We start from the raw sequence: 69521 nt of genomic DNA, 5'->3' as shown, positions 1-69521 counted from the left end.
TACTGGAGGTAATGGAGCTGATCTAATTAACAGAGGCTTACCACCTGATAATGAGGATGACGATTGGAGATCTGGGGTTTCAGATTGGGATTTAAGACAGCCGACTCCCTCTATCCCTGCTGGTAATTTTCTTCCTGCTTCCTGAGGTCTTTGTTTCCAGCTCAGTCCCTGCATGTTCAGCTAAGTGTTCGTTTGCTATTCTGTTTACATTTGATCTAGTTTTGTCTATCTCAGTTTTGTGTGGGTCAGCCAGCTCCGGCTGGGGCTGTGCTGAATCACCGTTCATATGTTACTGCTTGTGCCAGTTTGTTTTTGTCCCTTATTAGATTGGCCTCTTTTTGCTCTGCTTTCAGAATATACCAGAGTGCTGATATAGTGGGCAAAGTCGTGCGACTTCAGTATTTTTTGCATCAGAAGTGTTGGACTTTTTGCAGGGTTTTTTGCATGATTGCAGACAGTGTCTTTCCTTTCCTGTCCTGTCTAGTCAGTGTGGGCCCCATCATTTGCTCAGTCTATTTTCCTGCCAGCGTTTGTGTTTTCATCTTGTCTCACCGACAATATATGTTAGGGGCTATCTATTCCTTTGGGGTCTGCTCTGGGGCAGTTTAGATTTCCCCTTTCTTGCTTTAGGCTTAGTTAGCTCTCTGGCTGTGCCGAGGCATCCAGGATTATTGTAGGTGCACTCCATGGCTACTGCTAGTTGTGTGGATAGGATCAGGGGTCTGTAATCCTCTTAGTTACCAACCTCTCTGGTTCTCTGTAGCTTAGCTTGGTCATAACACGAGTGTGTACGAGGTGTATGGAGTGGAACCGTGTGTGTATGAGGTGTATGAAGCGGAGCTGTGTGTACGAGGTGTACGGAGCAGAGCCGTGTGTGTACGAGGTGTATGGAGCGGACTCGTGTGTGTAAGAAATGTACGGAGCGGAGCCATGTGTGTGCGAGGTGTACGGAGCGGAGCCGTGTGTGCGAGGTGTACGGAGCGGAGCCGTGTGTGTACGAGGTGTACGGAGCGGAGCCATGTGTCTGCGAGGTGTACGGAGCAGAGCTGTGTGTGTACGAGGTGTACAGAGCAGAGCCATGTGTGTATGAGGTGTACGGAGCAGAGCTGCGCGTGTACAAGGTGTACGGAGCCACGTGTGTATGAGGTGTATGGAGTGGAGCCATGTGTGTACGAGGTGTACGGAGCGGAGCTGCGTGTGTACGGAGTGGAGCCGTGTGTGTATGAGGTGTACGGAGTGGAGCCGTGTATGTACGAGGTGTACAGAGCGGAGCCGTGTGTACGAGGTGTACAGAGCGCAGCCGTGTGTGTACAAGGTGTACAGAGCAGAGCCGTGTGTGTACGAAGTGAGTGGAGCTGTGTGTGTACAAGGTGTACAGAGTGCAGCCGTGTGTGTACGAGGTGTACGGAGCGGAGCTGTGTGTGTACGAGGTGAGTGGAGCCATGTGTGTACGAGGTGTATGGAGCAGAGCCGCGTGTGTACGGGGTGTATAGAGCGGAGCCGTGTGTGTACGAGGTGTACGGTGAGGAGCCGCGTGTGTACGAGGTGTATGGAGCAGAGCCGTGTGTGTACTTGGTGTACAGAGTGGAGCCGCGTGTGTACGAGGTGTACGGAGCGGAGCTGGGTGTGTACGAGGTGTACAGAGCAGAGATGTGCGTGTATTTTGGCATGGGGGGGCCCCATTTGAAAGTTCTCACCGTGGCCCATAACTTTGTAGTTACGCCACTGCCTGTAATATAATACTTTCCAAGAAAAGCATCCAGACCCTTCTTAAATTTTAGTAGGGAATCACTCATTACAACATCATACAGCAGAGAGTTCCATAGTCTCACTGCTCCTACAGTATAGAATCCGCATCTGTGAATATGCTTAAACCTTCTTTCCTCCAGACGTAGAGGATGCCCCTTTGTCTCCGTCACAGGTCTTAAAGTAAAAAGATCATTAGAAAGGTCTCTGTACTGTCCCCCCATATATTTATACATTGTAATAAGATCACCCCTAAGCCTTCGATTTTCCAAACTAAATAGCCCCAAGTGTAATAAATAAATAAATAAAGTGTAGTAACCTGTCTTGGTATTGCAGACCCCTCAGTTCCCTAATTACCTTGGTAGCTCTTCTCTGCACCCGCTCCAGTTCAGCTATGTCTTTCTTATACACAGGAGACCAGAACTGTACACAGTATTCTAAGTGTGGTCAGACTAGTGACTTGTATAGAGGTAAAATTATGTTCTCCTCATGATCATCTATGCCTCTTTAAATGCATCCCATTATTTTATTTGCCTTTGCAGCAGCTGCCTGACACTGGCCACTAAATGTGATCCCAAATTTTATGTAAAATGTTCCCAATAAAAGCTTCAACTCAATCCACAAAAAAGCAAGTCCCCACTCAGGTCAGTCATCTGTTAACAGAAATATAAGGGGCTTCCACGTTACCGGTAGTACAAAGGTTCTGGAAAAGCGAAATTGCTCCTCGCTCCCCAAAAGAAATTCAACAAATTCTTGGCTCCCAATCCAAATGCTCTAATCCCTTCTGAGCCCCAGTGTGCCTAAACAACATTTAGCGCTCACATGTTTGGCATTTCTGTAGTGATGAGAGCATGTGTGGCGCCTCTGAGGGTCCAGTCACCACAGAGATGCTGCACCTCATCCAGAGGTGTGGTATCCCTCAACCAGGTAAGATGGAGACACCCGACCACATTCCATCCCACATCCCACACACACCCCTGCTTTGGAACATGAAGGGGAAGCGTGTTGAGAGGTAGGCGGAACGTAGATTGAGAGCGGGAGAATGATAGGAAGTTAGATTAGATTCCCTCAGAGAGAGGGACGCATCTTGTGCAGCTCCAGTCAGCAGGAGTAGCCGGATTGAATAGCTTGACAGAAAACTCCCTAAAAGGAAAGTTGGTTCTTCTGAGACATGACTGGAGCGTACTCCCCGTGGGTCTCTTATCCATGCTGACTGATGTCAGATGGAGGAGGAAACTGGTCGCAAAGGGTCACGGCCCCTAGCCTAGTGAGCGTACTTCAGGGCACTACTAGCAAGCCGATAGCTGTGGTGTCTTTATGGACCATAGCCCCTACCACAGTTATTCCGACTGGAAAGGCAGCTACATAGAATCAAAGAAACGGAAGGGTATGTGTTGTCTTACAGAATTCACAGCTGCTGGCCTGGGACGATAATTGTGAAGTGCTGGAAAGGAAGGAAAGTGGAAAGCAGCATATTGTGTGGAGAAAACCAGGAAAGGTACATACTGACAGGGAGTGCTGGAAAGGGTGTACTTCATTTTACCTGGAAGTTGGCTGGACACCTCACCTGGAGAATGCAGCTCTGAAGCGGGCATCTGTACTGCAGACAGAACTATGAGTAAAGTTTTGGAACGGCATACAACTGTGTCATCTGCCTCCTTTCTGTGCCTCTCACCCAGCACTGCTACCTCCACCACTCCACACTACCTCACCAGCTACAAACTCATCTCAACTGCCCTGGGACTACAGCTCTACCTGTGGAGAGCTTTAACAACTCTGCTGCATCCTACTATCTGCCTCAGAGAGGCAACACCGCAGCGCTGGTCACCACTGACCAGAATACCACAGGTGGCGTCATGAATTTATACATAAACTTTATTCCCTATTCCATTCCCTACTTTTACATGAACGCCTGGGGCCACGGACCGTGTCACTGCCACTGTGACACATCCCTTTAAAGACAACCGGCCCGGTACCGAGTATCCCACAGCCCCTGGGGCGCATCACCTGCATAATTTACGGGTGCATGTCTCCAAAAGCATGAGCTGGGCATAACGTACTGGTGTCTGAAACGTATTGGTCACTACAATGGCAGCTTGCAATTTTCACTCCACCACATCCACTGCTGCTGTTTCTGGAAAACACCCATGGAGTGAAAATCGTCACTACATCTGTAGATAAATTCCCAAAGGGTTATAATTTCCAAAATGTGGTCAATTGATGGGGGGATTCTGGTTTTCTAGCACTTAGGGGCTCTTTATATGGAATCTGCAAACTAGACTAGGAAAATCTGCGCTCTAGGAAGCAAATAGCACTCTGTCCCTCCTGAGTCACTCCGTATGGCAGAGTAGTACTGTACATCCACATATGGAGTATTTCTACATTCAGCAAAAATTGTGGGACAAATTCTGGTGCAATTTTTACCCATTTCCCAGTGTGAAAATGTAAAATTTGGGGCTAACACACAATCTTGGTGGTAAAAATGTAAATTATTTTTCTTCACTACCAAATGGTGTAAAAGTCTGTTACACACCTGTGATGTCAATATAATCACTGCACCTATAGATGAATTCATTGAGAGGTTTAATTGGTAAAATGGGGTCACTTGTGGGGGGTTCTGCTGTTCTGGAACCTCGGGTTCTGCCAAAGTAACATGGCATTAGATCTGGCGGGCTGCCCAGCGCTATCCAAATGCATCCCATGTAAACAGTCACGACAGTTTACAAGCTCAAATGGGCCCAACTGCAACGTGAAAAATAAAGTGCAAAAAATACATATAAAAAATATGTGAGGTATTAGTTAATATTTTGGCCAATATATGCAAGCTCGCAAATTTTTGAATTTTTGGAGGATTTCTAAATCCCCTTTTGTGCTATACTTGCTTAGGGTTAGGACTCGCAAGTGTGGGGACTCTTGACGTGGGTTGTGAGCTTGGGTATTTTGGCCAAAATATTAACTATTACCTCACATATTTTTTAGATGTGTTTTTTGCACTTTATTTTTCAGGGTGCAGTTGGGTCTTGTAAACTGTAGTGTCTGTTCACATGGGATCCATTTGGATAGCACTGGCAGCCCGCCTGATCTAATAGAAGGGCATCACTAAAAGGCTCTTAACCTGGATGCTGTGCATTTCTATTGTGTGAACAGCACCACATACAAGTCTTTTTTGCGCAATAATATACCAAGCAGCCACGCCCTCCATTTAGATTGGTAGGTCATGAGTGGTTGCTTCATTAGTATTTCTGCACCTGTGTTGCTGACATCTTAACTACATGGGTCCACTGCATCCTGATAGTGCATTTGTTTGGAGGCCTGTGCAGGTGAGCATCTCTGCCTTTTGCTAGTATTTTTTCAATGTAACATGGCACCCTTAAACAATTGCAGCAAAATCTGCACTTGTAATATGGCGTTTCTTCCCTTCTGAGCATTGCACTGTGTCTCAAAAGTAGTTTTTGACAACATATGGGGTATCTGTGATCTCAGGAGAAATTTCACAACAAACTTTGTGGTCCATTTTCTCCTGTTACCCTTGTGAAAATGCAAAATTTGTAGCTAAAAAAGATTTTTGTGGGAAAAAAATGTTATTTTTTTTTTCATTTTTTCGGCTTAATATTATAAACTTCCATGAAGCACCTGGGGGTTCAAGATGCTCAATACACATCTAGATAAGGTCCCAAAGGGGTTTAGTTTCCAAAATGGTGTCACTTGTTGGGGGTTTCCACTGTTTAGGCACATCAGGGTCTTTCCAAATGTGACATGGCATCTGCTAATTATTCCATCAAATTTTACATTCAAAAAGTCACATGGCGCTCCTTCCCTTCCAAGCCCTGCCATGTGCCCAAACAGCAGTATTCCCCCACATATGGGGTATCGGTCTACTCAGAAGAAATTGCACAACAAATTGTAAAAGAAGCTATATAAGTCCCAGAAAAATCTTCAGGCTAATGACAGAAAAAGTGCACAGAGATGTTATCAATGCATATTTACCTTTGGGGTATGGGCAGGAGGACCCCGACGCGCGTTTCGCGGTAGCTTTATCAAGGGGCGCGCAGTGAGGCTGTTTTTGCACCTTTATATATGGTATCAAATTGTGAGGAGCAGGCGTTATGTGACGCTTCCGGTCAGCAGTCCGGGGAAGCGCCGTCACAGGCCGGTGCCACGCAGGGCCGCGCCTCCTCCCAGTTCGACGTGTCAAGACATCTCTGTGCACTTTTTCTGTAATTAGCCTGAGGATTTTTCTGGGACTTATAAAGCTTCTTTTGCACATGCGTACACTAAGTGTTGGTAACCCAGGTATCCATTTATCTCTGGCTTATCTCTGTGGTAGAGATTTTGATTCTCTTTGCACCTATTTGGAGTTTTTTCATTGCTATACCTCACACATGTGTATATTAGCTACGCATTTACTATCAGCATATTTATGCACTTTATTAGCCTAATTTTGACTTCATTCAAACATAATGAAGTCGTATGGTTAATATGTAGCATACTCCCTTAAGAGCAACTTCTACCGATTCGTATGCAAATATTTACATAAATGCTGCTTGCCCTAGGGTGTGGTTACTTGTTTGTCATGTTCCCCATTTTTCACATGTATTATTATTTTTTATGAAATGACTTTTATGAATAATCATGTTTCAATAAAGATTGATTTTTTAGACATAGCTTCTTTTTTGCTCGTGTTGGATGTTTATAGTGTACAGACAACAGCTGCTGGACTGTCACCTGTATGAGGCAGCTATTCTCTTATCTCTCAGGTCAGTTAAAAGACATATTGGCTGTCATTAAGGGGGTAAAGGTGTTTGTTTTCTTTCAGCAGGATAGGGGTTAATCGGCCATGTGGAAATCCCTGCTTTCAGCTGTGCTTGGTTAACCACTCCTCTCTCCTATAAAAGCTAGGTCTGCTGGCCAGGTCCTTGTCTGAGTTAGCACTTGCTACAAAGATCTTTAGAGGGAGAAGCTGGTGTTAGGAGTGCTGGAGGAGTTTATTGTGCGACTGTTGCTTGGTTTGTACGCTTGGAGATTCTTCATCCTTACCTGCTTTATTTTGTCCCCCCTTCCTTCACAACCTGGTGTATACATCTGTTGTTTGTGAGAGTATTATTTGTGAGTGGAATTTTCTTTTACCCTTGTCTCGTTCCCCTGTCTGTTGGGTTGGTGTACTACGGTACTCGATAGCGCCTCTCTTGCCCGGGTGGGTCAAGGGGACAGACGCAGGGCTAAAGCTAGGAGGCAGGGCAAGGGCGGAGGCCCCGGCATCCTCGCGATCTGAGGTATCACGGGGAACAGGGCGAGTTAGGGCGCCCCCTAGTGTTAGGCCAGGAAAGGTGCCCCCGGTCCCAGTTTACTCGCCAGTCCAATCGTGACATTGACTCAGACCGAAAACCTTTTTTTGATCCATCATGGATCCCATCACAGCGCTGACTGGAAAGTTGCAGGAGCTCAGTTTGGAGGTGGCGAATTTACGCATGGTGGTTTCACAGCACCCTGTTACATCTGGTGTGAGGATCTCATCATCCAGACAAATCATTGCAGAACCCAAGGTCGCGCTGCCAGACATGTTCTCTGGTGGTCAGGACAAGTTTGTTGTGTTCCGTGAGGCCTGTAAACTATATTTCCGGCTGCATCCGGTATCCTCTGATACGGAGGAGCCATGGGTGGGGATTGTGGGCATTTTCTCTCCCATCTGACTCACACTTACTCCAGACAGTAGAGGGTTTCTTTCAGGCTTTAGGCTTGGTGTACAATGAAACTGATCGCGTCTCCTTGGCTAAGTCATCTCTGCACCAACTTCAGCAAGGAGACTGTCTGGTGGAGGAATACTGCTCCAAGTTCCGGTGCTGGACCACCGACACTAGGTGGAATGACCCGGCCCTCCGTAGTCAGTTCTGTGAGGGTCTCTCTGTGAGGGTAAGGGATGCGTTAACTCTCTATGAGACTCCTGACTACCTTGAGGTGGCCATGTCTCTGGCGATCCGGGTTGATCGCCGTCTTCGCCAGAGAAAAGAGGAGTCACCTCTGGGAGTGGGAGGTCCAAGTTTGAGCGTTGTCTGTACAGACTCCACCGTGGAACCCATGCAGGTGGGTGCGGCGTCCCAACCTAGCAAACTTACAGTAGTCCGACGTAAGGGGGGAGTGTGTTTCTGTTGTGGCAAAAGGGGTCATTTTGTGAGCACAGGTCCTACTTGTCATTTGTTTAAACAACCGCCGGTAAACTAGAGGGCCCGGGCTGCGGTGAGGTTGGCAACTCGGGTGTACTCATAACCTCGGTGGGAAAGACTCAGTTTTTCCTTCCAGCTATTTTGTATGTGGATGAAAATAAGGTTGACGTATCCGTCTTCTTCGACAGTGGGGCAGGATTTAATTTGATAGACGCCAAGTTCGTCCGGGACCAAGGCCTTGTCCCACATACCTTGCCCAGACCGATACCCATTATAGCTATCGATTCCGGCCCTCTGAAACAGGGGCACTTCACGCAGGTGGTCCATGACTTGCAAATACTGGTGGGAGCCATACACTCTGAGGTGTTAAGCTTTTACGTGCTTGCCTCACCTGTAGTACTGGGACTTCCTTGGCTCGTCGAGCATAATCCGGTAATTGATTGGCAGACACGGGAAGTGGTAAAATGGAGTACATACTGTCGAGGACACTGCTTGTGTATCCAGTTGGCAAGGATGGATACTCAGTCCGTGCTCCATTACCTGTCAGACTTCGAGGATGTGTTTTCAGAGCAGGGGAGCCGAGAGCTTCCTCCTCATCGTCCTTATGATTGTGCGATCAATCTGGTTCCTGGTGCCAAGGTGCCCAAAAGCAGACTTTATAACATATCAGGTCCAGAGAGACAGGCCATGAAGGACTATATTATGGAAAGTCTGGCTAAGGGTCATATCAGACCATCCTCTTCTCCCCTTGCTTCGGGGTTCTTTTTTGTCAAGAAGAAGGATGGGTGGGGTTACGTCCTTGCCTAGATTTCCAGGAACTGAATGCTATCACTATCCGTGATCCGTATCCGCTACCTCTGATCCCTGACCTCTTTAATCAAATTGTGGGGGCAAAATGTTTCTCTAAGATGGACCTCAGGGGGGCATACAACCTTATCCGCATTAAGGATGGGGATGAGTGGAAGACTGGGTTCAATACACCAGAAGGTCACTACGAGTGTCTGGTGATTCCCTTTGGGTTGACAAATGCGCCCGCCGTATTCCAGCACTTTATTAATGACATCTTCAGTCACCTAGTAGGTAGGCTTGTTGTTATCTATCTGGATGATATTCTTGTTTATTCACTTGACCATGAATCACACCAGTGACATGTCAGGCAAGTCCTTCATATTCTACGTGACAATAAGTTGTATGTCAAATCGGAGAAGTGTATGTTCTCAGTTGAGGAGATCCCTTTTCTTGGATATGTATTATCTGCCACCGGTTTTTGCATGGATCCAGCAAAGGTCCAGGCAGTATTGGAACGGGATCGTCCTGAGGACTTGAAGGCCTTACAAAGGTTTTTGGGTTTTGCCAACTATTACCGAAAATTCATAAAAAACTTTTTGGTAGAAGCCAAACCGCTCACTGATATGTCCAAAAAGGGGACAGACTTCTCCAAGTGATCCAGTCCTGCCAGAGAGGCAGTTGACACAATGATAGGGTGTTTTGCTTCTGCGCTGATTCTTATTCAGCCTGATGTCACACAGTCTTTCATCGTAGAGGTGGATGCATCCGAGGAGGGAGTGGGGGCTGTATTGTCGCAGGGTGCATCTCCTGGTAAATGGCAACCATGCGCATACGTTTCTAAAAAAGCTGATAGAAACTATGATACTGGTAATAGGGAACTCTTAGCTATCAAATGGGCATTGGAGGAGTGGTGTCATTTTTTGGAGGGAGCAGTTCACCCAGTGATGGTGATTACTGATCATAAGAATTTGGTTTACTTGGAGTCGACAAAAAATCTTACACCGCGTAAGGGAAGATGGGCGTTATTCTTTACCAGGTTTAACTTTTTTGTTACTTTTAGGCCGGAGAGCAAAAATGTTAAAGCAGATGCGTTGTCCCATTGCTTTCCTGGGGGAGGCGATAAGTGCAAACCGGTACCTATTCTACAAAAAGTGGTAGTGATGGCATCTATATGCTCAAATTTTGAAAGAGAGGTTGCTGATACTCAAGGGAATGCCCCTGCTACCTGTCCACTGGGTAAACTATTTGTTCCGGTCAATCTCCGTCTGAGAGTCCTCGGTGAACACCATGATACGGTGCTGGCTGGAAACCCGGGGAATAAGGCCACCGTGGATCTACTTGCTAGGTGCTTTTGGTGGCCAGGTGCTCATAAGGCTGTTCGGGAGTATGTGGCCGCCTGCATATCTGTGCGCGTTCTAAGACCTCGCATACTCGTCCATCAGGGGCTCGCCAACCATTGGAGATTCAGACCTTGGACTCATTTGTCGGTTGATTTTCTTATGGATCTACCTGTGTCTGCAGAGAACACTGTAATCTTGGTGGTGGTGGACAGGTTCAGTAAGATGTCTCATTTTATTTTTTTTACCAGCTTTGACTAATGCCAAGACTCTGGTGCAAATCTTCATCAGGGAAATAATCAGACTGCATGGGGTTCCTACCAATATTGTCTCAGATCGGGGTGTGCAGTTTATCTCCAAATTCTGGAGGGTGTTTGGCAGCCGTCTGGGGAACCATTTGTCGCTCTCTTCGGCATTTCACCCACAGTCTAACGGGCAGACTGAACGGTTTAATCAAAATTTAGAGACATATCTAAGATATTTTGTGTCTGAGAATCAGGAGAACTGGGTGACCTACTTACCGTTGGCTGAATTTGCAGTTAATAATCGCTGTCAGGAATCAACCGGTAATTTTCGGGGCATATGGGTTCCATCCACAGTTTAGTTCGTTCAGCGGTGATCATTCCTCTGGTTTACCGGAGGAGGAACGGTTTTCTTCTCAAATATCTACCATATGGCAGGGAGTGACTAGGGTTTAATCGGCCATGTGGAAATCCCTGCTTTCAGCTGTGCTTGGTTAACCACTCCTCTCCCCTATAAAAGCTAGGTCTGCTGACCAGATCCTTGTCTGAGTTAGCACTTGCTACAAAAATCTTTAGAGGGAGAAGCTGGTGTTAGGAGTGCTGGAGGAGTTTATTGTGCGACTGTTGCTTGGTTTGTACGCTTGGAGATTCCTCATCCTTACCTGCTGTATTTTGTCCCCCTTCCTTCACACCCTGGTGTATACCTCTGTTGTTTGTGAGAGTATTATTTCTGAGTGGAATTTTCTTTTATCCTTTTCTCGTTCCCCTGTCTGCTGGGTTGGTATACTACAGGGACAGGGACACGATAGCGCCTCTCTTCCACGGGTGGGGAAAGGGGACAGATGCAGGGCTAAAGCTAGGAGGCAGAGCATCCTCACCATCGGAGGTATCCCGGGGAACAGGGCGAGATAGGGCACCCCCTAGTGTTAGGGCCAGGAAAGGTGCCCCTCGTCCCAGTATACTTGCCAGTCCAATCATGACTAATGAGGGCAACACATCATCATGTAGCAATTTCAGATATCCAGTGGCATTGAGGTTTCCATTGATGAAGAATGGCCCCACTAACTTTGTATCCCATATACCACACCATACCATCAATTATGGATGTCAGGTCCGAGCATTCCTACATGAACAGTTTTCTGGAAAGTGGATTGGTCAATGTGGGCAAGTTGAATGGCCACCAAGGTCTCCCAATCTGACCGCCTTAGAGTTTTATCTTTGGGGTCACCTTAAGGCAATTGTCTGTGCTGTGAAGATACGAGATATGCAGCATCTGAAACAATGGATACTGGAAGACAGTGCTAGCATTTCTTCTATGGTGTTGCTTTCAGTGTGTCAAGGGTGGGAGAAGAGGGTTGCATTGACAATCCAACACAATTGGCAGCATTTTGAACACATTTTATAAGTGGTCATAAACTTGTAAATAACTCATGAAAGAATAAAGTTATGTTAAAGGGAATCTGTCACCATATTTAGTGATATCATGTAAAGATATCACTAAATTGTGCGTCCCATAAGGATTCTATTAGGGCTTTTGACTCCCCCCGACCCTGCACCTTTGAGGCATAAATACCTTTTTTAGCTTGTTGGGGATGCATGCAAATCGCCGCAGTCCTGTCCGATGGGCGTGGCTTAGTAGTCTTCTCCCCCCACCTCCTCGGCTTGCTTCACGTAATCTTCGTCTGTGAATACCATAGACGCCGTTGGTTTCCGCGCTTGCGCAATCTAAAGGCCCCCGGCGCCTGCGTAGTATGAAGTCTTCACATGCAGGACACACTTTCGGGGCATAGACCGCGCTGGAAAATACCGGCGCTTGCACAGTAGCGATTATATGCTTCGCCCACAGTTGGACAAAGCATACTGCGCAGGCGCCGGGGTCTTTACATTGCGCAAGCATGGAAACCAACGGTGTCTGTGGTATTCACAGACAAAAATTACGTGAAGCAAGCCGAGAAGGTGGGAGGGAGAAGACTACTAAGCCACGCCCATCGGACCGGACCGCTGCGATTTGCATGCATCCCCAACAAGCTAAAAAAGGTATTTATGCCTCAAAGGTGCGGGGTCGGGGGGAGTCAAAAGCCCTAATAGAATCCTCATGGGATGCACAATTTAGTGATATCTTTACATGATATCACTAAATATGGATGACAGATTCCCTTTAAAACCAAGCACACCATTGTTTTTTCTTGTGAAATTCTCAATAAGTTTGATGTGTCACATGACCCTCTTCCCTTTGAAAAAAATAAAGTTGGATCCAAAATGGTCAACTTCAAAATGGCCACCACGGTCACCACCCATCTTGAAGAGTTTCCCCCCTCCCATATACTAATGTGCCACAAACAGGAAGTTGATATCACCAACCATTCCCATTTTATTTAGGTGTATCCATATAAGTGGCCCTGCCTGTACTTAATAGTTTTAGAAATGGTGCAGAAATTGTGCAGTATCAAGAACTCGCCAAAAGTTCATCAATGGAAGGGAAGGTGGCCTTAGGATCCTGATGTGATATCTGCAATCTTCCTTTTTTATGCTCATATCTGTGGTTTAGGCAATCATCCACAGGTCAGGGGGAATATGGGATGAGATTAAATCTCATTCTTTGAGTATTTAACTAATCTTCATAGTTTGTTCTCCAATGTTTTGCAGATCAACAAGCAACATGGAATTATACAATGGGTAATCAACATATTAGCAAACATCGATTGTTCAATGACCCTGCGCCCCCCGTCCTCCAAAGATAACAGACGGTAACCCGTAGGAACTGATATCATAGGTAAACAGCAGCCACTCAACAATTCACAAACATCAATTCAAGAGTCAACGTTCAGATTTATATGAACAATAGTCTAATTTTCTTGAGCTACTGAAAATATACGACTGGCATAATTAAGATTAAATGCTTTGTTGTCACAGAGGGACATTGTGAAGGAAATGCACAGTATGCAGAGTGGCACTGTAACAAGAGGGGGTAGCATTTGGGTGACATTATGAAGAAATGGCACAATATCAAAAGATGGTAGCATGGAAGGGAAAGTGTGAAGAGGGGACACAATGTGGAGAAGGGGTAACATTGTGAGGAGTGGGTTCAGTATGTCAAATGGGCAGCTTGTAATGGACTGTAAATGGGTCAAAAAAAAAGAGGGGGAGAAGCCAGCGCTGCTTGTGGTCAGAACGTAATACATAAAGTGTGAAAACACACATTGGTTTCTATCTGCATTCAAAAATGAGACATTTAGCAAAAAATTGATCAATTGTTTGAGCTACCCCGCCACGTCAAGGCAGTCTCGTATGGGGAGTCCCACTCTACGTTTTTTATGTTCGCTGTGCCATTACGGCCTCCTAAATGTATAAAAGCAAGACCTCATTACATGCACACTGTACCTCAAGCATTTCAGAATCGCTCCTATGGCACCAGAGAGGACAAGCGCAGGTAAAGGTTAGCCAGGTCCATGCAGACATTTCAGGTCCAACCTCCACACTGCCTGACCAGCACCACAGATAAAGGACGATCCAGGCCCAGATACAGGTGCGTAATCAAATAAAGCCTAGGGCAGGGCAGGGCTGCCGTTAATGTGAACAGCAGCCTAGATCAATCACTAAGAAAACAGAAAGAATGGCGTACATGACCCAGCGCGCACGGCTACAGTGGTGGTCAGCCACAAAACCAATATCAAGAAAAAAGAGGGGGAGAAGCCAGCGCTGCTTGTGGTCAGAACGTAATACATGAAGTGTGAAAACACACATTGGTTTCTATCTGCATTCAAAAATGAGACATTTAGCAAAAAATTGATCAATTGTTTGAGCTACCCCGCCACGTCAAGGCAGTCTCGTATGGGGAGTCCTACTCTACGTTTTTTATGTTCGCTGTGCCATTACGGCCTCCTAAATGTATAAAAGCAAGACCTCATTACATGCACACTGTACCTCAAGCATTTCAGAATCGCTCCTATGGCACCAGAGAGGACAAGCGCAGGTAAAGGTTAGCCAGGTCCATGCAGACATTTCAGGTCCAACCTCCACACTGCCTGACCAGCACCACAGATAAAGGACGATCCAGACCCAGATACAGGTGCGTAATCAAATAAAGCCTAGGGCAGGGCAGGGCTGCCGTTAATGTGAACAGCAGCCTAGATCAATCACTAAGAAAACAGAAAGAATGGCGTACATGACCCAGCTCGCACGGCTACAGTGGTGGTCAGCCACAAAACCAATATCAAGAAAAAAGAGGGGGAGAAGCCAGCGCTGCTTGTGGTCAGAACGTAATACATAAAGTGTGAAAACACACATTGGTTTCTATCTGCATTCAAAAATGAGACATTTAGCAAAAAATTGATCAATTGTTTGAGCTACCCCGCCACGTCAAGGCAGTCTCGTATTGCCTTGACATGGCGGGGTAGCTCAAACAGTTGATCAATTTTTTGCTAAATGTCTCATTTTTGAATACAGATAGAAACCAATGTGTGTTTTCACACTTTATGTATTACGTTCTGACCACAAGCAGCGCTGGCTTCTCCCCCTCTTTTTTCCTGTAAATGGGTCAAAGTATGATGAAGAAGTAGTGTGGGGTTGGCAGTGTGATGAGGGCACACAGTATAGTGAGGGGGGCAGAATAGAGAAGGGACAGCATGAGGTTGATAATATGAAGAAGGAGCACAGTGTAGAGAGGGGACAGAATGGAGAAGGTACAGTATATATAGGGGCAGTGTGATGGATGGGCAGTGTGAAGAATGGGCACAGTCTGGAGAAATGGCAGCGCAGGGCTGCGACTAGGAATTTTGGGGCCCCATACTGGCAAAATTTTCGGGGTCCCCCTTGACACTCTGCTCAGGCTCCATTTTTTAAGCCGCCATCATAACAAGATAGACTCTTTTGGCCGGGCCCTACTCTACTCTAACCTAGTAAACATTTGTTAAAATATCCAATACAATTTAGGTATATTTTTATTTATTTTTCAATTTTTAAAATGACTAATAATATCCCATACAGGGGACAAATACCACCGCACCGTGTCCAGACCACATATTACCACCACATAGTGGCAAAATAATAGTACATACAAGATGACCAATAATACCTCACACAAGGAACAAATACCACCACACCATGGCCGGACAACATATTACCACCACATAGTGACTGAATACTACAATACTGATAAGTAATAAAAAAGCACAATACTAATATCACCATTATACATAGGAGATCTGTACTTAGTATGCAGTGTCTGTGTACAGGTAATGCAGTGATCACCGGTGACATTATACACAGGAGCTCTGTATATAGTGTATAATGTAAAGGTAATACAGTGATCACTGGTGACATTGTACATAGAACTGCTTTATATAGTATACAGTGTATAGCGTCAGTGTAGAGGTAACACACTCACTCACTCACTCACATGTGACGTTTCTAGATGAAGTCCTTCTTCTTCGCTTTTAATCTACATCCGGCACAGACTGTCGTCACTTCTTCCAGCTAGGGCTTGTCTCTGCAGGAAGAAAGACAGTTATCTAGAGCACCGCTTGCAGAACACATTACTTATTTTTTTCCCAAATTCTAAACTACAATAGATGAAGAAAAAATGGTGACAGTGTTGCTCTGCACAGTAACAGGACCGCCTCCCCATTTAAAACAGTATCCTCAAAAAATAAAATAAATACATCACTGCAGTAATAATATCCCTTAATTAGCCTCTGTAGTAATAATATCCCCCATCCTGCCCCCCGTGTCTCATTCCTGGCTCCAGCCATATGTTCTCCCATCCTGCCCCCATGTGATGTCCCATCCTGCCCCATATGATCTCTCCATCCTGCCCCATCTGTCCCATGATTATGCCCCATCTGTCTCCATCGTATCCATTCTGCCCCATGATCCTGCACCATCTTTCAGGCATCTTTCGGGTTTCTTTCAGGCTTTGGGCTTGGTGTATGATGGCCCTGATCGCGTTTCCTTGGCTGAGTCATCTCTGTGCCAACTTCTGCAAGCAGACCGTCCGGCGGAGGAATACTGCTCTGAGTTCCGGCGGTGGGCCACCAACACTAGGTGGAATGATCCTGCCCTCCGTAGTCAGTTCTGTGAGGGTCTCTCTGAGAGGGTAAGAGATGCAATAGCTCTCTATGAGACGCCTGACTACCTTGAGGTGGCCATGTCTCTGGCGATCCGGGTTGATCGCCGTCTTCGCCAGAGAAAAAAGGAGTCACCTCTGTGGATGGAAAGTCCAAGTTTGAGTGTGGTCTGTACAGATCCCACTGTGGAACCCATGCAGGTGGTTGCGGCGTCCCAACCTAGCAAACGTACAGTACTTCGGTGTAAGGGGGGAGTGTGTTTCTGTTGTGGCAAAAAGGGTAATTTTGTGAACACATGTCCTACCCGTCATTTGTTTAAACAACCGCCGGAAAACTAGAGGGCCCGGGTTGCGGGAAGGTTGGCATCTTGGCTGTACTCGTAACCTTGGTGGGAAAGATTCCTTCCAGCTATTTTGTATATGGGTGAAAGTAAGGTGGATGTATCCGCCTTCTTGGACAGTGGGGCGGGGTTTAATCTGATAGACGCTAAGTTCATCCGGGACCAAGGCCTTGTCCCACATACCATGTCTAGACCGATTCCCATTATAGCTATCGATTCCAGCCTTCTAAAGCAGGGGCATTTCATGCAGGTGGTCCATGACTTGCGACTACTGGTGGGAGCCATACACTCTGAGGTGTTAAGCTGTTACGTGCTTGCCTCACCTGTAGTACTGGGACTTCCTTGACTCGTCGAGCACAATTCTGTATTTGATTGGCAGACACGGGAAGTGGTAAAATGGAGTACATACTGTCAAGGACACTGCTTGGGTATCTGGTTGGCAAGGGTGGATACTCAGTCCGTGCCCCATTACCTATCAGACTTCGAGGATGTGTTTTCAGAGCAGGGGAGCAAAGAGCTTCCTCCTCATCATCCTTATAACTGTGCCATTAATCTGGTTCCTGGTGCCAAGCTGCCCAAAAGCAGACTTTATAACATCTCAGGTCCAGAGAGGCAGGTCATTAAGGACTATATTAAGGAAAGTCTGGCTAAGGGTCATATCAGTCCATCCTCTTCTCCCCTTGCTCCGGGGTTCTTTTTTGTCAAGAAGAAGGATGGGGGGTTATGTCCTTGCCTGGATTTCTGGGAACTGAATGCTATCACTGTCCGTGATCCGTATCGGCTACCTCTGATCCCCGACCTCTTTAATCAAATTGTTGGGGCAAAATGGTTCTCTAAGATGGACCTCAGGGGGGTATACAACCTCATCCGCGTAAAGGATGGGGATGAGCGGAAGACTGTGTTCAATACACCAGAGGGTCACTACGAGTGTCTAGTGTTGCCCTTTGGGTTGACGAACGCACCCGCCGTATTTCAGCACTTTATTAATGACATCTTCAGTCATCTAGTGGGTAGGTTTGCTGTTATTTACCTGGATGATATCCTTGTTTAGTCACCTGACCTTGAATCACACCAGCGACATGTCAGGCAAGTCTTACACATTCTACGAGACAATAAGTTGTATGTCAAACTGGAGAAGTGTATGTTCTTGGTTGAGGCTATCCCTTTTCTTGGATATGTATTATCCTCCACCGGTTTTCGCATGGATCCAGCGAAGGTCCGGGCGGTATTGGAATGGGATCATTCTGAGGACTTGAAGGCCTTACAAAAGTTTTAGGTTTCGCCAACTACTACCAAAAATTCATAAAAAACTTTGTGGTAGTAGCCAAATTGCTCACTGATCTGACCAAAAAGGGGACAGACTTCTCCAAGTGGTCCAGTCCTGCCAGGGAGGCGTTTGACACACTGAAGGGGTATTTTGCTTCTGCGCCGATTCTTAGTCAGCCTGATGTCACTCAGCCTTTCATCGTAGAGGTGGATGCATCCGAGGTGGGGGGGGGGGGGGGCTGTATTGTTGCAGGGTGCATCTCCTGGTAAATGGCAACCATGCGCATACTTCTCTAAAAAACTTTCGCCAGCTGAGAGAAACTATGATATTGGAAATAGGGAACTCTTGGCTATCAAATGGGCATTTGAGGAGTGACATCATTTTTGGAGGGAGCGGTTCACCCTGTGATGGTGGTCACTGATCATAAGAATCTGGTTTACTTGGAGTCGGCAAAATGTCTTGCACCGCGTCAGGCAAGATGGGCGTTATTCTTTACCAGGTTTAACTTTTTTGTTACTTTTAGGCCGGGGAGCAAAAATGTTAAAGCAGATGCATTGTCCCGTTGCTTTCCTGGGGGAGGCGATAAGTGCAAACCGGTACCTATTCTACAAAAAGGGGTAGTGATGGCATCTATATGCTCCTATCTTGAAAGAGAGATTGTTGTTGCTCAGGGGGACGCGCCTGCTACCTGTCCACTGGGTAAACTGTGCCGGTCAATCTCCGTCTGAGAGTCCTCAGTGAACACCATGATACGGTGCTGGCTGGACATCTGGGGAATAAGGGCACCGCGGATCTACTTACTAGACATTTTTGGTTGCCAGGTGCTCATAAGGATGTTCGAGAGTACAGTATGTGGCCGCCTGTAATATCTGTGCGCATTCTAAGACTTTACATACGCATCCATCTGGGGCTCTCCAACCATTGGAGATTCCCAGCAGACCTCGGACTCACTTGTCGGTTGACTTTATAACTGATTTACCTGTGTCTGCAGGGAACATTGAAATCTTGGTGGTGGTGGACAGGTTCAGTAAGATGTCTCATTTTATTGCTTTACCAGCTTTGCCTAACGCCAAGACTCTGGCGCAAATCTTCATCAGGGAAATAATCAGACTGCATGGGGTTCCTACCGATATTGTCTCAGATCAGGGGGTGCAGTTTATCTCCAAATTCTGGAGGGCGTTTTGCAGCCGTCTTGGGATCCATTTGTCGCTCTCTTCGGCATTTCACCCACAGTCTAACGGGCAGACTGAATGGGTTAATCAAAATTTGGAAACATATCTAAGATGTTTTGTGTCTGAGAATTAGGAGGACTGGTGACCTACTTACCTTTGGCTTAATTTGCAGTTAATAATTGCTGTCAGGAATCAACCAGTAAGTCCCCATTTTTCTGGGCATATGGGTTTCATCCACAGTTTAGTTCGTTCAATGCTGATCACCCCTCTGGTTTACTGGAGGAGGAACGGTTTTCTTCTCCCATATCTACCGTATGGCAGGGGGTGACTAATAATTTGCGAAAGATGGGTTCCAAGTGTTAGAGTGTGGCTGATAGGAGACATATGGTGGGTCCGGACCTGTGTGTTTGTGACTGGGTATGGTTGTCCTCAAGGAACATTAAGCTGAAGGTTCCGTCTTAGAAATTGGGTCTCAGGTTTATTGGTCCCTATAAGAGCTTAGCCATCATCAATTCGGTAGCATTCCGCCTTGCTCTGCCACCGACCTTTAAAATTCATAATGTTTTTCACCATTCACTTCTCAAGAAGTACGTGACATCAGCAGGACCTTCACCTCTGCCACCTTCTCCTGTCATTGTCAATGGTAATCTGGAGTTCCAGATAGCTAAGATCTTAGACTTAAGACTCTCGTTTTGTTCGTCGGTCACTGCAATACTTGCTGCACTGGAAGGGGTACGGTCCAGAGGAGAGGATGTGGGTTCCAGCTTCTGACGTTCATGCGGCCAGACTGGTTCGGGCCTTCCATGTGGCACACCTGGATAAACCAGGCCCTGAGGTTCCGGAGTTCCCTCGTAGAAGAGGGGGTACTGTCACGGGGTTACCGCGACAGAACAGAGTCGGGAGACCGCAGCGTCTGATGGCTCCTGCTTTGCCACTGAGAAGAAGCACTTCTCCGGCGTATTAAGGGTGCTTGTTTTCTTTCAGCAGGACAGGGGTTAATCGGCCATGTGGAAATCCATGCTTGCAGCTGTGCTTGGTTAACCACTCCTCTCTCCTATAAAAGCTAGGTCTGCTGGCCAGATTCTTGTCTGAATTAGCATTTGCTACAAAGATCTGGAGAGGGAGAAGCTGGTGTTTGGAGTGCTGGAGGAGTTTATTGTGCGACTGTTGCTTGGTTTATACGCTTGGAGATTCCTCATCAATTCCTGTTTTATTTTCTCCCCCCGTCCTTCACACCCTGGTGTATACCTCTGTTGTTTGTAGAGTTTATTATTTGTGAGTGGAATTTTCTTTTACCCTTATCTCGTTCCCCTGTCTGTCAGGTTGGAGTACTTCGGTACTGTCACGTGGACCAGTCCTGTGTGACACGACTCGCAGACCGGTAACTAAGACAACAAGACACGGCACATGTAACTGTCTTGTGTGACACGACCTGCAGGCCGGTAACTAAAACGATAAGATACGGGGGAACGGGAAACAGTTACAATAGTGGGCCCTGCGATAGGGAACAAGGACGTGGAGACCTCCTGCACTCCCCTGAGTCAGTGTCCCTCACACTCCTAACGTTCCCTCTACAGGCTCCTCACCTGTCGCGGAGCTGGAACCTGTCACCCTAGCACGCCCTACACCTATCCCTTGCTAGGGAGCTGGGTGGTGCAGGCACTGGCCCCACCGCTGTACTAATACACATCAGGGAAAAATACAAACAGGGAAGCACCACTTAGCTTTGCTCTGCTGCTCTTGCTCCCAGCAACAGAGTCCACCACCAGAATGCAGCTTTCCTCCTGAATAGCTGCCACCAAGCTCTGTCAGAGCTGCAAGGAAATCCCCTCTGTGACTCCTTCCACACCAGCACTCTGACTGTGCTGCAATGAACTCTCTCTAGCTCCTTCCTCCACCAAGGATGGTTGGAAATGACCACTATCACCAACAGTGATTGCAACCACCTGACACTCTTTTATAGGTAAGAGCCAGCAATCACACCTGCTTTATAATCACATGCACTAAAAGAAACCAGAGTGCAATGACCCTAATGGCCACCGGGGGCAAAACTAGAACTGAAACCACCACAGTGCAATGACCCTAATGGCCACCGGGGGCAAAACTATCTTTAAGCACCACAGCTTAAGGAAAAAAAAGGTTACTAGTGCATTTTATCTGTCATGATCCAGCATGGATCATGACAGTACCCTCCCCTTAATGAGGGGCCCCTGGACCCTCAAGACCGCTCCTCATCAGGGAACCACCTACAGCGGGGACGCCCAGGTCCAGAGTTCACCCCAGCAACTACCTGCACTTCAGGTTTATGACAAACGAGCACCGCTGGTATTGGCAATGTATGTTCCAGAGGCACCACCCATCTCCAAAGTGCCGATCTGGAGAACGAGAGGTGTATGGGCAAGTATGTGGGTAACTCCAGCTGGTAAGTCTCCGGGCCCTGGATAGCCGACACCAGATACGGCCCGATCACCTGAGAATTCCAGACCCCTGCAACACACTTCCATTGGATGTTTTTGGTGGCCACCCATACATGCTCGTTCACACACAGATCCGGACCTGAACATTTATTGCCACACATTCGTTTGTCACAATACGGTGAACTCTTTCTGGAACTGACAACAGAGGTGTCCCCCTGTGTCACCACACTCACACCCCCGCAATTCACCAAGGGAAATATCACCCTCCATCCCCTCCTACTACGAGGTCTGCGCCTCTCATGGTTGGTTAATGGCGAGGGTTGAGCCTTGCCCCTACTCTCCTGCAGCACCTCCGCTGCTCTCACTGGAGAGGAAGAGGACGATTGTAGAGAGACGGCAGAAACAGTAGCCGCTAGGCAGCAGCCCTCACACGACTGCTCCCAGCTGACTACTTCCCTAGTCCGCCAATCCAAAACCGAGTTGTGTTTTTTAGACCAAGGGGGGCCCACAACGATAGGTGCTGGATTTCCCTCCAAGACGTAGTATGACTGGGATTCATCATGATGTTTACTATACAGCACAATGTCTTCTATGACTTGGTTTAACCCCCCTGGCTCAGTGGGACAGAGTTAATGGCCTGGACGCTTATGGGTTTGTCCGGCGTCTCACCACTCAGACCATGAGTCTGGACAAACTGAGCATCCACCAGACTGACTTCTGCTCCACTTTTAACAAGCACCGGTATGCCCTCAGGTACCTCGCCAACCATCACCTCTGCTGACATAGTACCTTCTGAGGGCGAGGAGGAAATATACACACCCAGGTCGTCTTCCTCCTCATGACCAGGGGGGCACGGCTTCTCTGGTAGAACAGAAATGTTGGCGTCAGTGCCAAGGGCTAAATCATTAGTCTGCTCACTGCAGGGATGTACCCCTTCACCTTGGGGAACACCAGGCAGCACCATGGGGACACCGACTCCACCCACCTGCCTGGGTACGTCCACCTGTATAAGCAAGTCCTACTCCCCAGCAGGGACTCCACGGCACATCTTCGCCAAAGCCATATATGGACCCTCTAGTTAAGGCAGAGGATAGGCCTCAGACCCATAATTCTGCTGCAGGTGCTGCTGAAACACCTCATTCAGCTCCTCACTAACCTCAGTGAGGGCCAGCAACAACTGCTCACCGGTCTGCACTTGGCCCATGGCTCAACAGAGAAAAATGTTATGGTTGGTGATAATGTCACGTGGACCGGTCCTGTGTGACACGACCCTCAGGCCGGTAACTAAGACAACAAGACACGGCACGTGTAACTCTTGTGTGACACGACCCGCAGGCCGGTAACTAAAATGACAAGACACGGGGGAAGGGGAAACAGTTACAACGGTGGGCCCTGCGATAGGGAGCGGGGACGTGGAGACCTCCTGCACTCCCCTGAGTCAGTGTCCCTCACACTCCTAACGTTCCCTCTACAGGCTCCTCACCTGTCGCCGAGCCGGAACCTGTCACCCTAGCACACCCTACACCTTTCCCTTGCTAGGGAGCTGGGTGGTGCAGGCACTGGCCCCACCGCTGTACTAATACACACCAGGGAAATATACAAACAGGGAAGCACCACTTTACTTTGCTCTGTTGCTCTTGCTCCCAGCAACAGAGTCCACCACCAGAATGCAGCTTTCCTCCTGAATAGCTGCCACCAAGCTCTGTCAGAGCTGCAAGGAAATCCCCTCTGTGACCCCTTCCACACCAGCACTCTGACTGTGCTGCAATGAACTCTCTCTAGCTCCTTCCTCCACCAAGGATGGTTGGAAATGACCACTATCACAAACAGTGATTGCAACCACCTGACACTCTTTTATAGGTAAGAGCCAGCAATCACACCTGCTTTATAATCACATGCATCATCTGAGGTATCCCAGGGAACAGGGCGAGTTAAGGTGCCCCCTAGTGTCAGGGCCAGGAAAGGTGCCCCTTGTCCCAGTTTACTCGTCAGCCAACTGTGACACACATGGGCCGGCACAGCAATAGAGTAACTGAACCTGCGTCTCGGATGCAGGTTCAATTAATGCACCAGCAGAATCCTGCTGCTGGGGCCCAATCAGCATAAGAGACAGAGCCCGATGTGGGCCCCCTCTGCTGATCAGGCTCCATACGCCAGTCAGGGCAGTAATGCCCTGATCGCGGCCCTGCACAGTGATGTACGTATATGCCTCCCAACCCTCCCCAGTGATGTAGTGATGTCTAAGCCCCCAGCCATCCCAAGTGATATACATGCCTCAAAAGAGAAAACGTGGTTAAAAGCCACAGCCAGCTCACCGACCAAACCTGCAGGTGCACGGAACTCCGTCTTGATGAGACGTGATATCTGAAGAAAAGGATGAAGTGACATTCCAGCTCCTTCAAATTCCTTAAACTTTATTAATCCATTCCAGGATGATGTATGGTGGTAAAACCTCCTTAAACAGTGTGAACCAGAGGGGTAAAACAATGCATTTTGATCTGTAACCAGATCTTTATCAAACCTCAGGGTAAATGGTATTCCGGGAGCAGAACCCAAAGATTCCAAGTCAGGGATACCTGCCGTAGGGGTCACCAACATAGGGAAAGAGTGTAACCCTGATAGGTTCTGTGACTGAGTCAGCTTGCACTGAGTCGTTTTCTTTAGAGTGGACCCTCTGGGTCGTGGCACCCACCCACCTAGGGCGAGCTGACCTTGTGAGGAACCACCCCCTACACAGGGAGTGTCAGGGGCAAGATCAAGGGGGTGAGCCACCACGACTGCTGGGACCAGACGGCCGGCTCAGGTAGACACTAAGTACGAGTGTCTGACGACAAAGGACATGCAGGAAACAAGACAAGACGTGAATTCAAGGTATCTTCATTAAGGCAAACTTAGGGTAATGTCAGGTGCAAAACGTGATAACAGGCAAAACACAGCAAGGTGCGTGCGTGGCATGCCAAGGTCCATGGCATGGTACGTGCCAGGTGGCACGTCTGGGTACAGGCAAGGGCTCAATGGCATCGGACTCCGGACAGCTGGCAACGATCGACATGATCAGGGCATCAGGCTGCGGACATCAGCTCCGGACATCAGGCCACATTCGTCAGGCTTGCGATCTCTGGCAGCGATCGGCAGGTTCCGGGCATCCGGCAGGCAAACCAGGGTTCAGGCAAGGAGGCACGAAAGATCTCCAAACATGGTGCGTGTTAGGGAACACGCTGAGGTCCAAGGCAAGGTTCCAGGCAGGGTGCGTGCTAGGGGCACACCAGGGTCCAAGGCAAGGTGCGTGTGTAGGGGACACGCCAGGTTCAAAGTACAAAACACGGTGCGTGTGTAAGGGACATGCCAGGGTTCAAATTTCAAAGTACAAGACATGGTGCATGTGTAGGGACACGCCAGGGTTCAAGGTCCAAGGCAAGGTCCTGCGTGTGCCGAGGGACATGCCAGGGTCAGGGCACAAGGCAAGGTCCTGCGCGTGCCAAGGGACACGCCAGGGTCAGGGTACAAGGCAAGGTCCTGCGCGTGCCAAGGGACACGCCAGGGTCAGGGTACAAGGCAAGGTCCTGTGTGTGCCAAGGGACACGCCAGGGTCAGGGTTCAAGGCAAGGTCCTGCGCGTGCCGAGGGACACGCCAGGGTCAGGTTCAAGACAGGGTGCGTGCTAAGAGACACGTCAGGGTTCAGGCTAGGGCCTGTGCGTGCAAGAGGGCACGACAAGGTACAAGTTAGGGCCTGTGCATGCAAGAGGGCACGACAGGGTATAGGCTAGGGCCTGTGTGTGCAAGAGGGCACAACAGGGTACATAGCAAGACCTGCGCTTACTTTTACAGAAGCACGGGGAGGTATGCCAAGGAGCAGGCTAAGGCCTGCGCGTGCTATTAGAGAAGCACGCAAAGCACAGTGCAGAGACAGCGTGGGTGCAAGGAAGCACAGAGAGCATGGCTGGGGCACTGGCTAGCTGGTTGGGCTGAGGCACAGACAGACGGGCAAGACTGAGGCGAACCTGGCTGAGGCATAACAGGCGACACAGCTGTCATTGGCCGAGGAGCATGGCTGAAGCACAAGCAGGCAGGCACGGCTAGGGCGGGCACGGCTGAGGCACAGACAGGAGGCTAGGAAGGCCAGGCGCATGCAAAGGGCACACAAAGAAACAAGCTGAGGGAGCTGGAGACACATTGAGCCACTGATCACGGGTATCTATGATCTTATTATATTTCCTATGCACTTTATTTGAGCTTTCAGACCCTGTGTCTGCTTACTATATGCACTTTAGACTGCTGATGGATTTTTTTATGATCACTATATATATTCATGGCCCATGTGTTTACTATGTAACTATCTCCTTATACTATGACATTTTATGGTATTGTATTATGTCCAACTTGTTTGGTTTTCCTTTTATTGCGTAATTAAATAAAAACTTTTTAAGTCTTTATCAATTTGGACTTTATTTTGGTTTATTCATATCTAATTGAGAAGGTTTCTAGACATGGAATGTGCAAGAGAGCACCATAAGGCAGAGTAAGGAAAACCAGGCAGAGACAGAGAATGTGGAAGTACTACAAGGCTCAGAATAGCAAAGGCCAGACATGGCGAAACAGGCAAGGCAGAGAACAAAGGAAGTACTACAAGGCAAAGCATAGCAAGGACAAGACATGGAGAAAACAGGCAAAGGCAGAGAACATAGTAAGTACTACACGTCCAAGGATAACAGAGACAAAACATGGCACAATAGAAAACACAAGACATGGCACGAGACAAGAGGCAGAATACAAGCACAGAGCGTGTGCAGAGAAGTACTACAGGGCAGAGTGCAGGGTCACAGAATACAGGGAGCGACCAAGCAGCCATGCAGGGAAGCAACATGATACTCCCGCCCCGACCATAGGAAGGGGCTGTCTGATATAGCACCATAGCACCTGCACTTCCGGGTCAGGACCAGGGAAGGACTTCCGATTCATATCCTCCAGGGTCATAGAGAGCATTGCTAGATCAGACTGGGCTTGACCATAGAGAAGGTCACATGATCAGGCGCTCCAGAAACACTAAGAGGTTAGCTGGGTCAGACAGTGCTGGAACATAGGAAAGGTCACATGATCAGGGGCAGGACCACAAAGACAACCACAGCAGGCAGAGCAGAGACGGGCGCGCACACAGCAACGGCGTGCAGCCATGAGGTACGCGTGCGCATACACACTGCTCCAGGAGTCACGCAGCACAGCAGACATGAGGTGCGCGTGCACACTGCTCCGGGGATCTTGCAGCATAGCAGACATGAGGTGCACGTGCACACTGCTTCGGGGATCTTGCAGCATAGCAGACATGAGGTACGCATGCACACTGCTTCAGGGATCTTGCAGCATAGCAGACATAAGGTGCACGTGCACACTGCTTCAGTGATCTTACAGCATAGCAGACATAGCGGGCATGACAGGTTCCCCTTAGAGGTATTAGCAGGAGAGGTCGAGAAGACCCCACCGATCCCTGAGCTGGATGTGTCCTCTGGTAAGTTAGGGAAAGCTCAGCTCCAGGATCCCACTTTGACCAGGGCACGGGAGAAAGTAATCGAGGTAAATGGGGTGGCTCAGCAACCGGGTGTGGAGACGGAGTACTCATGAATGGTGATCAACCAGGAGTTACTATACAGGGTTGATAAAATCCAGGATGAGGTGGTAGAACAATTGGTTGTGCCCCAATTTACCATCTGGCGGTGCTCGACATGGCTCACACTCACATGCTGGGAGGGCATTTGGGAGCCAAAAAGATGCAGGAGCGCATACTGCAGCGTTTTTTCTGGCCAGGTGACTACGCTGAGGTACAAAGGTACTGCGATACAACTAACCTCACCCACTGCAAACTACCAGAGTTCATTGGTGCCTCTGCCCATTATAGAGGTGCCTTTTCAGGGCCGGACTGGGACTAAAATTCAGCCCTGGCATTTGAAGTTACACAGGCCCACTAGTCACATGGTGACTATATAATATCTTTGTACACTTGTAGGTTACAAGAAGTGAGAGGAGATTAACACGACTATATAACGTGTAATCAGAGCTGTGCCCAGTATTTCAGCTCAGTCCTATTTATTGCTTTTAGGTACAGTACTCCTCCCAAAGCTCTGTCCCCTTTTGTAGGCACGGTGACAGAATTCCTGGCAGAACTGCTATCCATTGGGCAACCAGACCCCCTGGTCATAGCCGCCCCTATCATACCTCCCAACTTTTGAAGAAGGGAAAGATGGAGAAAGACTGCGGCGCGCACAGCTCGCCGCTGCAAATTTTGGCCACGCCCAGCCACACCCATTTCACAACTAGTCACACCCATGTCCACACCTAATCGCACCCATTTAGCACTGCTGATCACACTGACTGGTACTGAGGGCACAGTGGCTGGCATTATGGGCACACTGATTGGCACTAAGGAAGAGAGAAAACAGAGAGAGAGAAAAAAGAAAACAGAGAGAGCGAGAAAGAAAGGGGAAAGAAAGAACAGTGAGAGACAAAGAAAGAACAGTGAGAGACAGAGAAAGAACAGAGAGAGAAAGAAAGAGGGGAAAGAAAGAAAGAACAGAGAGAGAGAAAAGAACAGAGAGAAGTAAAGAAAAGAAAGAAAGAACAGAGAGAAAGAGAGGAAAGAAAAAGAAAGAAAGAAAGAGGGGAAGAAAGAACAGAGAGAGAAAAAAGAAAGATTAGAGAGAGAAAGAAAATGAGGGAAAGACAGAACAGAGAATGAAAGAACAGAGAAAGAGAGAAAGAAATAAAGAAAGATTCTATAAAGATACTATAGCAGCCCGGCTCCCATTGTAGTGCCTACCTGAGCCTCCCGGTGCAGGACCTATCATGATCCGCTCACATGGCCGGCATCCCCGATTCCAAGGCGATCCTGCTGTCTGCGCTGTCGGAGGAGAACACAGTGATGGATCTGAAGAATTCCTGGTTCCGTCACAATCTCCTCAAGAAATTATCTCATTTCCGGTCAGCTTCCAGCACGTCACTTCAGGTGGAACGTCATGTGTGTGTTTTAAAATGCTCCTCGGGGCTCTGCCGTGTACTCCTGTGTCCGTGGGAAAAGCCCGCTTTGTACACACTTGGCTCCGCTCCGTACATCCCGTACACATATGGCTCCACTCCATACACACACGGCTCTGCTCCGTCCACCTCGTACACGCGCGGCTCCTCTCCGTACACCTCGTACACGCGCGGCTCCGCTCCGTCCACCTCGTACACGCGCGGCTCCGCTCCGTCCACCTCGTACACACACACGGCTCCGCTCCGTACACCTCGTACACACGGCTCCTCTCCGTACACCTCGTACACACACGGCTCCGCTCCGTACACCTCGTACACGCGGCTCTGCTCCGTACACCTCGTACACACACGGCTCCGCTCCGTACACCTCGTACACACACGGCTCCGCTCCGTACACCTCGTACACACACGGCTCCGCTCCGTACACCTCGTACACACACACGACTCTGCTCCGTACACCTCGTACACACACACGGCTCCGCTCCGTACACCTCGTACACACACACGGCTCCTCTCCGTACACCTCGTACACACGGCTCCGCTCCGTACACCTCGTACACGCGGCTCCGCTCCGTACACCTCGTAAACACACGGCTCCGCTCCGTACACCTCGTACACACACACGGCTCCGCTCCGTACACCTCGTACACACACACGGCTCCGCTCCGTACACCTCGTACACACACACGGCTCCGCTCCGTACACCTCGTACACACACACGGCTCCGCTCCGTACACCTCGTACACACACGGCTCCGCTCCGTACACGCGGCTCCGCTCCGTACACCTCATACACACGCGGCTCCGCTCCGTACACCTCGCACACACGCGGCTCCGCTCCGTACACCTCGTACACACGCGGCTCCTCTCCGTACACCTCGTACACGCGGCTCCGCTCCGTACACCTCGTACACGCAGCTCTGCTCCGTACACCTCGTACACACGCGGCTCCGCTCCGTACACCTCGTACACACGGCTCCTCTCCGTACACCTCGTACACACGGCTCCGCTCCGTACACCTCGTACACACGGCTCCTCTCCGTACACCTCGTACACACGGCTCCGCTCCGTACACCTCGTACACACGGCTCCGCTCCGTACACCTCGTACACACGCGGCTCCGCTCCGTACACCTCGTACACACGGCTCCTCTCCGTACACCTCGTTCACACACGGCACCACTCCGTACACCTCGCACACATGGCTCCTCTCCGTACACCTCGTACACACGCGGCTCCGCTCCGTACACCTCATACACACACGGCTCCGCTCCGTACACCTCGTACACACTGCTCCTCTCCGTACACCTCGTACACACGGCCCCGCTCCGTACACCTCGTACACACACGGCTCCACTCCGTACACCTCGTACACACACGGCTCCGCTCCGTACACCTCGTACACACACACGGCTCCGCTCCGTACACCTCGTACACACACACGGCTCCGCTCCGTACACCTCGTACACACACACGGCTCCGCTCCGTACACCTCGTACACACACACGGCTCCTCTCCGTACACCTCGTACACGCGGCTCCGCTCCGTACACCTCGTACACACACACGGCTCCGCTCCGTACACCTCGTACACACACACGGCTCCGCTCCGTACACCTCGTACACACACACGGCTCCGCTCCGTACACCTCGTACACACACACGGCTCCGCTCCGTACACCTCGTACACACACGGCTCCGCTCCGTACACGCGGCTCCGCTCCGTACACCTCGTACACACGCGGCTCCGCTCCGTACACCTCGTACACACGCGGCTCCGCTCCGTACACCTCGTACACACGCGGCTCCTCTCCGTACACCTCGTACACGCGGCTCCGCTCCGTACACCTCGTACACGCGGCTCTGCTCCGTACACCTCATACACACGCGGCTCCGCTCCGTACACCTCGTACACACGGCTCCTCTCCGTACACCTCGTACACACGGCTCCGCTCCGTACACCTCGTACACACGGCTCCTCTCCGTACACCTCGTACACACGGCTCCTCTCCGTACACCTCGTACACACGGCTCCGCTCCGTACACCTCGTACACACGGCTCCGCTCCGTACACCTCGTACACACGCGGCTCCGCTCCGTACACCTCGTACACACGGCTCCTCTCCGTACACCTCGTTCACACACGGCACCACTCCGTACACCTCGCACACACGGCTCCTCTCCGTACACCTCGTACACACGCGGCTCTGCTCCGTACACCTCATACACACACGGCTCCGCTCCGTACACCTCGTACACACTGCTCCTCTCCGTACACCTCGTACACACGGCCCCGCTCCGTACACCTCGTACACACACGGCTCCGCTCTGTACACCTCATACACACACGGCTCTGCTACATCCACACTGTAAATCCTGACCCCACACATACTTACCTCAACCAGCACCATGGCAACAGCAAAGCAGAGTCTTGCAGACGGTAGAGGCAAGGCTGAGCGCACAGGACCTGTGATGAGGTCACAGGAGGGGCGGAGTCAGGGGTGACATGTCGGGGGTCTGGACAAAGGCTCCTGATCATGTGACCCCCTGACTCCTCCCCTCCTGTGACCTCATCATAGGTCCTGCGAACAGAGCGAGCAGGCAAGCGAGTGCGACGCTGTGAGTGGCTGCGGGGGGAGGGGGGGTCTCATGCTAAGGCGAGGATGGGGGGCGTGGCGGCTTATCTCCCTGCAGTGCGGGAGCAACAGTGGCCGCAGCAGCTGGCAAGCGGCCAGATGATTGGGCGCTGCCGCCCGCGGCCCACATGACAGCGTCCCAGCGGGAAAATGCCCGGTTGGTTATATTGCCAATCCGGGCCTGTGCCTTTTGAGCGGATTGTGCTGGATCTGGTAGGGCCAATAGTGAAATCCGCCCGGGGTAACCAACACATATTAGTAGTCATAGACTACACCACTTGGTACCCGGAGGCAATACCATTCCACCACACCTCGGCTAAACTAATAGCCCGTGAACTATTTGCCATGTTTTGTTGCCTTCGACTACACAAGGAGATCCTTACGGATCAGAGAACTCCTTTTATGTCTAAGGTGAACAGGGAGCTATGTAAGCTGCTCCAGATTAAACAGCTACATACGTTGGTATTCCATCCGCAAATGACGGATTGGTGGAGAGGTTTAATAAGACCCTCAAAGCCATGCTCAAAAAGGTGGTCGTCAAGGTTGGGAGGGATTGGGACATGTTATTGCCCCATCTAGTGTTCGCCATCCGTGAAGTACCGCAGGCGTCCACGGGGTTCTCCACATTTGAGCTCTTGTATGGCAGGCACCCAAGGGGACTACTGGATCTAGCCAAGTAGACATGGGAACAGGAGCCCACTCCACATAAGAGTGTCATCGAGCATGTGGCAAGTATGCAGGATCGGATTGCGGCCATGCGGCTCATAATAAAGGAGTATCTGTTGGATGCCCAGGCCTCTCAGAGCCGCTCATATAATAAAAGGGACCTTTAAAGAAGGGGACCATGTGTTGGTATTCGTGCCCACCCCAGAGAGTAAGCTTATGGCCAAGTGGCATGGGGCCATTTGAGATATGAGGGAAGGTGAGCAAAGTGAATTATAAGGTGTACCAACCCAGGAAGAGGAAACCCGATCAATTGTATCATGTTAACCTGGTAAAATTCTGGAAGGACCGGGAGTGCTTAGTCACAGAGGCGACACCGGGCGTACCAATGGGTAACCCTCTGGCCCTGGGCAGGGATGTGGCCGGGTGTGAGGTAAAAGTAAATGATGCCCTCACAAAACAGCAGCGACAGGAGGCTTGTGCTTTGGTCCACTGGAATACGGATGTATTCTCAGAGCTGCCGGGGCGAACCATGGTGATCTAACATGACATTGTCACCGAGCCCCAGGTAAGGGTACAGATGAAACCATACCTGCTACCAGAAGCCTGGAGACGAGCCATAGAAGCTGAAGTGAAGCAAATGTTTCAATTAGGAGTCATTGAAGAGTCCCGGAGTGAGTGGGCTAGCCCCATTGTGCTAATACCTAAACCAGACGCGTCGTTGCGCTTCTGTAATGACTTCAGAAAGTTAAATGAGGTGTCAAAATTTGACCTCTATCCAATGCCCCAAGTGGACGAGCTAATTGAAAGACTGGGGAAGGCCCAGTACTTCACTATGCTCAAACTTACAAAAGGATACTGTCAGGTCCCACTAACAGAATTGGCTAAAGAGAAGACTGCATTTATCACACCAGAGGCTGATTGACATAGTGTTAGAACCACATCAGAAATGCGCATCAGCATATTTAGACGACATATTCATCTTTAGTACCAACTGTGTGACATACCTGTCCTAGGTACAAGCAGTGCTGGAGTCTCTCTGAATCGCAACACCACGCACACCACGCTCGCACGCACACCACGACACTGCTGCAAGAAGCACACCAAAGACTGCTCAAAAGAGCTCCCTGATGAGGCCTTTCTTCAGGGAATTTGAAGCCGACAAGCGACAGGTGGTTTTCACTCTGTGCCATCAGACCCTGAAACGAGGCATAAATGTTCTGAACCTGAGCACCATCTGTATGACGAGTCATCTGAATTTCAGGCATGAGGTGCAGTTTAGTACACACCTTAAAACCATGACAGATCTGAGCCTCTTCCTGCTCCCTATTGTTCTCTGACCTCAGCCGCTTTCTTTCGTTCACGTTCAACATGGACACCTGCCTCCCAGCATATAGAGGATGTGACAGCATCAACAACACCACCAGCATTGTCATCAGTCTTCTCCACACTGTTTCATGGAAGTGTTCAGCTTTCCATCCCCTAAATCCTCAATAGAAATAAGAGATATCAACCTAGCCACCCATGAGCCATGGTCATGGAAGACAGCATTTCTAAATTACTAGCATTTGAAATGCTGCCATTCCGCCTTGTAGAGTCATACAGTTTAAAAAAAAATGATGTTAGTGGTTGTCCCGCAGTACGTTGTTCCCAGCTGTCACTGCTTTCACAGGCGGGCCATCCCTGCCCTGCACAAGCATGTTGCGGATCAAATCAAGTGTGCACTGCGCAACGTCATTGTGGCGACATTGCATTCATTCTGAATTATCCAGACATATTATTTCAGTAGGCCCAGAGACATAAGCTAGAGTTCATGTGAGAATGACTGTTGGCCATTATTGTCATGTTTACTGGCTGCTGATTAGCTATTTTATTTGTCCTAATATTGTTCTACTATCTTTGGGAAACAAAGGCACAATGTTTGAATGTTTGTTAATATGTTGATAACTCATTGGTGCTCTGCAATATGAAGGACAATCTATGCATGTTGTTTGTATCCTCCTGCAGTGAACAGTGGCCTCCTTCCACCTTCCCCCAAGACTATAGAGGAATGCCTGAATGAGAGTTGTGACCTATAAAAAGGAGGATCTGCCTGTGTTCAGAGAGTCTACATTACAGAAATCATGGCATCATCACTCCAACTGAAGTAATATGCTGCCACATTTGACCATCGCTGAACCAACTGGCCTTGTACCTTGTATGCACTCAATGGACTGTCATCTTCCCACGCTTGGCATTACCTCCTCTCTGTGTGCGTGCCTCAGGTGGGGTAGCGACCCTGGAAGATCTGAAGTCACAGCTGCTATTATCCCGGCGAGTCAGCGGAAGGATGAGACTCTATAATTTGCACCATTGTGGGTATTTGCTGGGACTGTTCTATGTGCTATTTTGCGTTGTGGTTCAATAAAGTATTAAAGTAGTATTGTCACACTGTTTTTACCTCACTCTGTGTTGTCTGAGTAGTGTTCTGCCCACGGGGAGAGAGAGTGGGTGTTCAGTGGTATGAGCCCTGGTCCATGCAGTCTTGTTAAAGACAGCCAAGTCAGCAGACGAGAGCACCCACTGATCACAGCATCTCCACAATTGGTGGCAGCAGTGGGATACTACTCAGCCCATCGGAACCAGAGGAGCTGCAGGGGACTCGTGTTCGTAAACACCGTCCAGGGCTCCACAACCAGGGAGGCATACAGACAGACCCAGCAGACCATTGATGAGGCATACACAGTAGGTTTAGGACGCCGCCATGTCCAACCCCATCAACTCGGCCTTGGGAAGAGGACCAGAGTGGATGTATAGCCGCAACAAAAAATAACAACTAGAGGAGCTGTGCCAGCTTCGAAGCATTTAATACCGGACCACCGACACTCGGTCGGATTTGATCAAGGAATTGGTCCGTTGGGATGCCCAGAACATCAAGGAGGATGATGAAAACTCTGCTGAAGTGGACACAGAGGAATTAAGCTGTGTGCCAAATCCAGGATCCAATGGTAGTCTGGAATCTAATACCCAGTCACCAGCAGCCCGAATCCAGGAATTGTTGATTGCATTGGGACCTGGAGCCTCAAGTGAGGAGAAGACTCATTGAATCAGTTTTGGTAGTTCCAGTACCCCTACCACCAATGCTGGACCCTACCTCCATGATGACCCACCACCAAAGAAATCACCTTTGCTACAGAGACATGCCAGTGTTTAATGAGTCCAACTGTAATTATTTTATGGGTACTACGGAATCTGATTGCGTGGGATAATAGGAAATTGAGACCAAAGTTGATGCAAATGAGTATATTAACAAGAGAAACAAAACTAATAGAGCACTTCCTGCAACGTAACGAATGCACAGCACAATATAAAATGTCCAGTGTAGCGGAAGAGCGGGGCACAGCAGCTAATATGAACCAGTCCAACATTAATATGACGCAGGTGTGCACAAGACACTAAACGTGGGAGTCCAGCAGTAAGTATAAGAGTAAGCACACCACTTTTAATAAGGAAGTCCAGCTATATTATGAATGAGCACAGACACAGCACTAAAGTGTAGAAGTCCAGCAAACATATGGGTGGAAATGCACGCGGTACTTAAACGTACAGTAGAAGACCAGCACTATACGGGACTGACATTAACAGGAGAAGGTCACTATTTGTACCTTTTTGGTCTGAAAGTTCTGCACAAGTCCAGCACCGCAGCCCAACAAACACAGGCCTAGAGGAGATGATGATGTCAGGATTCTTTACAAGCCACAGCAGATCCAGAGGCGAATAGTTCCACACTAGAAATCCAGACAGTAGTTAAGCCCAGACAGCATCAGGGAGACGCACAGAGGACTGTAGGCAGCATAACGTGGAGAGGCAGAGCACCGAGTAATGTGCAGCAGCAGCAGGGAGTCCACCAGTAGACAGGCAGAAGCTCAGGAGCCAACAGCAATAAAATACTCAGGCAAAGAGGAACACACGGCCCGGACTTAAATAATCAGAACAGACAGGAAGTTCCATGACAAGGCGATATACAAGACTCCATCTTGGATAAGGGTGAACAGGCACAAAGGAATGTCCGGAATCCTTACACCAACATAGAGGTTGACGAACATCTGCAAGATTTTGAGACTCTAATGCTGATGCACCTGGTGCCCATAGCTGATTGGGCTAAACACCTGTGGACTAGTTGACTGGTCGGGCACGGGATGCTGCCCTGTCACTTGGGCCTCAATATTGTCTGGACTATGGAACTATCAAGGACACCCTGCTGGCACTTTTCACCATCACCCCCGAAAGATAATGCACCAAGTTCTGGACATTGTCTCTCTAGGGGGTCTCCTGTGCAGAATTTGGCAGTCAACTCCGGAGACACTGCAACCGCTGGCTCGACAGTAGGGCTGCCCACTCCGCTGCTGCCCTTCGGGATGTGATCGTGCTTGAGCAATTTATGGAGAACATAGCCCCAGAAATTTGAGAGTGGGTAGTTGACTGGAAGCCTGACACCCCAGAGCAAGCAGCCCGATTGGCTCACAAGTTTACAGTCAACTGACCATGCCAGAGACTAGATATGCCCACCAATCCCAGAAGACCCATCAACCAAATATTTGACCACCACCAGTCATTCAAGCAGGATTTTCCCACTTTCCAGCAGAAAACCCATCAGGACAAAAGATTATTAACAGTACCAGTGATTTGCCTCACCCATGGTGCTGTTGTACATGCAGGCGCCTTGGACATGTTGCCAAAGATTGTTCCCAGGGCCGGGGATCCATGCCTGGAGACCATCTGCCGGCAAATCCAGTCAATGTCTGCCAAGACGAGCCATCAGGGTCTGAGAGTCACTACCCCCGGGATACACCAGCAAAGGATTAAGTAATATACCCTGTTCACACTATATGGCAGGTTGACCACCCTACACCAGTCAACCTCCATAGCCTCCTCCAGCCAGTCAAGGTCAGTGATATCAAGGCCCAGGGACCTCAGAACACTGGGTCTTCCATCACCCTAACCAGCTCAAATATTGTACCACCAGAACACCATTTACCAAGCCACCAAGTGGCCATCTCCAGGGCTGGGGGGTCAGCGCTTGGGGAATGGGCACATTTATGTGGGCAATTTACAGGCCAATGTACGAGAGAAGAAGCTGGAGGAGTTGTTCCGTCAGTATGGAAGGCATCATCACTCCAACTGAAGTAATACAGAGCTGCCACAGTTGACCATCGCTGAACCATGGATACAATTGGAGAAAGCCTGGATTGAGACCTGCCGGTCGCCTGGTTCCATGGAGATGTTTGGAGAAGCCAGGTTGTGATCATTTGATCAACTTGCCTTGCACCTTGTATGGACTCAATGAACTGTCATCTTCCTACGCTTGACGTTACCTCCTCTCTGTGTGTGTGCCTCAGGTGGGGCAGCGATTCTGGAAGATCTGAAGTCACAGCTGCTATTATCCCAGCGAGTTAGTGAAAGGGTGATACTCTGTAATTTGCACCTTCTTGGGTATTTGCTGGGACTGTTCTATTTGCTATTGTGAGTTGTAGTCAATAAAGTATTGTCACACTGTTTTTACCCTCATCCTGTGTTGTCTGAGTAGTGTTCTACCCATGGTGAGAGAGAGCGGGCATTCAGTGGTATGAGCCCTGGTACATGCAGTCTTGCTAAAGACAGCCAGGCCAATGTGCGAAAGCACCCACTGTCAGTCAGGAGGAAATGACTGCAGGCTGTTCTTAAACTTTTCTATTTGGGGATAAATCCCACCACATGCAGAAGTTGTAGACTGGGAACATAAAGCAGGCAGATGAGTAATTGCTGCATGTGAACCTCTTGCCCGGCTAAGTGGTGTAAAATCTCATAGCAGCTCTAAGCCTAGCCAGTTTGACTCACTTCCCTTGCTTTGCGCATGTGCTAAACTTTGTGATGCAGAGCTTCCTAAAAAAATTACCCACACATGTCGGATCTGCTGCTGAAAGTGCGGGCGGTATGTGCGCACATTCAACGTTCTTACCCTGCTGATGCTTGTATGGCTGCACTGCAGCATCACTTCTGCTTACCTGATCACCAACAAGGTGGAACCCTACCTTGCATATGCTGGAGAGACTGTGCGTGCAGCAGCAGGCAATAGTGGAGTTTCAGCTACAGCACGCACGGATAAGTTGCACTGCAGAACAACACCACCCCTCACCACCAATGATTGGGCCTCCATGCGAGACGTGTGTGCCATGTTGCACTGCTTTGAATATTCCACCAATATGGCCAGTGCTGATGACACCATCATTGGTGTTACTATACCACTTATATGCCTGCTGGAAAAAGCAATTCAGGCCATGATGGATGAGGTGGTGGCACAGGAGGAGGAGCAGAGTCAATTCACACCATTATCAGGCCTGTATCAAAAGATGGGGTAGGGGAAAAGGAAAGTCAGCTCACCACAGCATACTGTTCTGTAGTAGTGGAAGTCCTCTGCACAAAGCTGACCCAGTCCAGGGCATCAGCAATCAGCAGAAAAGAAGAAATGTGCTCCAGCGATGAAACAATCCACTAATTTATTAAAAAAAGTTTTTTATTTGCTTCCTAGAAACATGCAAAAACAATTTGGGTAACACAAGAAGCAGAGATATGACCAACGCGTTTCAGCAATTATGCCTTAATCAGGCCTGTAGTTCCCACATGGCTTGGAGGGTGGGTTACTATCTCCACATTGGCTAGGTACCCAACTGAACAGGCAGGGGACAGTTTGGGAGTATGGTCATGATGATGATGAGGAGGAGGCAGGGGTGGAGGAACAACCATTTTCACAGCAGAGTGGCGCTCAAAACCGCTCACGGGCATCAATGGAGCATGGCTGGGGGATACAGAGTACCCAGATGATATGCCTCCCATCGAGGACAACTTGTTGCTGTCTCTGGGCAGTGTGACACACATGAGCCAATACATGCTGCAGTGCCTGCGGAATGACCGCTGAGTTGCCCATATTGTTACAAGTGCAGATTACTAGGTGACCTCCCTGATGCAACCCCGCTACAAGGAAAATGTACCATCATTACTTCCGTCACTGGAGAGGGTTCTTAAAATGTGTGAATGCAACCACACTCTGGTAAAAAAAAAACTACTAATGGCTTTCCCATCTGACAGCAGGGGCTCAGTGGAACAACAGGGTAGAGGAGGAAGTCGCTAACGCAGCTGGGGCACCGCCAGTGGAAGGCAAGGTTAGCATGGCTGAAATGTGGAAGCTATAGACTGGACCAAGGTGAGTCATTGTATGTGGTATATCTTGATTTTTCCAAAGCGTTTGATACCGTGCCACACAAGAGGTTGGTACACAAAATGAGAATGCTGGGTCTGGGGGAAAATGTGTGTAAATGGGTAAGTAACAGGCTTAGTGATAGAAAGCAGAGGGTGGTTATAAATGGTATATTCTCTAACTGGGTCGCTGTGACCAGTGGGGTACCGCAGGGGTCGATGTTGGGACCTATTCTATTCAACATATTTATTAACGATCTGGTAGAAGGTTTACACAGTAAAATATCGATATTTGCAGATGATACAAAACTATGTAAAGCAGTCAATACAAGAGAAGATAGTATTCTGCTACAGATGGATCTGGATAAGTTGGGAACTTGGGCTGAAAGGTGGCAGATGCAGTTTAACAATGATAAATGTAAGGTTATACACATGGGGAGTTGGAATCAATATCACCATTACACACTGAACGGTAAACCACTGGGTAAATCTGACATGGAGAAGGACTTGAGGATCCTATTTAATGATAAACTTACCTGGAGCAGCCAGTGCCAGGCAGCGGCTGCCAAGGCAAACAGGATCATGGGGTGCATTAAAAGAGGTCTGGATACACATGATGAGAGCATTATACTGCCTCTGCACAAATCCCTGGTTAGACCGCACATGGAGTACTGTGTACAGTTTTGGGCACCAGTGCTCAGGAAGGATATAATGGAACTAGAACGGGTACAAAGGAGGGCAACAAAATTAATAAAGGGGATGGGAGAACTACAATACCCAGAGAGATTAGCAAAATTAGGATTATTTAGTCTAGAAAAAAGACGACTGAGGGGCAATCTAATAACCATGTATAAGTATATAAGGGAACAATACAAATATCTCTCCGAGGATCTGTTTTTACCAAGGAAGGTGACGGTCACAAGGGGGCATTCTCTGCGTCTGAAGGAGAAAAGGTTTTTCCACCAACATAGAAGAGGATTCTTTACTGTTAGGGCAGTGAGAATCTGGAATTCAGTGCCTAGGAGGTGGTGATGGCGAACTCAGTCGAAGGGTTCAAGAGAGGCCTGGATGTCTTCCTGGAGCGTAGCAATATTGTATCTTACAGTTATTGTTAGGTTCTTTAGAAGGACGTAGATCTGGGAATTTATTCTGACAGAATTTTATAGGCTGAACTGGATGAACTAATGTCTTTTTTCGGCCTTACTAACTATGCTACTATGTTAACTATATGAGCATGCCTCAATATCCGGCACCACTATCTGATACAGTCTGTATTAGTAAGAGGCAGCGTTCAACATGGTTGAAGACTACCTGTCCACACGTCTCCACAAATGGGTCTGCCTCATTTAACTTCTTTTTGTTAGGAAGTTATAAGGGTTAAAAGTTGACCAGCGATTTCTCATTTTTACAACACCATTTTATTTTTAGGACCACATCACATTTGAAGCCACTTTGAGGGGTCTATATGATAGAAAATACCCAAAAGTGACACCATTCTAAAATCTGCACCCCTTAAGGTGCTCAAAACCACATTCAAGAAGTTTATTAACCCTTTAGGTGCCTCACAGGAATTTTTTGGAATATTTAAAAAAAAATGAACATCTAACTTTTTTTCACAAAAAAAATAATTCAGGTTCAATTTTTTTTATTTTACCAAGGGTAACAGGAGAAATTGGACTGCAAATGTTATTGTGCAATTTGTCCTGAGTACGCTGATACCTGATTTGTGGGGGGAACGACTGTTACGGCGCATGGCAGAGCTCAGAATGGAAGGAGCGCCGTTTGACTTTTTCAATGCAAAATTGTCTGGAATTCAGATCGGACGCCATGTCACGTTTGGAGAGTCCCTGATGTACCTAAACAGTGGAAACCCCCTACAAGTGACCCCATTTTGGAAACTAGACCCCCCAAGGAACTTATCTAGATATGTGGTGAGAACTTTGAAACCACAAGGGCTTTACAGAAGTTTATAACGTACAGCGGTATAATTAAAAAATCTTATTTTTTCCACAAAAATGATCTTTTCACCCCAATTTTTATTTTCCCAAGGGTAACAGGACCCTAAAAGTTATTGTGCAATTTGTCCTGAGTACGCTGATACCCCACATGTGGGGGTAAACCACTATTTGGGCGCATGGCAGAGCTTGGAAGGGAAGCAGCGCCATTTGACATTTTTGGCTGGAATTGAGATCAGACACCATGTCGCGATTGGAAAACCCCTGATGTACCAAAACAGTGGAAACCCCCCACAAATGACACCATTTTGGAACCTAGACCCCTTAAGGAACTTATCTAGATGTGTGGTGAGAACTTTGAACCCCCAAGGGCTTCACAGAAGTTTATAACATACAGCCGTACAATTAAAAAATCATATTTTTTCCACAAAAATGATCTTTTCACCCTCAATTCTTATTTTTCCAAGGGTAACAGGACCCTAAAAGTTATTGTGCAATTTGTCCTGAGTACGCTGATACCCCACATGTGGGGGTAAACCACTATTTGGGCGCATGGCAGAGCTCGGAAGGGAAGCAGCGCCATTTGACGTTTTTGGCTGGAATTGAGATCGGACACCATGTCGCGATTGGAAAACCCCTGATGTACCAAAACAGTGGAAACCCCCCCACAAATGACACCATTTTGGAAACTAGACCCCCTAAGGAACTTATCTAGATGTGTGGTGAGAACTTTGAACCCCCAAGGGCTTCACAGAAGTTTATAACATGAAGCCGTACAATTAAAAAATCATATTTTTTCCACAAAAATGATCTTTTCACCCTCAATTATTATTTTTCCAAGGGTAACAGCACCCTAAAAGTTATTGTGCAATTTGTCCTGAGTACGCTGATACCCCACATGTGGGGGTAAACCACTATTTGGGAGCATGGCAGAGCTCGGAAGGGAAGCAGCGCCATTTGACGTTTTTGGCTGGAATTGAGATCGGACACCATGTCACGATTGGAAAACCCCTGATGTACCTAAACAGTGGAAACTCCCCACAAATAACACCATTTTGTAAACTAGACCCCCCAAGGAACTTATCTAGATGTTGGTGAGCACTTTGAACCCCCCAGTGCTTCACAGAAGTTTATAATGCCCGGGCGTGAAAATAAAAAAATCGTATTTTTTCCACAAACATGATCTTTTAGTCACCATTTTTTTAATTTCCCAAGGGTAACAGGAGAAATTGGACCCCAAACGTCGTTGTCCAATTTGTCCTGAGTACGCTGACACCCCATATGTGGGAGAAAACTTCTGTATGGGCACACGTCGGGGCTCGGAAGGGAAGTAGTGACGTTTTGGAATGCAGACATTGATGGAATGGTCTGCGGTTGTCATGTTGCCTTTGGAGAGCCCCTAATGTACCTAAACAGTGGAAACCCCCACAAATGACCCCATTTTGAAAACTAGACCCCCTAAGGAACTTATCTAGATCTGAGGTGAGCACTTTGAACCCCCAAGGGCTTCACAGAAGTTTATAATGCCAGGACATGAAAATAAAAAAATCGCATTTTTTCCACAAACATGACCAATTAGTCCACAATTTTTTTATTTTCCCAAGGGTAACAGGAGAAATTGAACCCCAAAGTTGTTGTCCAATTTGTCCTGAGTACGCTGACACCCCATTTGTGGGAGAAAACTACTGTATGGACACACGTCAGGGCTCGGAAGGGAAATAGTGACGTTTTGGAATGCAGACTTTGATGGAATGGTCTGCGGGTGTCATGTTGCCTTTGGAGAGCCCCTAATGTACCTAAACAGTGGAAACACCCACAATGACCCCATTTTGGAAACGAGACCCCCTAAGGAACTTATCTAGATGTGTGGTGAGCACTTTGAACCCCCAAGGGCTTCACAGAAGTTTATAATGCCCGGGCATGAAAATAAAAAAATCGTATTTTTTCCACAAACATGATCAATTAGTCCCCAATTTTTTTATTTTCCCAAGGGTAACAGGAGAAATTGAACCCCAAAAGTTGTTGTGCAATTTGTCCTGAGTATGCTGACGCCCCATATGTAGGAGAAAACTACTGTATGGACACACGTCGGGGCTCGGAAGGGAAGCAGTGACGTTTTGGAATGCAGACTTTGAGGGAATGTTCTGCGGGTGTCATGTTGCTTTTGGAGAGCCCCTAATGTACCTAAACAGTGGAAACCCCCCACAAATGACCCCGTTTTGGAAACGAGACCCCCTACGGAACTTATCTAGATGTGTGGTGAGCACTTTAAACCCCCAAGTGCTTCACAGAAGTTTAAAACGCTCGAACGTGAAAATAAAAAAATCATTTTTTTCCACTAAAATGATATTTTTTCCCCCAATTTTTTATTTTCCTAAGGGTAACAGGAGAAATTGGACCCCAAAAATTGTTTTGCAATTTGTCCTGAGTAGGCTGATACCCTACATGTGGGGGTAAAACACTGTTTGGGGGCATGGCAGAGCTTGGAAGGGAAGGAGCACCATTTGACTTTTTCAACTCAGAATTGGCTGGAATTGAGATCAGACGCAATGTTGCATTTGGAGAGCCCCTGATGTGCCCAAACAGTGGAAACCCCCAATTCTAACTCCAACCCGAACCCCAACACACCCCTAACCCTAATCTCAGCCCTAACCCTAACCCTAACCCTAGCCCTAGCCCTAACCCTAACCCTAACCCTAGCCCTAACCCTAGCCCTAACCCTAACTCTAATGGAAAAATGGAAATAAATACATTTTTTTTATTTTAGTATTTTTCCCTAACTAAGGGGGTCATAACGGGGGGTTTGATTTACTATTTATGGTGGTTTTTATGTTTGGCAGCTGTCGCACGCTAAAAGACTCTTTTTATTGTAAAAATAGTTTTTGCATCATCACATATTGAGAGCTATAATTTTTCCGTATTTTGACCCACCGAGTCATGTGAGGTCTTATTTTTTGCGGGACGAGTTGACGTTTTTATTGGCACCATTTGACATTTTTTGATCGCTTTTTATTCCAATTTTTGGGACGTAGAATGAACAAAAACCAGCGTTTCATGAATTTCTTTTGGGGGAGTGCGTTTACACCGTTCCGCGTGCGGTAAAATTGATAAAGCGGTTTTATTCTTCGGGTCAGTACGGTTACAGCGATACCTCATTTAGGTCGTTTTTTTATGTTTTGTCGGTTTTATGCAATGAAAACTATTTTATATAAAAAATAATTATTTTTGCATTGCTTTATTCTGCGGGCTATAACTTTTTAATTTTTTCGCTGATGATGCTGTGTGGCAGCTCGTTTTTTGCGGGACAAGATGACGTTTTCAGCGGTACCATGGATATTTGTATGCGTCTTTTTGATCACGCGTTATTACACTTTTTGTTTGGCGGTATGATAATAAATCATTATTTTTTGCTTCGTTTTTTATTTTTATTTTTTAAGGGGTTCGCTAAAGGGGTTAACTAATGGGACAGTTTTATAGGGCGGGTCGTTACGGACGCGGCCATACCTAATATGTGTACTTTTATTGGGTTTTTTTTTCCAAAAAATGGATTTATTTGGGGGAATATTTTTTTTTTTTCTAATTTATTTGGCGATTTTTTTAAAAATTATTTTAACCTTTTTTTTTTTTTTTTACTTTATTAAATAGTCCCAGGTGGGGCATCACTGTCCTGTGACTGATCGCTGATCTGTCACAGATCTGTGACAGATCAGCGATCTGTCACAGGCAGTGCCGAAGGCTTCCTCATGCCTGCGCTTTGCAGGCACTGAGGAAGCCAGCTTCCTGCAGGCCCCCGAAGGCCCCCGTCGCCATCTTGGATTTGGGGGCCTGCAGGAAAGGAGCCCCCCGCAGCAGCGCTGTACATTGCGCTGCCGTGGGGGGCTCAGGGAGCCCCCTCCCTGCCGATGCTTCCCTTTAACCCCTGGTACACCGCAGTCATGTTTGATCGCGGTGTGCCAGGGGTTAACGTGTCGGGGGCGGTCCGTGACCGCCCCTGACACATTGTGCCGGGTGTCAGCTGTGATAATCAGCTGACACCCGGCCGCGATCAGCGGCGCTCACCACATGGGCGCCGCTGATCGCGGTAGACGTACTATCCCGTCCATGGGCATAGGGGCCCGGGTCCCATGGACGGTATAGTACGTCTGATGTCAGGAAGGGGTTAACAGCCGCACCCAGCCAGTCTCTCAGCCGTTCGTTTCATTTGGGGGCCTCCTCCACAAATAAAAAACACAAAAAACTGTGTTGGCTACCTCCTTCTCTGACTCTTCCAACTACAGTATATTGCCATGTCCACCTCCTCCACCTCCTTCACTTGGATTTGTTCCTCCTGGTTCAAGATTCTCATTTTTTATTTCTTCTCTGCTTTGCAAAGGGATAGGATGTAGCTGTAGTGAGGGACAGTATTAGGTTGTGCATGTGCTCAATTTTACGAAACACTCTCTATGTGTGCTCTACACCTGTCTTTGTGATAGTCCGTGCATACCCAAAACTTTTTAGAAACTTCAACTGAGTCGGTAGGAGTGATATGTGTGTCAAATTTGTCTGTTATAGTACTGTGGCAAAAGACGCTGTGTGTAGTCTTGAATCCATATCTGTGGGAGTAGTTTGTCAAAAGCAACTGCCTGTGGGGGTACTGTGGGCCATTGTCTGGGTGTGAAATTTGTTATCAGCTTCTGTGAGGAAAATTTGTAAACAAGGTCTGTGGGTGCAATTTTTAACTGAGCTGCTGGTAGCAAGCCTCGCTGTGGACCGCCACCTCGATCCAAGATCATACTGCAAGCGTTTCATCTGCAGTGTTTTGAACATACGCTACTGGAGCAGACATTTTGAAGCTGTGGTGGTACTCTGCCCCATGCTCTTTTGTGTGAAATTTCTAAGGTGTTCCTGAGGACGTGCTCTGCCCCATGGTCTGTGAGTGAAATTTGTAAGCTGCTTCTTAGGGGGTACAGTTCCCCATGGTCAGTGGGTGAAATTTTTAAGCTGCTTCTTAGGGGGTACTCTACCCCATGGTCAGTGGGTGAAATTTTTAAGCTGCTTCTTAGGGGGTACTCTACCCCATGGTCTGTGGGTGAAATTTTTTAGCTACTTTTAGTGGGTACTCTACCTCATAGTCTGTGAGTGATATTTAGAAGGTGCTAATGTATGGGTATTCTGCCTCATGGTCTGTGGGTGAAATTTTTATGCTGCTTCTTAGGGGGTACTCTACCCCATGGTCTGTGGGTGACATTTTTAAGCTACTTTTAGTGGGTACTCTGCCTCATGGTCTGTGGGTGAAATTTTTAAGCTGTTTATTAGGGGGTGCTCTGCCCCATGGTCTGTTTGTACACTGGATTATGCACCCACAGGTAGCAACTCCAAGCATTTTTGCCCGTTCATCATTTCTAAATAGGGCTATTTCTTATCGCAGTACCTTGATTTTTATAGGCACTTCCTCCCTTTGTCCCAAGACTCTGGTTCCAATAAGGGTAAGCCTATACACTAGCCTTTATCTAGTACTTTGCATGTTTCACGTTTATTGCTATTGGCAAGTACCCTCAATTAATGTCAGCAATCCACATTTTTGATTTTTAACATATTTTTTTACATATCTTTTACACATTATTAACCATCTATTTGTACCTTCATTTTTTTCCTTTTTTTCACCCCTTTTTTTCCTTTTTTTCTTTCATTTTTTCAATTATTTTCCTTTTTTCTTCATTTTTTTCATTTCTTTTCATTTTTTCCCCTTTTATTTCCTTTTTTTTCCTTTTTTAGGTTTTATTATTCCCTTATTCTCATTAATATTCTCATTTATCTCTACAGAGAATGTTACCTCTAGGTATCAGTTATTCTCTTATATTTTCATTTTCTTGATAATTTCATTAAAAATGAGACTTTTCTTGTACGCTACTGAATATGTTGCATCATCAATATTTCGGACATTGTATCACATATGAAGTTTGAAACTTGTGTTCTTTGGTGATTATATATGTTTTTTTCTGTATTTTGTCATGTTTTTCTTCTTTCGTTGGCCCTTGTAAAATTGATGCAGATGTACTATGAGTTTTCTATGCTTTTAATTCTTTTGTGTATTTTTTTTGTCTTTTCTCCCAGTCTGAGGAAGGTCTGAGTTGTAGACCGAATCGTCACGTGACATTGCGATAATCATATGTAGAAATGAAAAAATTTCTGCATATACTTCTCTTTGAGTGCCGGAACTTCTTGTATTATATTATTAGATGAAATTTTTTGAGCTACTTCTTAGTGGGTACTCTACCCCATGGACTGCGAGTAATATTTACAAGATGCTAATGTACGGGTACTCTGTCTCATGGTCTGTGGGTTAAATTTGTAAGCTGCTTCTTAGGGGGTACTCTGACCCATGGTCTGTGGATGAAATTTGTAAGCTGCTAATGCATGGGTACTTTGACCTATGCTCTGTGGGTGAAATGTTTAACTGGACTAGAAGTAGTTAGCCTTGGTCTCTGTGAGGGCATTGTTAAAATTTTTACGTTATTCATTTACTTCCAATTTTTCCAATGATTGCTATGGTAACAGAACCCCTTTAACCCCTTCACCCCCAAGGGTGGTTTGCACGTTCATGACCGGGCCAATTTTTACAATTCTGACCACTGTACCTTTATGTGGTCATAACTCTGGAACGCTTCCATGGATCCCGGTGATTCTGACATTGTTTTCTCGTGACATATTGTATATCATGTTAGTGGTAAAATTTCATTCAAATAACTTGCGTTTATTTGTGAGAAAAACGGAAATTTGGCGAAAATTTTGAAAATTTCGCAATTTTCCAACTTTGAATTTTTATGCCCTTAAATCACAGAGATACAGCACACAAAAAACTTGATAACTAACATTTCCCACATGTTTACTTTACATCAGCACAATTTTGGAACCAAAATTTTTTTTTGTTAGGAAGTTATAAGGGTTAAAAGTTGACCAGCGATTTCTCATTTTTGCAACACCATTTTATTTTTAGGACCACATCACATTTGAGGTCACTTTGAGGGGTCTATATGATAGAAAATACCCAAAAGTGACACCATTCTAAAAACTGCACCCCTTAAGGTGCTCAAAACCACATTCAAGAAGTTTATTAACCCTTTAGGTTCCTCACAGGAATTTTTTTGAATATTTAAAAAAAAATGAACAACTAACTTTTTTTCACAAAAAAAATACTTCAGGTTCAATTTTTTTATTTTACCAAGGGTAACAGGAGAAATTGGACTGCAAAAGTTATTGTGCAATTTATCCTGAGTACGGTGATACCTGATATGTGGGGGGGAACGACTGTTTCGGCGCATGGCAGAGCTCAGAATGGAAGGAGCGCCGTTTGACTTTTTCAATGCAAAATTGGCTGGAATTCAGATCGGACGCCATGTCACGTTTGGAGAGTCCCTGATGTACCTAAACAGTGGAAACCCCCTACAAGTGACCCCATTTTGGAAACTAGACCCCCCAAGGAACTTATCTAGATATGTGGTGAGAACTTTGAACCCACAAGGGCTTTACAGAAGTTTATAACGTAGAGCGGTACAATTAAAAAATCATATTTTTTCCACAAAAATGATCTTTTCACCCCAATTTTTATTTTCCCAAGGGTAACAGGACCCTAAAAGTTATTGTGCAATTTGTCCTGAGTACGCTGATACCCCACATGTGGGGGTAAACCACTATTTGGGCGCATGGCAGAGCTCGGAAGGGAAGCAGCGCCATTTGACGTTTTTGGCTGGAATTGAGATCGGACATCATGTCACGATTGGAAAACACCTGATGTACCAAAACAGTGGAAACCCCCCACAAATGACACCATTTTGGAAACTGGACCCCCTAAGGAACTTATCTAGATGTGTGGTGAGAACTTTGAACCCCCATGGGCTTCACAGAAGTTTATAACATACAGCCGTACAATTAAAAAATCATATTTTTTCCACAAAAATGATCTTTTCACCCTCAATTCTTATTTTTCCAAGGGTAACAGGACCCTAAAAGTTATTGTGCAATTTGTCCTGAGTACGCTGATACCCCACATGTGGGGGTAAACCACTATTTGGGCGCATGGCAGAGCTCGGAAGGGAAGCAGCGCCATTTGACGTTTTTGGCTGGAATTGAGATCGGACACCATGTCGCGATTGGAAAACCCCTGATATACCTAAACAGTGGAAACCCCCCACAAATGACACCATTTTGTAAACTAGACCCCCCAAGGAACTTATCTAGATGTGTGGTGAGCACTTTAAACCCCCCAGTGCTTCACAGAAGTTTATAACGCCCGGGCGTGAAAATAAAAAATTTGTATTTTTTCCACAAACATGATCTTTTAGTCACCATTTTTTTATTTTCCCAAGGGTACCAGGAGAAATTGGACCCCAAAAGTTGTTGTCCAATTTGTCCTGAGTATGCTGATACCCCATATGTGGGAGAAAACTACTGTATGGGCACACGTCGGGGCTCGGAAGGGAAGTAGTGACGTTTTGGAATGCAGACTTTGATGGAATGGTCTGCGGGTGTCATGTTGCCTTTGGAGAGCCCCTAATGTACCTAAACAGTGGAAACCCCCCACAAATGACCCCATTTTGAAAACTAGACCCCCTAAGGAACTTATCTAGATGTGAGGTGAGCACTTTGAACCCCCAAAGGCTTCACAGAAGTTTATAATGCCAGGGCATGAAAATAAAAAAATCGTATTTTTTCCACAGACATGATCAATTAGTCCCCAATTTTTTTATTTTCCCAAGGGTAACAGGAGAAATTGAACCCCAAAAGTTGTTGTCCAATTTGTCCTGAGCTCGCTGACACCCCATATGTGGGAGAAAACTACTGTATGGATACACGTCAGGGCTCGGAAGGGAAGCAGTGACGTTTTGGAATGCAGACTTTGATGGAATGGTCTGCGCGTGTCATGTTGCCTTTGGAGAGCCCCTAATGAACCTAAACCTTGGAAACCGACCACAAATGACACCATTTTGGAAACGAGACCCCCTAAGGAACTTATCTAGATGTGTGGTGAGCACTATGAACCCCCAAGGGCTTCACAGAAGTTTATAATGCCCGGGCATGAAAATAAAAAAATCGTATTTTTTCCACAAACATGATCAATTAGTCCCCAATTTTTTTATTTTCCCAAGGGTAACAGGAGAAATTGGACCCCAAAAGTTGTTGTCCAATTTGTCATGAGTACGCTGACATCCCATATGTGGGAGAAAACTACTGTATGGACACACGTCGGGGCTCGGAAGGGAAGCAGTGACATTTTGGAATGCAGACTTTGATGGAATGGTCTACGGGTGTCATGTGCGTTTGGAGAGCCCCTGATGTACCTAAACTATTGAAACTCCCCACAAGTGACCCCATTTTCGACACTAGGCCCCCCACGGAACTTATCTAGATGTGTGGTGAGCACTTTGAACCCCCAAGTGCTTCACAGAAGTTTATAACGCTCAGGCGTGAAAATAAAAAAATCATTTTTTTCCACAAAAATGATATTTTTGCCCCCAATTTTTTATTTTCCTAAGGGTAACAGGAGAAATTGGACCCCAAAAATTGTTTTGCAATTTGACCTGAGTAGGCTGATACCCTACATGTGGGGTTAAAACACTGTTTGGGGGCATGGCAGAGCTTGGAAGGGAAGGAGCACCATTTGACTTTTTCAACTCAGAATTGACTGGAATTGAGATCAGATGCCATGTTGCATTTGGAGAGCCCCTGATGTGCCCAAACAGTGGAAACCCCCAATTCTAACTCCAACCCGAACCCCAACACACCCCTAACCCTAATCTCAGCCCTAACCCTAACCCTAACCCTAGCCCTAACCCTAACCCCATCCCTAACCCTAACCCTAACCCTAACCCTAGCCCTAACCCTAGCCCTAACCCTAACCCTAGCCCTAACCCTAACCCTAGCCCTAACCCTAACCCTAATGGAAAAATGGAAATAAATACATTTTTTTTATTTTATTATTTTTCCCTAACTAAGGGGGTGATAACGGGGGGTTTGATTTACTATTTATGGCGGTTTTTATGTTTGGCGGCTGTCACACGCTAAAAGACGCTTTTTATTGTAAAAATAGTTTTTGCATCACCACATATTGAGAGCTCTAATTTTTCCGTATTTTGACCCACCGAGTCATGTGAGGTCTTATTTTTTGCGGGACGAGTTGACGTTTTTATTAGTACCATTTTCGGGCATGTGACATTTTTTGATCGCTTTTTATTCCGATTTTTGGGACGCAGAATGAACAAAAAACAGCGTTTCATGAATTTCTTTTGGGGGGGTGCGTTTACACTGTTCCACGTGCGATAAAATTGATAAAGCGTTTTTATTCTTCGGGTCAGTACGCTTACAGAGATACCTTGTTTAGGTCGTTTTTTTAAGTTTTGTCGGTTTTATGCAATGAAAACTATTTTATATAAAAAATAATTATTTTTGCATCGCTTTATTCTGCGAGCTATAACTTTTTTATTTTTTTGCAGATGATGCTGTGACGTGGCTCCTTTTTTGCGGGACAAGATGACGTTTTCAGCGGTACCATGGATATTTATATGCGTCTTTTTGATCGTGCGTTATTACACTTTTTGTATGGCGGTATGATAATAAATCATTATTTTTTGCTTCGTTTTTTATTTTTATTTTTTAAGGGGTTCACTAAAGGGGTTAACTAATGGGACAGTTTTATAGGGCGGGTCGTTACGGACGCGGCGATACCTAATTTGTGTACTTTTATTGTTTTTTTTCTTTTATTTCTAAAAAATGGATTTATTTGGGGGAATATTTTTTTTTTTTTTCTAATTTATTTGGCAATTTTTTTAAATTTATTTTAACACTTTTTTTTTTCGTTTTTTTTAACTTTATTAAATAGTCCCAGGTGGGACATCACTGTCCTGTGACAGATCGCTGATCTGTCACATCACAGATCACTGTGACAGATCAGCGATCTGTCACAGGCACTGCAGAAGGTTTCCTCATGCCTGCGCTTTGCAGGCACTGAGGAAGCCAGCTTCCTGCAGGTCCCCGAAGGCCCCCGTCGCCATCTTGGATTCGGGGGCCTGCAGGAAAGGAGCCCCTGGCAGCAGCGCTGCACATTGCGCTGCCGTGGAGGGCTCAGGGAAGCACGGAGGGAGCCCCCTCCCTGCCGATGCTTCCCTTTAACTCCCGGTACACCGCGATCATGTTTGATCGTGGTGTGCAAGGGGTTAACGTGTCGGGGGCGGGCCGTGACCGCCCCTGACACATTGTGCCAGGTGTCAGCTGTGATAATCAGCTGACACCCGGCCGCGATCAGCGGCGCTCACCACGTGGGCGCCGCTGATCGCAGTAAACGTACTATCCCATCCATGGGCATAGGGGCCCGGGTCCCATGGACGGGATAGTACGTCTCATGTCAGGAAGGGGTTAAGTAATTTCCCTATTCACTTTTTTTTGCAGGGAAATTGTCCTGCTCTTACCCCCATTTAGCTTCCTTTTGCAGCCCCCATAGCCCTGACTATCACCATTTTACAGCCATGTTAAATCACCAAAGTTCAGGTCCTCATTGACTTTTATTGGTTTCTGGTCTGGGATCAAGTACGAGGTCAAGTTCGGACACAAACCAAACTACTGTATGTTTGTCAATCAAATCTGATGAACCTGAAAACATCCTCATGTTTGTTCATCTCTACCCCCAGCCCTCCCCACTGATGTCTTTACACACCAGCCCTCCTCAGTGATATATACGCCCCCAGTGTGTCCTGTGATGTATATACAGCAGTCCCAGTGTCTTGTAACAATTTTAGTGGAACATTCGGGAATCTCTTGGCTTGAGACAAATGAGTCAACTGAACAAGAGTACGGTAACAAGACTGTATTGCACAAATAAACGTAGGTGCAGCACATGAGCAAAGTTTCAGGAACAAACTGCAGGTAGGGAGATACTAGAAGTAATACATATGCAGCACTGCTGCAAGTAAAGTCTCTTGGGTGAGGCACACACTAGAGAATTCTGATAATAAGATACAGTTCACAACAGGTCAGTCAGTCTCTGAATAAGAGTCCCGAAAACAGTGCAGAGCTGTGAGCCTCTTAGGAAGTCCAGAACGGTAAAATATACTGCCACTGCACACAAACAAAGTTAGCTGAAGCAGGCCGAGCTTACGTGTCCTAAGCGGGCAGACTGAGGCAGATGCAGAGAACACACACACAGCTTGTAGTAGATGCAACACTGAGAGCTGGAGAGGTTTGCTGGAAGGGCAGAACCAGATCTTCTGGAGAGGAGCCAGTCTCTTGCAGCACAGAGCCTGGAATTCAAGCAGAATACACAAGCATGGACTGGAAGGCAAACCAGGATTATAAGGCAGGGAAGTCGGATCACATGAGCAAGAGCGAGGCTGAGGAAGCCATCTTGAAAAAAGGGCTGTAAAGCACAAAAGATGAACAGGGAATCCAGAGTCCTGACATGTCTCCTATATGATGTATATGCTTTACAAAATGTATTATTACAAAGAGTTGACTGCGCTCCAGACTGTCGCACACCTGGAAAAGCAGTAGTGAGAAAAAAAATGCTCAATATCACCTATCATCAAAGCCACACCAAATAGAAGCTGCTCCAGCCACCAAATTAGGGGTGAGTTAATTAATTATTTGGCCAAATATAGTAGGGTAATTTTTAAATTGATAATTTTGTGTGGCCCCCGAATGATGGTGGAAGTTCCAAATGGCTCTTGGCAGAAAAAAGGTTCCCCATCTCTGCTGTAAATGTTTACAAAGGATGATTAATGGCTATGGAAATTTGAATTACAAAAATTTCTTAGAAATGCTTTATTGTTGCAAGAACACAAGCTTCTGTGATTGAAAGGGTCTGTGTACATGACCATATTTTCAGTCTGAGTTCTATGGACCTGGGGAGGGTGAATAAACCATTGTTAATTAAAAAAAATAAATAAATTGCAGCCGGGGATAGATGTTTTCCAGAAAACAAAAAAAAAAAAAGAATCACCCTTTGACCAATGTTATTCAATGAGGCACTGCAGATGAACGATTTCTGTCACTGATCGAATCTGTGTGTTAACGATGACACATTTCTTTTGTACAGGTGCTTCTCACAAAATTAGAATATCATCAAAAAAGTTAATTTATTTCTGTTCTTCAATACAAAAAGTGAAACTCATATATTATATAGAGTCATTACAAACAGAGTGATCTATTTAACGTGTTTATTTCTGTAATTGATGATTATGGCTTAGAGCCAATGAAAACCCAAAAGTCATTATCTCAGTAAATTAAATTACTTTATAACACATTTAAAGTCCCAAATGTTGGTCTACTGAAATGACCGTATTTTTTGTCTACATGCAATTGAATAAAATATGGTACTGCACTCAGACTAATGTTAGTTTATGGGGCCGTGCACATTTCCGATTTTTTTTCCTCTTGCAAAATCTGCCAGAGAAAAAAATCATAGCATGTCCAAGTTTGATCCAATATTCAGATTACACTCGGCCATGCAAGTCAATGAGTGCGTAGAAACCATTTCCACAGACTCACAGGATGGAGAAAATGGAAAAAAAAGTTTCCATCTTCTCTTCTGATAGAATCAGAGCACACTGTGCTTACACTATGATCAACCCTGCTCAGAGTTTGATCAGAGTGTGATTGCACAATCGGCCTGATTTTCTCATATGAGGAAACATACGGGCATATGATCCTAGCCTTAAAGGGAACCTGTCACCCTCCCCATGCATTTTTAAGTAAAAGAGCCACCTTGTGCAGCACTAATGCTGCATTCTGTCAAGGTGGCTCTGTTACTTAGCTTCCGTTCCACCGCAGAAATAATCGTTTATAAAATTGTCCAAAAATACCTGAAATTTGACAGGGGGGCAGGTCTTTCCCCCTCTGACAGATGCCTCACATCCATCAGTCATTTCGTATTTGGCGCCGCCTCCTCAGTTTTCTTTTGAAATGCTGGCGCCTGCGCTGTACTATAGTTTCGTGGGCATGCGCAGTTAGCGCTGCCCGACATGCCCGTGCCCTCAGATCACATCCTGGCCTTCATATCGCGTGGCCACAGATCCTGCCCCACAGTCACTTATGATTTATTCACACTGTGGGCTGGGAATCTCGGGCATAAGAGCCGCAGATAACTACTGCACATGCCCAAGATTCCCAGCCCCGCAGTGTGAATAAATCATAAGTGACTGCGGGGCGAGATCTGTGGCCACGTGATATGAAGGCCAGGATGTGATTTGAGAGCACAGGCACGTTGGGCAGCGCTAACTGCGCATGCCCACGAAACTATAGTACAGCGCAGGTGCCAGCATTTCAAAAGAAAACTGAGGAGGCGGGCAAAATACAAAATGACTGATCGATGTGAGGCGTCTGTCAGAGGGGGAAAGACCTGCCCCCCCTGTCAAATTTCAGGAGGAATTTTTGAACAATTTTATAAACAATTATTTCTGCGGTGGAACGGAAGCTGAGTAACAGTGCCACCTTGACAGAATGCAGCATTAGTGCTGCACAAGGTGGCTCTTTTACTTAAAAACACCTGGGGGGGGTGACAGGTTCCCTTTAATAGAAGAGGCAACAAATAATACAAAACTGTCTTCAAAGGTATCCATTTCCTTTAAAGTTCTGAACTAGTGTAAGTCACCAAACTATATGAGGTTTATTAAGGTGATACTGTTTCACAAATGCCTGCAACTTAACTAAGCACAAAATCATTTTAATATGTGAGGCCAATGGTAATCTATTGTAGTGCAGACATTCTTCTGCTTATTTCAGAATCTGAGCAGAAATTCCATCCACATTGGAGCTTTTTATCCATTTGATGCAGTATAGATTATAAGCTTTAGTGACTTCAAAAGAGGATTTAAGAAGTTAATGCTAATACCCTATAAAGGGAAACAAAGAACTGTAATAATTAAGCTTGCAGTTTGACAAATAGTTTAGAACGAATGCAAAAATATACTGTAATTTACATAATGGCAAATTTCAATTATTATAATCTAACATTGCATAAATAATTTTGTACAGAAGTGGAGTATAAAGTGATTTTTAAATGAATTTTTTCATATACCTTATTTAAAGGGAAACAGTCACCAGGTGAAAAGTGACCATTTTTGGCTTTTTTTAAAATTTTCATTTATTTATTTTTTTTTTAAACTGCGGTACAGGTCAAAAGATATGGGACATTTTGATTTTGAGCTAATTTTTACAAAGGGTTGTTGCTCACAGGGTAATGATGAGGTAATAATGCCCCAGCCATGCCCCTTGAGTGACAGGTCCTTTTTAATATATGAATAATGCATATATACATAATGCATATGTAAGGGGTTGCAAAGTATGATGTGGTTCCCTAACCCCTTTTAAGTATGTCCCGGTTACTGTATGTTATATGTGATACATGTATATATACAGTATATGTGTATACTGATATAATGTTTAGTGTAATGTTATAATGCTGCAGTATGTATATATGTTTCTTCTTTCTGCACAATGTATATTATAGGGACAGTGCAGCTAGTGCTAAAGCCACTACATGGGGGTAATGAGCCCTTAGTCTAGTCACCCTGTAGTTAACATAGGAGGGATAAGCTGGGAGTAAGGTAGCAGGATTTCCTTGTTTAGTTCAGTCAGGGCAAGAAGCCCACAGTGCTTGGGTGGGCAATATGCCCGAGCAGCTCAACACCCCGTAATGTTGAAGTGTATGCCCAGCCATCTAGAGACAGTACTCCAGCTAGTGAAGATATAGCTGATGTGGTAGGGGATTGAGTTCCCCAGAAGTAGGAAACAAACAGAGTTTCCGAGTAAGAAGACTGCAGTACAGTACACGGCAGGACAGACGGCCGGATTACTCAGTATGTGGAGATTGCTAGCATGGGTGGACTCCCTTGGTTCCATGGCGAAATGGATGAGGGACCCCTTGTATACAGTGAGCTTACACAACGAGGAAGATGGAAAAACCTACAGTGCAGTACGACGATGTCCTCAGCCATGACTACGGCCCTGGCCAACCTTTACATATACAGCGTGTCCAGTGTTTCATAGCCTGAAATACAGCTTGTAAGTTGATAGCAGATATTTGCATGTGCTGCATAGCATACATTGCAATAGATATTCCTGAAAGTAAAGAGATGTGATCTTGGTGCACTGTTTTTTCCTGCAATATTTGGGTATCTGCAACCTTTGGTGTGTGCTGCTCTCCTACATAAGAGACACTACTGACATCTTGCGGAAACTCGATGGTCTTTCCCTGGAGGGGGACATGATGTTGGTCGCGGTTGATGTCGAGTCCCTTTACACTTGTATGTATTACACATGAGTGTGGACTGAGGGTGGTGGAATTTTATCTGGGGACCAGCAATCTGGATTTTTCATTACAATCTTTGATTTTGTAGTTATTGAAGTTTATTTTAACCAATAACTTCTTCACATTTAAAGACCGTTTTTACCTACAGACATGTGGTACTGCCATGGGCTCAGCCTGTGCACCATCCTATGCCAACCTCTTCCTTGGTTATTGGGAGAGGGAGATATTTGGGGGTGGGACACAGGCCACTTCCCAGGCACTATGCTGGTATCGCTACATGGATGATCTACTGATTATCTGGCAGGGTGCTGTGGATGAGCTACACGTGTTATGCACTGGTAGCCAAGGAGGAAATAAAAAACAAACAAGCTAAGTCTCAGAAAACCAAAGAGGTTGGTAACTATGCAGACTGCAGACCCCTGATCCTAACACGCAACTAGCAGCAGTCGTGGAGCGTTCCTACGGTGGTCCTAGACGCCTCACCACAACCGGAGAACTAAATAATCCTAAAGCAGGAAAAGAGGAAAACTAACTGCCCCAGAGCAGACCCCAAAGGAGAGACAGCCCCCCACATGTATTGACAGTTAAACAAGATGAAAACACAAACAAAGGCAGGAAAATAGGCTGAGCAAACGATGGGGCCCAAACTAACTAGAAAGGACAGGAAAGGAAAGATACTGTCTGCAATCTGCCAAAAAACCCTACAAAAATGTCCAACACAACTGATAGCAAAATTAACCCTGAAGTCACTAGACTTCTCCCACTATATCTGCACTCTGAAATATTCTGAGACAGAGCAAAAAAGGCCAATCTAATAAGGGACAAAAAAGACAATTTGGCAAATAAGTGTGGAAATTCAGCTCAGCCCAGCCAGGCTGGCTGACCACACAAAAGACTGAAATGACCAACAAGAGCAAGTGTGAACATTAGCAAAAAACAAACTTATCTTGAGAAGACTGGAACAGAGCTGAGTCCTAGACCTGAGAAGCAGACTGAATCACCAGCACTAGGATAGGGTGTCGGCTGTCTTATATCCATTCTGATCCTCCAGAGATCCAATCATTATCTTCCTCACCAGGTGGCAGATCACTACCACTTAAGCCAACCTCTCTACCTCCTGTCACCACCAGAGGGAGAACGGAAGGGGAACTCTCAACTGGTGGAGCAGAAAATGAGCTCATAACATACATGGGTTCATGGCTCAATAGAATTGTAACTCCTATAACATTAAGCTTACATGCAAGTTTCATAACAAGTGTATGGAATTTTTGGATATCCAGATTGCTGTGACACATGATGGGACCATTCAAACTGATGTTTACCAAAAGGACACTTCGGTGAACTCATTACTACATGCTTCCTCGGCCCATACTCCATTCACGGCATGAGCCGTCCCATTGGGTCAGTTCTTACGAGTGATATGCCTATGTTTCACTGAGGAATGTTTTGAGACTCAGGCGGCTGACCTACGGGATAGGTTTCGTGACCGTGGGTACAGTAAATGTTGTATTAGAAGCGGATACCAACGCGCTAAGACATCTGACCATGGCTGCCTCAAGTCCGAATCCAGGCTACGTCCCGATGAGTCCTACAATGTTAGGTTCATTTCTACTTACAATAATAGATGGGATACCATCCAGAATATTTTAAACAGACATTGGTCTGTATTAAAGACGGAGCCAGTGTTGGGCAGGTGGCTATCTGATAGACCCTTATTGACAGCGAGAAGGTGTAAAGGCTTGTCGGATGCAGTGGACAACAGGAGGCAGAGAGGGGGTTAACAAAGTTAACTTTAGGCAATTAATAAATGTATATTCAAGGAAACCTTCCGCGCAGGGAGGTGTTGAGACAAACAATGAAATACACAATAAAATACAACAAAAGCGTAAAATGAAGATTAGGACTTATCGATTGAAGATCTTTCGGGAGAGAGATTGGAACAGTTCCTGATGGCGTCGCAGTCCGTGAACAAAGTCTTTGGCTCTGTGGCATAAGAACGAGATGCACTCTCTCCTGACCGTGCTGAAGTATCCCGATCCGTTGGTCCTGGGGTCACTGAACTTGGGTCCGTTGAACTTGGGTCGGCACTCTCCTGACCGTGCTGAAGTATGCCGATCCATTGGTCTTGGGGTCGCTGAACTTGGGTCCGTTGAACTTGGGTCCGTTGAACTCGGGTCCGTTGAACTTGGGATAAAGTTCCTGGTGTGGGTTGTTGAGGTGTGACATGACACGCCTAGAGAGCACGATGTCGTACAGGCTGCAGGGATGATAAGGCCTCGTACAGGATCACAACGTCCAGGAAAGGTCGGTAAGTCTGCTGCACTACCCGTTACGGGTCTCGTTCTTGGGAAGGCACTGGGTACAGTGTGCGAGGGGGATACAGTCTGTGAAGAGCTGACGTTAGTGGCGGTAGTTGAGGAGAGGGAGTCAACCTCCATCCTGCTCTGCAGTCGCCTTCCCGCCAAGTCTCCAAGTCTCCCTACTTCCCATGATCAGCTCCTTTTAAGTCCCCCACGCCCCCTTCAGTCAGGTGCTCAAGCTCTTCCCACCCAGGCAAGTCAAGCATTTCAGGCAAGTCACCCCCTGCAACAACAATGACGGCCCCTATAGTTCCGTCTCCAGAGCGCATTTCTGTCCGATGACACTATTCCTGTTCATCCCCTTACAAAGGAATAGTAATCTTAAAGATCTACTGGTTAATAGCCACTAAATCGCTCAACCACCTCCCTCTTTTCTCACTGGTAAACGTCGTCAGGGGTGTTTTCCATGTGGCTCTTGTCTAGCCTGTCGTAATATTGAGAGATCCACCTCCTTTTTCTCATCAGACGTTAAGCGTACATTTAAACTCAGAGAGTATATTTCCTGTACCAGTGATTTTGTTCTCTACTATGCCACATGCCCATGTGTCCTAATTTATGTTGGCCTCACATCCCTGGAATTACGTGTCTGCACAAGGGAACACGTTAGGGATATCAAAGCTGCTTTGACCACTGATATTTAATCTTTAAAAATGATTCCTCATCACTTTAGACTTAAACATGCCTGTAACGCCAACTTACTGAGGGTATGAGGCATTGATCGTGTTCATGGTGGGATTAGGGGTGGTAATTTGCAACAGAGACTGTCCCAACTTGAATGTAGGTGGACCATTAGGTTGGGCACTATGACCCCCTTAGGTCTCAATGAGAAACTTAGCTTCTCATCTTTCCTCTAGCGCTTTCCCTTCTTGGTGATTTGCTCTTCAGCTTTTTGATCTGTCTCAACATCTTTTAAGTCCATTTTAACATTTTAATTGTGTGTTTTTGTATTTTTTAATTTTTAATTACAGTGGATGATCTGTTTGATTGGACAACTGTATTCCTCTATCAGATATGTGGCCTCCCATTCTTTCATTTTTTTTTTTTAAAACCTAAGGAAGATCCTATGTAATATAGACCGAATCATATCCACCAGTAACTGTCCTATTTGATGGATGTGTATGGCCTTCTCAAGATTGGATCTTTTCTAATTATATGATGATGCAGATAGATTTGTATTATGTCATTCTATGATGTAATTGTTATTGGTTTCGGAGTCTTCATGTTATATACTTTTCAGATACCATTTATGTTATGATTTTTTTGTCATTCTTTATTTTTCATTATTATTTTTTTATCTTTATATTTATTTATGTATTTTTCTTCTGTATATTATTTTTTTCTTATGTCTTATGGTCAGTTTTTCTACTTGTGCTCATAAACAAATTGGTTGCCCACTTCTTTATATACAGCACCATCAAAAATTTCTTGGGTGTTGACATAAGAGATGGCTTCTTACTTCTTTTTTGTTATAGTCACTTATACTATACAATGTGTATTCTTACCCATTATATGTTCTTAGTTTGATCAGTTGGCCACTTATGTATGATCTGGCACTGATTCCCTCACTTCTGCCCACAATTAATATTGCGATTATTATTTATATATGTAATATTGAGTGCACTATATGTCTTGCGAAGTGACGGAATCAGCATTCATTTAACTGACTGGGATACTTGTGCTGCTAGTGGCGCATGTCGGCGACTCCTCCTGCATTGCTCTGCCCCCTATGGCATCTTCATGGGGCGATGCGTGTCATTGACATCACCGGAACCTTTGTTCCTAACACGCATCGCACCCGAGATGCCGGAAGTGACGGTGTGTGGCCAGATGTCCCGCCTCCATGTGCTGTGCTCTCGCCGCACTTAATTAATCTTTTTCAGGCTATTTTTCTATTGGCCCATTCTGAATTGGAGGGATATTTAAAGCTACTCCATCAACATGGAGACACACTGTCTCCCGAGGAAGCAAAAAGCGAAACGTGCATCAGGGCTTCGGCATGACACACAGGCATCCTATTATGGGTAAGAATATTTTGTGACCACAGTGAGTTTTTGTTTACTTCTTTCTTCATTATTGACTCATGGTTTTCCGGCGGGGTCCTTGCTGTTATCTGAGATTACTGGGATTCTCAGCGAACCATATTTACTTTGGCGTTCCCTTTTTGGGACAGGATTAGATTTGTTATCTCACCTAATACATTCTTATACCTTTTCTGGTCACTTTCTTGCCCATGTATATATATCTAGGGAATTTTTGTATATATATATTTACTATATGTCATTAGATCATTTTCCCTGGTTTGACTACCATTTTGATGCCTGTTTGGTCACACCATAGTTGCATCATTGTCCACTGGTTTTTACAGTTTTGTATTTATGCAAAACCTACAAAAGACAAAATGAGAAAAACCCTGCTGTAATTGTAATTAAATAAATAAAAAGCAAAAGTGCATTTAAGTCATACAGAGTTCTTAGTAATACTCTATTTGATCAAATATAGCATAAAAGCCATTCCACCATCGATAAGGTGACTCTGTGGACTCTCCTACACTGTCTAATATTAAAAACCTTATCATGTGTCAAAGTAGACGTCAGTGTGTGAATAAGGGCAGACAAGGACCAGGTCCCAACCAGTGGACACCAGTCAGGGGAAGCCTTTAAATTCAATTTCCAGCTTAGGAGAGGGAGGCCACACCTCAGCTTGCAATGTATAAATAAAAAAAAAAAATACAGGACCACCCCGACCACAGAGTCACCTTATCGATGGTGGGTTGGCTTTTATGATATGGTCATTTAATTACAGCAGGGTTTTTCTCGTTTTGTCTTTTGTAGGTTTTGTATGATGTTATATGGCCAATGTGAACATGCGTTTATATGCTGCATGTATACCAACTCAAACCAAGCTCAATTTTTGTGTAGTTTTCTATTAATGTGTGTCATGTCTTCACTAAATGAATGGGATTCATATAGCTTAACAAGCAGCTAAACCGCTATACCGGGGTCCAATAAGGGAGACTGTAGTTGAATATGTGGTTTATTGAACGTAGGTATAGATGTGTATGGTAAAACTACAAACAGAAACAGATACATAGGATCAGTATTGGGTTCATGGAAATATACATTATACATAACATACAATCTGAACTACTAGCTGAGCAGGGGTTGTAACTAAGCTATCCAATATAAGTCAGAATATACAGAGAGAATGATTACACACCACCGATGCTAACACAAGGGGAAACAGAGCGATGAGGTGCTTCCAATATGCAGACTTGAAAGAAATGTCTGACTGAAGAGAGAAAGGGGGCTGGGATAGATCATGATCCCTTGCAAAGTTACCCAGAATACATTAGGAATTGGAGGGAAATAATACAGGAAATGCAAAGCCTAATATCAGGCAGTTATAACTTTTGGCCACTAGATGGAGCTGGAAACAATAAACATTAAAACATGTGGTAAACTGAGCATTATATACATACAGCAATCATTGTATGTTATCAGAACAGGTAGTTATGAGTCATTGATTGTGTTGGAGACAGAACACTCCCCGTCTGACATCAAACGGATGTCACCATTCTTATTCTCAGAGGGCATCAATAGGACCAGCTCAGTCACTGGTCTGAAGAACATCGTAGGTCTATCTACTTTGGCCATCCTAAGTTCAACTTTGCGGACATTGCCATCTTTACTCGGAAGTGTAGCAGTCACTAGTCGAAGTGGCCACAGGTTCCGATGGGCCTGGCAGTCTTTAACAAGGATGAGGTCACCAATCCGAGATTAGGCCTGGTAGATTGCCACTTTGTCCATGGCTGCAAGGTAGACAAATATTGTTTGCACCACCTGTCTGTTATGAATGAGTCACCGGAGGAGGTAAAAACAAAAATACAAGCTAAGTCCAGAAAACCGGAGAGGTGGGTAGCTAGCGGATTGCAGACCCCTGATCCGATTCACAACAACTAACAGTAGCCGTGGGGTGTTCCTACGGTGGTCATAGACACCTCGTTCACAGCCGGAGAACTAAATAAACCTAAAGAAAGAAAGGGGAAATCTAAACTGCCCCAGAGCAGACCCCAAAGCAATAGACAGCCCCTAACATGTATTGACGGTGAAAACAGATGAAAACACAGACAGAAAGACAGGCTGAGCAAACGATGGGGCCCTCACTAACTAGATAGGACAGGAAAGAAAAGCAACTGTCTGCAATCACGCAAAAACCCTGCCAAAAAGAATGTCCAACACGTCTGATAGAAAAGGCCCTGAAGTCACTAGACTTCAAAAACACTATATCAGCACTCAGGTATATTCTGAAAACAGAGCAAAGAGATCAAACTGATCAGAGACAAAAATGGAGTTCAGTCAGTCCTAACCAGTAACCAGGGCTGGCTGAACACAAACACTAAGTAAACCAGACAAAATCTCATGGAACAATAGCAGAGCAAAAACTTAGCTTTAGTAGGCAGGACTAAACTGGAGGCCAGAGCTCAGAGCAGAGAGGATCACCAGCAACGCAGCAGGGCGTCGGCGGCCTTATATCCACTCAGAGACTCCGGATGTCCAATCACACTCCACCTGTTCAGATGACAAGTTTTTCACATCCAAATCGATTTCACTACCTCCTTTCACCAGCAGAGGGAGTTCATCGGACATCAAAGGTGAAGGAGAAAATGAGCTCATAACAGTACCTCCCCCTTGAGGAGGGGTCATCGAACCCTCATCCACGCCACCAGGGCGATCAGGAAGGGCCCGATGAAAAGCACGAACCAATCTTTCGGCATGAATATCAGATGCAGAGACCCAAGAATTATCCTCCTGGCCATAACCCTTCCACTTAATCAAATACTGGAGTCTCCGTCTAGCCAGACGAGAATCCAGTATCTTCTCAACCTCATATTCCACATTACCTTCAACCAATACAGGGTCAGGAGGTGCCACCACAGGAACTACTGGCTCAACAAACCTCTTTAACAGAGACTTATGAAACACGTTATGGATCTTGAATGTAACAGGAAGAGCCAATCGAAAAGAGACCGGATTAAGAATCTCCAAAATCTTGTAAGGTCCAATAAATCTAGGTTTAAACTTTCGAGAAACCACCTTCATAGAGATATTCTTTGATGACAACCAAACCATATCACCCACCTTAAACCGGGGACCAATGGTCTTATGCCGGTGACACGACGTGGCATACAACAGAGAATTTGTAGCCGTAGGTTTTCGGAAAATATCCGGTTTTGCTTATCAAAAAAATGTCGCTTAAATAATAAAGATCTGGCAAACAAATGTAGATCCTTAATTACTGTAAAAGAATCAAAACCAGCTGTAGGTGAAAAAGACAAACCACGAATAAGTAGTGAAATATCAGCAGCTGAGAGAATGTGCTCACTAAGATTAATCACCTTATTATCTTTTTTTGAGCGATCTAGTGGGTGAGGATCTGGCAGGGTTCGCATTTGGACTTAATTGCTTTGTTGTCTGAGCTTAATAAGAATGACCTTAATATCCGGTTAACCCATCTGTGGGACTCTAATAAGATTGAGTTTCTTGATGTTCTTGTGAAGAGGGACACGACGGGAATGTTATAAACGGATATTTTCCGAAAACCTACGGCTACAAATTCTCTGTTGTATGCCACGTCGTGTCACCCTCCACATGTCATCAAAGCCAGTTTCTTCGCCTGCGGCGAATTTGTTGGTCGGACTCTGATTTTGAGAGACGTGCCAGTGAACTCACTGACAGGTTTCTCAGTCGGGGTTACAGTCGGCGTTCTCTTAAGCGGGCATATAATAGAGCCAAATTTAGTTCTCGCTCTTCCCTTCTATATGAGAATAGACAGGGAATTCTGCCAGCGAAGTCACAGCAGATTAGATTTGTGACCAATTATAATTCTAAAGCTGACAGTATACGCAAGGCTCTCCAAAAATTATGGCCCATCCTACAAGTAGACCCTATTATTTCTAAAATAATACCTGAAAAGCCAGCTATGTCCTTTAGGAGAGCTAAAAATTTAAAGGACCATTTAACTCATAGTTTATATGTAGGAGAACCAAAAACTACATTTTTGGATCTTGGATCTCATCGACATGGATGTCGTCCCTGTGGTCATTGCGTCGCTTGTCCAAACATTGATCGAGCTTCTACTTTTGTAGATTCAAATGGCAGGGTCTATCGGATTAAAAAGACCATCACTTGTGAGACCCGTTTTGTTATATACTACGCCACTTGTCCTTGTAAGCTCATCTATGTGGGACTGACATCACGTCAGTTCAAGGTGCGTGTGCGTGAACACATCTTGGGTATTGAGGCAGCAGCTGACCACACGGACGCATCCATGTTAAAGACGATTCCACGGCACTTTAAGCTGTTTCACAATTGTGACAGTAAATTGATCCGTTTTAAAGGCATTGATATGATTGATGCTGGTATTAGGGGTGGCAAATTGTCCTCTAGGCTAGCGCGCCTCGAATCCCGGTGGATGTGGACGCTCAAAACTGTGCACCCTCATGGGTTGAACGAAAATCTGAGTTTTGCCCCATTTTTGGAGTAGGAATCCAGTTTGTGGTTTTTCCATCTATAGCTGTTCCCCTGTCACATGTTTTTAACTTTTATCATTTTTTATATTTTTTTAGTGTTTGACTATATGAGTACTTTTGGAGTCCGGAATGTTTGTTGGCCCACGGATGAAGTGAACCTGGATCTGTTTCCTCATCTGGACCTATTCAGTCTTTGACGAGTGTTGGTTCATCAATAATGTGTCATTTGTATGATTCAGGCATTGTTAATGTGGTATTAGGCAAGGTTTATACTTACATATTGTGTGTATTGTTATGATTTGATACGTATTTGTCCGATATGACTTATTGCACTTTATGGATGACCTGTATACAGCTATCCATGCTATTCTATAAGAGGAGTGTTATATGTAATTAACTTTTGCATCTTGCATTTATCTCCTTGAATACGGCAGCACATATATATTTATATATTTTCTGGCGATGTCTGATGTTTTTCTGTCATTTTTTTATTTTATGCAATATGTCTTTACTCTTTTGTTCTCATATTATTATTATTGATGCTATTTACTTTTCTTAATTTGCTATGATGATATCACTAATATTGTCTGTTAACATGCATTTTTGATTATGTAACCTTTTTGAATATCTATTGGTCCTTTTATGTGGGCTCTGGTCAGCAGCATTTATTATTTATGTGCCATGCGTGTATATACATATTTACATTATATAGCGCCTTTTGTTTGCAACACTAATTTGATATGGTTATATATTTGGTATATTTATAATGTTTATGTGTTGCTTTTTTATATTGCCTTTATGGTATTTGCCTGTTCCTTTAGGGCACCAGTCACTCTATCATGCCTCTGTGTGGGTGGTATTATTGCGCTGACATGTATTGCAGCGGTCCGTGTTCTTCCACTCATACAGGGCATTGGTGCCCTCAGTGAATATGGCGTCTACACCTGTATGTATTCTATGCGCATGCACGGTTTTTCCTGTTCAGCGTAGCCAGATGATCCTGCCTCCTGGCCAGCACATGACAGCTTTGGGCATCCGGTCACGTGGGGCCCCGCGTCATCCGGACGTCATGGCCGTGCATTTGCTGTGCGGGGGGGTGGATCTATGGTTGCCTGGGTAGCGATGACGCACATCCGGCCAATACATTTGGATGGTTTTTCCGGCCCTTGTACTATTTATAGCATGTTTTAGTACCATGTCATAGTGCCCCTGACGAAGGTTCCCGAAACGCGCGTCGGGACGGGCCCCGGGTCTCTCCTATTGTCTGCGTGCACTTGCACATATTAGGTAATGTAGGATGTACTCACTGCTTATTACATGGTCACTTTCAGTGTATTTATGTACTATCATTGTTAAACTGAGTAGGCTATGCTTCTTTATTTTATATGGAATGATGGTTATACTTTTCTGTCCTCCTTATATGGGTTCTATTGAAGCAGCATGTGCAGACTACGGTGCTTTTTTGTGACAAGCTATCAGCCATTATTTTAAATCTGTATTGTCCTTGCCCTGTGTCCAATAAAGCAATTTTATATTTTGACCTTTATTGTCTTTTGGAAGGTTTTTATCTTCTCCCTCCTCTCATGTTAGTTTGACAAATGGTCTTTTTACAGTCCACAGCACTGTGAGTATTATGGGGTATTTTGCTGCTATATTGCCTATACTATGATATATTCCCCATATGGCAGGTATGCTGGTGTGTGCTACTTTTTTCCTTCATCTGAAGAGAATCGAGGATGAAACCCAAAGTTACAAAAAAAAGGTGACAGCAAAGTGGCAGAACTAGCTCTATTATTTAAAGCAAATTCGGCCAAGGGCAAAAATGAAACCCAATCATCCTGATCAGCAGAGATAAAACATATCACATAAGACTCCAAAGTCTGGTTTGTTCTCTCCGTCTGCCCATTGGTCTGAGGGTGAAACGCAGAGGAGAAGGACAACTGAATTCCCAGCTTGGAACAAAAAGTCCTCCAATATCTAGAAACAAACTGAACTTCTCTGTCAGACACAATGTTCTCAGAAATCCCAGGCAAGCGAACCACCTGTTGCAAAACCAAGGGCACCAACTCTGAGGAAGATGGCAACTTAGGGAGTGGTACAAGATGGACCATCTTAGAGAATCTATCACAAATCACCCAAATAACAGTCATTCTCTGAGAGATAGGCATATCAGAAATAAAATCCATTGAAATATGGGTCCATGGCCTCCTGGGCACCGGCAAAGGCATCAACAACCCACTAGAGCGGGAACAAGGTTTAGACCGGGAGCAAGTCCCACAGGACTGCACAAAATTCCTGACATCACGAGACAAGGCAGGCCACCAAAAAGACTGACTCACCAAATCTCTAGTACCAAAAATACCTGGATGACCAGCCAATGCGGAGCAATGAACTTCAGACATTACTCTCTTCCTCCACTGGTCAGGAACATACAATTTTCCAATGGGACAACGCTCAGGTTTGTCCTCCTGAAACTCTTCCAGAGCACGTCTCAAATCGGGCGAGATGGCAGAAAGAACTACCCCCTCACCTAAGATGGTAGTAGGCTTGGTCACAATTAGAGAATCAGCAAAGAAACTCCTAGAGAGGGCGTCTGCCTTGACATTCTTAGTGCCCGGAAGAAAAGAGACCACAAAATCAAAACGTGTGAAAAACAAGGGCCACCTAGCCTGTCTAGGATTCAAGCGTTTGGCCGACTCAAGGTAAATCAAATTCTTGTGGTCAGTAAGGACCACGACTTGATGTTTAGCTCCCTCCAACCAATGTCTCCACTCCTCAAATGCCCATTTCATGGCTAACAGTTCCCGATTCCCCACATCATAGTTGCGTTCGGATGGGGAGAACTTTCGGGAAAAGAAAGCACAGGTATTCATTTTAGATGTTACCGGATTTTTTTGGGACAAAACAGCTCCTGCACCAATCTCAGAAGCGTCCACCTCTACCTGAAACGGGAGTGAGACATCAGGTTGCCGCAAAACCGGAGCAGAAGTGAACCTCCGCTTCAGCTCCAGAAAGGAAGAAACAGCCTCTGGAGACCAATTCAGCACATCAGCACCCTTCTTAGTCAAATCAGTCAATGGTTTGGCAATACCAGAAAAATTAGCTATAAATTTCTGATAAAAATTAGCAAAACCCAAAAACTTCTGGAGGGCCTTCAAAGAAGTGGGCTGAACCCAATCATAAATGGCCTGTACCTTGGCCGGGTCCATTTCAATAGTTGACGGAGACAAAATAAATCTCAAAAATGAAATCCTCTGTACACCAAAGAGGCATTTCGATCCCTTAACATACAGGGAATTCTCCCTCAAAATCCGGAACACAGTCCGAACATGT

The 69521-nt window shown here is 46.1% G+C and overlaps 1 long non-coding RNA gene across 2 annotated transcripts; it reads left to right on the top strand.

Annotated features, from left to right (window-relative positions):
• Window positions 1-26579: 26579 nt before the first annotated feature.
• On the top strand, window positions 26580-66587 carry LOC141049821 (uncharacterized). 2 transcript variants are annotated; one of them, XR_012220451.1, is made up of 3 exons: window positions 26580-26712; window positions 38964-39075; window positions 66285-66587. It is a non-coding gene; the product is annotated as an uncharacterized lncRNA (long non-coding RNA). The 2 variants fall into 2 exon arrangements; XR_012220452.1 differs by having other exon boundaries at window positions 38961-39075.
• Window positions 66588-69521: the final 2934 nt, after the last annotated feature.

Source organism: Dendrobates tinctorius, unplaced genomic scaffold, assembly GCF_039654945.1.
Source record: "Dendrobates tinctorius isolate UK_male_01 unplaced genomic scaffold, ASM3965494v1 ptg000150l, whole genome shotgun sequence".
NCBI classification, from domain to species: Eukaryota; Metazoa; Chordata; class Amphibia; order Anura; family Dendrobatidae; genus Dendrobates; species Dendrobates tinctorius.
This window is presented reverse-complemented; position numbering and strand designations above follow the sequence as displayed.